The 66,555-nt window shown below is 53.1% G+C and overlaps 1 protein-coding gene and 1 long non-coding RNA gene across 4 annotated transcripts; one reads left to right on the plus strand and one right to left on the minus strand.

The window, feature by feature from the left end:
- Window positions 1-6,310: 6,310 nt before the first annotated feature.
- Window positions 6,311-46,532, minus strand: ANGPT4 (angiopoietin 4). 3 transcript variants are annotated; one of them, XM_054046326.1, is made up of 9 exons: window positions 45,928-46,532; window positions 19,438-19,593; window positions 18,459-18,580; window positions 16,025-16,257; window positions 13,575-13,690; window positions 13,090-13,191; window positions 12,102-12,268; window positions 9,164-9,294; window positions 6,311-6,798 (listed from the first exon to the last, which is right to left on the minus strand). In XM_054046326.1, the coding sequence occupies exons 1-9, from the start codon at window positions 46,240-46,242 to the stop codon at window positions 6,638-6,640; spliced, it is 1,503 nt and encodes a 500-aa protein (XP_053902301.1). In that variant the 5' UTR covers window positions 46,243-46,532; the 3' UTR covers window positions 6,311-6,637. The 3 variants fall into 3 exon arrangements, with proteins under 3 accessions (XP_053902301.1, XP_053902304.1, XP_053902305.1); XM_054046329.1 differs by lacking the exon at window positions 45,928-46,532 and adding an exon at window positions 20,903-21,026; XM_054046330.1 differs by lacking the exons at window positions 18,459-18,580; window positions 19,438-19,593; window positions 45,928-46,532 and adding an exon at window positions 17,717-17,883.
- Window positions 40,528-42,819, plus strand: LOC128847011 (uncharacterized). The gene is made up of 2 exons (XR_008446830.1): window positions 40,528-40,925; window positions 42,500-42,819. It is a non-coding gene; the product is annotated as an uncharacterized LOC128847011 (long non-coding RNA).
- Window positions 46,533-66,555: the final 20,023 nt, after the last annotated feature.

The following is a 66,555-nucleotide window of genomic DNA, read 5'->3' on the forward strand; positions in this document are numbered from 1 at the left end:
GTCCTTTGCTGTGGCTGTCGGGCTATTCAGGGAAGTGCAGGTGCTGTCCCTGAAATGCTGCTGCGCTGTTGGAGTGCCCTACTGGGACATGCGCTGCACCGTCTGGCGTGCCAGCACAGCTGCGTCTGCTCGGATCCTGGGTCCGGCCGACCTTTAACAGAATCAGGAAAATGAAACACGAGGTAACACGGCCGTGTAATAAATCTCTGACATCCTGTATTCCCAGGCAGGCTACAATTCTGTCAGGGAAGAGCTTGCCTCCCTTTGGTGGTTAATATCTACCATGTGAAGGGTCTGAGCAAACATGAGGGAGGGTGGGGATGGGGGGGCGCATTAAAAAGGCTTGAGAGATAAATCATCCACCAAGGAGACATGAAATGTGATGGAATAACCAGCCAAGCTGAGGGCCACCTGGCATTTTATTGGACGAAGGCATCTCTAGGGCAAGGGAGACTTTGCAAAGCACTGCATATAACACTGCAACGTTGCTGTTGGGCGATGTCTGCTCTGCACTCGGAACGGGCGGAACCAGAACTGCTCTGACTCCGCCGGATCGACGGAAAGGGGAAGGGGAGATGTCAGAAATAGTTCCATTAAAGGATCAGAGAGTGCAGAGAACTGAGACAGCAGCTCCGTCTGACGCTTACTGGTCCCGTTCTGCACAGGGGACTCTGAAGGCGGAAAGGGGGGTACATCAAGATGTGGTTTTAGCTGCCGGGGCTGCAGAGACTGTAGTGGAAGGATGGAATGGGCTGAGCTGATGGAATGAGTGTCGTTGGTGCATCTCCTCCATCTCTGCTGGGCCTGGAAGTCAGGGCTGGATCAGTGCAAGGGCCGATGGTCCATAGCCCAGAGCCTTAGCCTCCCATAACAACCTGGGATGCAGCAGCGTCTCCCCAAACGCCAGAGTGTTACTTGGGTTTTGTCTGCAGCTGCTGAAGTATATGGGCTAGAAAAGTTGCGTCAGTTTCCACCGCCCATCTCTGCTGCTGTGGAACTGCTGGGGGTGAGCAGCTGGGAACTCCGGTCTGGCTGGGGGCAGCGAAGGGATCCGCGGTGCTGACCCTGCTGGGGACGGGGGGAGCGAAGTGGGACGAGTCAGGCACCGCAGAAGGCAGCATGGGTGCCAGCAGCAGATGGATTCTGATTCTCCTCTCACACTGGCATGAGCCAGCTGTAACTCCGTTGAGTCTATGGGGAATGCTGTTTGTGGGTGTCAAGTCCCACGGGCCCTTCCCGTGCTAGAATCCCTAGTTTGTTAGGCCGCAGCCAGAGAAAATGTGAGGACTGCAGGGGCTACCCAGGGCCGAACGGCCAGTGGGCCCCATGCCCGCTGCTGAGTTGGGTGCCCAGTTTTACAAGACTTCTATATGCAAACAGCTGGGAGTGGCATGAAAACACAGGGGCCTGGGCAGAAAACGTGGCCCACAATGGAGATGCCCTAGAGACCCTTCAAAAGACCGAGGGAAGTGGCGAAGCCAAAAGACCTTGTTGAGCTCTAAGGTCTCCACTAACCTCCGATAAACCTGCCCCCCTCCTCCTCCCTCTGGCTGTGCCTCCATCTCATGATGCAGGCAGAGGGGCTACGGAGGGTCCATGGAGCGTGGGCCTGTCTCCCCTCCCGTCTTTTTGGGGTAGCAAAGCTGCCCTTTGGCTTCAGAACATTATTGCTCGGAAGCACTTGCCCTCCCACGTACGCTCAGCAGGTCCCAGGCTTCCCAACGAGCCGGAACTCGCCCAATCCACGGACTCAAAGGAGTGCAGACGAAAAGAAACCCAAGTGCCTTTCCGTGTCCCATCCTCTCCCCACCCTGCCGGGGGGCTCGGGAGGGATGGAGCAGAGGCGGGAATAGGGTTGATCTGAGTCCTTACAGCTGCTTGATTAGAAATGACACTCCCTGAAAAGACACAGAGGCTGAAACAAAATAAACAGCCCTGGTAATATAATAGTTGTAACCTTTAAAACTCAATTAGCCAAGGGGAGTGTTTGTGTGTGGGGGGGGGAGGGTGAAGTGGAGGGGAAATGCCTTGATCGCTGAAATAGGACTGAGTTCGAGGGGACGAGCAAACTTGCTGCCTTCATCCCGTGGCTTGCTCTGCTGACTGGGCTTGTTTGGGGCCAGATTTTGATGCCGGTGCTGCGGGTTTTCTTCTGGAAGGACCCTGCTGCAGTGGTTTGAAGAGCCCATTTCTTGCCCTTTCTCACTCTCCAGTTTCTTCCTTTTCTGACAGGAGGAATCATCTGAGAAGTCAAGGGCCAAATTTGCCACTGCAATCGCCCGAGCTGGGTCTGCAGAAAATGTACCTGCCGCTGTTGTGAGCACATGCCTGGCATTTGTTTGTGCAAATGGGAATTTGCTCAGGCAAACCAGGTAACTGTGAATAAGTCCCAGTGTTTCACGTGGAGGGTCCCAGGCTGCATGCACAGCTGTGAGGCTGGCAAGCCCAGATGGGTGCAGGAGCATATTTTATGGGGCATCTTAGTCCCTGGGTTTGAACGTCTCAGCCCAAGAGTGGGCTTTGCACCCGTTTCTCAAGGGCAGTTTAAATGTCTGGCTCTGAAATGGGTCTGTCTAAATGGGGGGGAAATGAAACAACATCCACCAAAACATCCCCCAGAATCGGTACGTCGAGCTGGGGTGGGATTCCAGTTACCGGCCACTCTCCTCAAGACAACTGATATAGCGGCATCCCTGGTGCCCGCTGGGAGCGTCACTTGCCATTGGAACTATTGTCATGGGGATTCAAACGGAGATTTTCAAAGCCACCTCTGGGATTACTATACCAGTTTCCCATTTGCTCTAATGGGAATTAGGCGTCCGGTTCTCTTAGCAGCTTTGGAAAACAACCAGTCTAACAGGATCGGAGGGTCAGATGCCAGTTTAGCAAGTGACCTCCCTGTATTTCCACGTTTTCCTTATACCCACTTCATCCTTGGGATGGGATCTGCCTTCCTTGGAGTAAGATGGGATCTACTCATTCAACACGAGGCATCTTCTTGCTGCTTCCTTGCTCAGACTGTAACTTCGAGCTTGGACCCAGATTAGTCTGAGAGGCGCGGGGGACTCAGCGACCATTCCGCTATCACCCACTTTTCCAGAGACCTGTCGGAGACATGGAGCCTCCTACGGAGGGATGGAGAGTAAGGGAATAAGCAGGGCTTGTACTGCTGCTGGAGGCAACGCTGATCATAGTAAAACAGGACAACCGGGACAGTAGGTAATTCACCCAAAGAAGAGCAAGAGGGTTATTGATGGTTACTATAAAATCCTTTATGTGGCGTTCAAACATACTATGTGCATTAGAATCCAGAGGCAAACCACCTCTCCACTCGCATGGCAGCACTTTAAACACTGTCAGCCCTTCCAATAAATCGGAATGTTACACCATGCTCTGGACTGCTCCCAAACCTTTTTTTTTTTTTAATAACTTGTTAAACTGCTTATTGTATAATCAAAACCCGGATCTAAAAAGCCCAGCCCAGATACATGTACAAACTGTGCACTGCGACGGGCTAGCTGGAATGTCAGACCACTTGTCACCGGGGTGATTCAGCGGTCAGACTGAGACGGGGGACAGGGCTCGGCTGCTATTAATATGAGAATGTCTGCATGTGAACTCAAGGAATTCTGCTTGCCCAGAGCGAGAGGGCCTGGGGTGGATTCATCATCCATGCGGTGGGCTGGCGTCACGCTCAAGAGCAGCACAGCTTTCTGGGTTTAACGCGCCGTGTGCAGAAAGCCAGGAAGCTTTTGGTGCTTGTTGAACATCAAGATGCGTGGAAGGGGAGGGAGAGATCTGGGGCAGGGAGGAGTGGGGAGCACTGTGACTAACAGGGAAACGGCTTCTGGCTTTCGAATGGAAGAGGTTTCCCTGAAAACAGAGAGGGGAACAAAACCTTAGCTCTGAATAGCCCTGAACGCCGATGTTCGGCTTCAACCCTGGCCCCGGTTGTGCAAACCCATCTGTGCCTGAAATCTTCCACGGCCCCTCTGTACCAGAAAGGGGCAGGTCAGGTCACAGGTCTCCTGTAGCGGCTGGACAGGTAATCTAGGGACAACCTCCCTGCCTGGCTCCCTGTTAGCGCTGCAGCAGTGCTGGGGGAGCGGAGCTACTGCAAGCAGATGCAGAGACCGACCCTGGGCCATGCTGCTGCTAACCAGGCCAGGAGTGTGGGGGTCATGGGGGAGGGAGCGGGACGTGGCTGGAGGGGGATTTTGTGATGGTTTGGGGTGGGGGAGGGGAGGGGATGGGCCCTCCCGCACTCTGCGGCCAGCTGTGGGGAAGGAGTGCTGGGGGGGGGGCTGTCCGTCCTGGTGGTGTCGAGCCCTGGGTGGCTGTCTCAGCCTGACAGAAACTCACACAGTGGGGCTTCCGAACGCCACATTTGTTAATAGAAAAAGACAGCGTTTCCATTCGAACCAGGGGGGAAAGATGCTTGTTAATGCCCCCTCCCCTTGGGTGAGCCAATAACCGCGCACAAGACAAGCCAGGCCTAGGGCAGCTTGTCACGCCAGCAGTGACCCCCTCCCCGGCCCAGCGCCCTCTGTTCCTCAGCATGGGAGGAGGGGAGCGAAGGGGTGGGCAGCGTCCCTGTGAGGCCAGGCTGCTGGTGTGAAATAACGCTGTAGCAAGACTTGGTTCTAAACAACGCAACAGGCCCCATGGTCAAATCCCCCAAAGGCGCCGTCAGTCATGGACGCCGAGAGTGAAACTGCTGGAGAGCTGTGGGTCCAGAGCTCTGCCAGCTAGTGCAGGGAATGGGCGAGATGCCTTGATAGGACTTGGCTGTCTCTGATTTGGGGATCCTCCTGCATTTCGGTCTGTTTTCCTTACGCTGGGTGAGCCGCTCTGTCCTGTCCTATTCCAGCCCTCCCGGGGAGCATGCTCCAGGTTTGACCTCTAACGTCCTTTCCCAGCATGAAACACTGAAACAAAAGAAAGCCCCTAGGAAAAGCTCACCTGTTTTACCCACCAGAGCTAGTCAGAAAACGGCAATTGTTTTCCACAAAAACTTCTGAAGGAAACAAAATGAGTTTTTTGCTTTGTTTAAAAATGTATCATGGAATTTTTTGTTATTTTTCATCAAAACAATGTGGTGGTGTTCTGGGTTTCTTTAGAGAAAGGGGGCAGCGATTAAAAGGAAAACGGAAAATGTTTTGTTTCAGTTTGGAACAGAACTCCGAATCTTCCCGCCAGCCCCACCCGCTCCCTCTTTCCTCAGTCACTTGCTCCACCCCTCCGTTCTCCCCATCACTCAGGCCCAGCACCGGGGTGTCATTGGTGTTGACTCTGGGCTCTCTCTAGATCCTCATAGGCAGAGCATCTCTAGGGTATGGCCTTTCCTAGCCATCCACACAACTGAAACCCTCCTCCAGGCTCTCAGCATCTCACCCGTCACTCACTGCAACGTCCTCCTCTCTGATACGGACAGATCCCAGCTTGCCCCGCTCATACCAGTTCTGAACACTTGGGCAAGGATCGCTTTCCTAGCCCTTCATTTCGCCCATGCCGTCCCTCTCCGTGAATCCTTCCGCTGGCTCCCCCTTCTCTAGCACATCAGACGCAAACTACTTGGCTTCACTTTCCAGGCCTTTCTCAGTCCAGCCCTACCCACCTGGCCTGTCTCACACACCACTGAGATGGCAGCTCCACCTCCGAATGGCCCACGCTGCCACCCTCCAGCGGTACGTCTTCAAACAACCCCCCGGGTGCTTTCTCCGGTGCTGCCCCCAGCCGAGGAGCAGCTCTCGTAACCACCACCAAAGCTACCTCATCGTCCGCCTCTTCTGCCATGGTGCCTCAGGGTTGGAAGGGACCTCAGGAGGTCATCTAGTCCAACCCCTTGCTCAAAGCAGGACCAATTCCCAACTAAATCATCTCAGCCAGGGCTTTGTCAAGCCTGACCTTAAAAACCTCTAAGGAAGGAGATTCCACTACCTCCTTAGGGAACCCATTCCAGTGCTTCACCACCCTCCTAGTGACATAGTGACAGGGCTATCTCACCAGCCGTCTTTCTCCTCGTCAGCCAGCTTCTGCAGACAAGCGCCTGCCTTCAGGAGCCGGGTGGCCATGTGGCAGTTCAGAAGCAGGGGAAAACAAGGAAGGAAAAGGGTGGAGTGTTTCCTAGAAACATGCTAAAACCAATGAAAACCAGACCCCACTGCAATAACTCTGCATGCTCCGCACTATTCCCAGCTGCCGCTCGGAAGGTCCCACTGGCCCTGGGTGCAGCAGGCTTCCTTTGTGGTCTAGAGATGATTTCCCTGAAGATGATACAACATAGAAAAGAATCACACTGGTCCGGAACAAAAGCCCAATACTTGTAATTCACACCAATGGGACAGTTTAGTTTTTAGATTTTTTTTTCTGATTGTTCTTTCTTCTCCTCCTCCTTGGAGGCCCAAGAGGCCAGGCCCAGAGTCATCTCTCCGCTTAGCTCCAGGTCTTCCTCCTTTCCCCTGCTCTGGAGCCCCAGGCATTGGGTTACAAGAGCCTGCTCCTGCTAGGATGTGTCCCTGTTCCTTTGCCATCTGTGGCTGGTCTAATGGTCCTACCAGTTCCATGATGGACTGTTGCCTGCCAGTTCGGAGGCCTGGAGCCTGGCTTGCCCTCTGCCCCACCACGCTCTGGGGCGCTAGAAGTCTGAAGGTCTTATCATCATGCGTGTGCCTTTTAGAGAGTAGCTGGGTCCCTGGAAATAGTGCCACCTGATCCCGTTGAGCTTCCGGACATTGTGCTTGGCGGGATAATAGATGCCGTTCAGGTTCGACAGACCACAGGCATCAAACCACCAACCTGAGTGGGGGACATAGAGGGGAAAGGTTAGAGAACTCGCCAGACCGAGTCTGGACTTCGGACAGAGCGTGAAACTTCTGGGCTCTGAGTTCAGATTGGTTCTAGCCAAAGGCTTGTTCTTGGGAGCGTGTCTGGTCGTCATTTCCCTGGTAGGCCTAGCCATGAGGCATGAACAGTGTAAAACAAAATGCACAGGCTTCCGCCTGGTTAGAAATACACAGCCCTGGGGACTTTTCAAATTCAATTTGTCAAAAAGAACTGGGTGATTTTAGGAAAAAAATGTTTCTTGATATTGGACAGAGTTTTTCAAAAATCAAGCCATAAGAAAGTGGAAAAAAAGAAACCCAGCCCTGAGTTCTCCTGCCTGCAGCCAAGCCAGCTTTGCCGTTCCTTGGGCCAGGTGATCGGCAACTCGACCCTGCTCACACTGGTGTCAGTCAGGAAGGGGGAAGCCCTGTGTGAATTACAGCTGTGCTGAGAGGCCGTGGCTAAGATCACAACACCCTGGACGTAGGTGCTGTACACACACGGACAGGAGCAATGCAAATACGAGAACCCCAGGTATCAGGAACTACTGTGCAAAAAGAAAGTCTTGGGCACTGGAAGGACAGGGTTGTCCCTGACAGTATCCTATCACTGGCAGAGTGTGGTAACCTCGCCCTGTGGATGCCAACCCCTGGGGTATCCCGGACCATGTTCCAGCCGTTAAAGGGTGTAGTAATCAGCACATTTTTCCTGGCCCGGGAAGGTTATGCCTCATGGTTGTGATTATGCGTGTTCTTGCATCATAAGGGCAATGGCCTTCAGAGAACCGCCTGGCACCAGACAGTACGATCCTGGTGGGATTATTCTGGTTTTGAGATTGTCCAGACATGGGCTCTTCTTGTGCTGTCGCTGTGCCAGGGCAAGTCTGGTTGGAGCGGGAGGTCCGGGTTCTGGCCCATCTCCATCGCCCTCAGAGAATTCAGTGCCCGCACGAGAGAGCAGCAGGAGACAAAGGGCCAGATCTGCCGCTGCTGTAAGTCTAATGCAGCCAGTGGGGTTCTGCTGATTTACGCCAGCTCAGGATCTGGCCCATGGGGATTTTCAGTGCCCCTGCATCCCGCCTGGTGAGGATCCCAGGCTCTGCCATTGGACGGGTACGTACGTATCCATCCAAACGAATTCCTGGGGCTCATGTCAAGGGCCCCGGCTCTGCTCATGTCTTTAGTAACAGCCCCTGACAAACTAACCCGGATCAAGGCAATCAAACCCCTGGCTGAAACAATCGGAGCTCATTCCCTGATCCAGGATCCCCGCCCCGTCCCAGCATCGACGGCTGCCTTGAGCCCGGCACTCATTTGCTTGAAGAGTTGCCAGTTGGCCAGAAGTATCGGGCCTCTCTCTCTCTCTCTCTCTCTCTCCCCATTCCTAGTCCCAGAGTCGCCCTGGCATGTGTCTGATACACAGATCTGCTGGCCCAAGGCCACAGGGATTTGCCGCTGCAACGTGGGGGAGATCTGGTTGTACAGAGGGGGGGACCAGGTGGGACAGAAGGATGCAGATGAAGTTCCCAGCCCTTCTCAGACAGAGCCCTGGTGATCTGCAGCAAATGAACTTTCTTCAGGCTGTTTGGCTATTCCTCTCCCCCTGTCGTGTCATGCCCTCCTTGCTCGCCACCCTTCTGTCCCGGTCTCTCCCCGTTCTGATCTTTCCCCCCTTATTTCTCTCCCCTCTGCTTCCTCGCCATTTCTGCTCCTGAAAGCAATCTTGGGACAGGGCTGCCCTGGCACCTAGGGGGATGGCAGCATTTTGGAGGATAGTTGGGTGACAGGGAGTTTGTGGGTGTCTCTCTCCAAATGCGGGTGACTTGGCAGCCCTGCATAAAGCCAGGTGGGGAATGCTAACAACTACAGCCTTCGACTGCCTGCAGAAAGCACAAGCCCAAAGCTAGGGCTCCACTGCTGGGAGGGGAGAGAGACAGACACTAGTCACGTCTCTTAAGGCACCTCTGGAGGGTTCTCAGATACTACGGGGATGGCCCAGTGTAAGAACCTGACTAGAACAGAGCGTGACAACAATTCGACCCTTGGCTGCAGCAGGCGATCAGACTCTTGGGCTCTGTGCATGTCTAGGAAAATTGGGTGAAGAGTGACGAGGGAGAGATCTCGCTCTGACATCCGTCTGTCTGTCTACATCCCTCCCTCCCTCATCACTACGGTGTATTTCTGAGACACTGAACGAAGAGATTCAATAAGAATGGAGCATTCCCAAGAACCCAGCCTCAGTTGCTCCACACACTCTGCCCCCACCAGTCCTCCACAGCACACAGGGCACGTGGGGAAGGCTGGTCCCAGCCCCCCCCCTGCACCCAGGGCCCGCTCACCTCCCGACAGCATCTGGGCGCACTTGCAGAGGCAGTTGTCGTTATCCGAGTCGCGGGTGCTGAAGTTGGTTCCCTGGAGGACCAGGCCGCTCTGCTGCCCAGCGGTGCCGCTGTAGCCCTTCAGGGAGATCCTGGAGCAGAGCAGAGAGAGGGCGAGACAGGAGGCAGAACGAGGAGAGGAGGCGGAAGAGGAGAAAACGAGGCAGAGGACGAGAATTACTTTTCAAACTCCTGTCAACGTTTCCTGGGATTTATTTAAGAAAACGGTCCCCTGTGTCCTTGCAAATAAAAACAAGCAGAGGCAGATACGGCAGCAGCCCCACCCCAGAGTTTATCAGCAGTGCGGAGCGGTCCAAATGTTCGAAACCCCCGCAGGCTCCAGCCGGTGCCAGATCGGGAGGTGCTGTCAGAGCTCACAAGCTAAGCGGGGGCGGGCTGGCTGGAACTTACGGCAAGGGTTCTGTCTGCAGCAGCGCTAAGGACTTGGTACCCAGCACTCGCCTTAGCGGGCATTGTGCCTCTGGAGGGGCTGGCACAGAGAGGGCCTCCCCACTTGTGGTCCTTCTGTCCTATACAGAGTCCCATGAGTTCTTCAGGGCTCAGTCCCACAAGGTATCACGTGCTCTGGCCCCAGGCCAGCCAAACACTGAAGCACAGGAGAGGCTCCAATGGGACCAGACGCTTTTTAAAGTGAAGCGTGTATTTTAGTGTCTTGCTGGGGCAAGGCCAGAGAGCCAAGCGCCTGGCAGGACTGAGGCCTGAAGATACTGTGATACTTTTAATGGTGCTTTTAATACTGGTCTCCTGGCCGAGGTTCAGCCTAGATTGTTGTGCTCTGCCTTGTGACTCCCTGCTCCGGCAGCTTCAGCTGGCTAGTTTGTACCTGTGATGCTAATGAACCATTGCAGCACTTGACCGAAGGGGTGGGGGTGGGGGGGGTATTCTCTGTCCCTGGCAGATTGGATGTTTTTCTGGGAGCGATTGTGGGGACGTTGCCTGGCCTGTGTTATGCAGGAGGGCAGAGGAGATGATCAGTGTCCCCTTCTGGCCTTGGATTTAGGAATCGTCGTCTTCACTCCCAGTCCTAACCTGCTGCGCAGGGTTTCAGGGGGTGGGGTTTGATGGTGGGCAAAGCAATCGCTCTGCACCTACATCGCTCAGCTGCCTTGCCACCTGCCTTTGACCCCCTCTGGTGACAGGCGTTCCAGAATCGCAAAGTACTGCTGTTCTAATGGGCAAGCTCAGGTGAGTATTCTCTGCTGCTGCTGTTTGCAGAAGTGGAGACAGCGACAGTCACAAAAACAGTGGTTTGAGCATTTGGTCTGCTAAACCCAGGGTTGTGAGTTCAATCCTTGAGGGGGGCCACTTGGGGATCTGGGGCAAAATCAGTACTTGGTCCTGCTAGTGAAGGCAGGGGGCTGGACTCAATGACCTTTCAAGGTCCCTTCCAGTTCTAGGAGATGGGATATCTCCATTAATTAGAGCAGTGTGAAGAGAGCTGATGGGCACATACAATCCCCCTGAGCTGCCCCCCCCATTCTGTATCTTTAGTCGATTGTGTTTGGAATGCGCCTGCGCTGTGATCCAGGTACCTCGATGGACCCACCCATGACCAGAGCTGCATAGCCCGGGGCAACCTCTATCCCTCATTGCAGCTGGATAGTATTGGGACAATTAAAGGCTTAGGAGTTACGCTAGGTAGGGTCACATTTTGAGGGAGGTTAGGATCCAGTCAGCGCTCAGCTCTGAAGAAGGGATCCCCAGAAACAAACCACAGACCTGGAGGCCCTCTTCAGCAGGGGCTGGGCTAGCTGGATTTGTGTCTCATCTTCACACTTACTAAAACTTTACTGTTCTGCTGGGGCCATTTTCATAATAGGGGGTTTGGAGAGAGGCAGCCAGGGGCTTGTCCTCAGTTTCCCCTAGACAGGGAGGGAACTATGAGACTCCCAGAGTTGGTCAGCTCCCCACCAGGACCGTCAAAGGGCACCTGCTCTCTTTCTCACTTTGCTTTCCCCACAACGCTTCAGTGAAAACCCACAAAGCCTCAGGACTGGATTGATTTATAAGCCATTGCCATTGTTCATGACTCGATAGTGGTTCTGGAGCAGCACGTCAGTTGTATTTGCTTTCTTGCTTTCGATAGATTTTCTTGCAGTGAGGCTTTTATTTTCGCACACACATTTGTTCTCTTTTGCAAGTGCAGTTACAACAATTGTGTGCCCAAAACTGGCAGCTGCTTATGCAAACAGTCGCTTATTGCTTGATCCTGGGAGGTGCTCCGAGCACTTTGACTTCCGTTGAAGGCCCTGGGAGTTTCAGGTACTCAGCACCTTGCAGGATTGAACTCTAAAACGCAGCTGTGCGAGTAGTGACCACAATTACACCTGGAAAAGTACATGTGCAACTAACTGCACACGTGGCTCAGGCCTCGGGGTATGCAAATGTGGCTTTTTGCAAAAAAGCAAGAAAAAGACATTTTTTCCTAATGCAATTTTATGCATTTTTTTTCCTTCAAGAAAATTTATTTTGGTTTTCAAAAGGAGAAAAAATGACAATGTAGCAACATTTCTGACCACAAAGTTCACACAGAAAAATCACTGCAAAATTGCCACAAACTGGCAAAATAACAGTGAATGCACAAAATTTCATTCTGCAGCCACTTTGATTCAGAGGCTGCGGAGATGAACAGCTTGGTAAAGCAGGTGGAATACAAAACCCTAGAAACATCACTCCCAATGTACTGGTTCCTTGCCCAGCTGTGCTCTCTAGCCCCGCCTCTTCCACAAACGTTGGGGGACCACCAGCTGGTGCTGTGATTTCGGCTTGAGTAGGATTCACATCGATCCCAGGATGGCACTGGGGGAGTTTCCTTGTCTAAGTGGGGTTTGAAGAAAGACCCAAGGGAACGTTTCATTGGTCAAGGTCCATATCCCACCTGTAAAGATGACGCTCGCTGCCCAGCTGGAACGTCTCATAATGGGCGTAGGCCTGGTTTCCTTCCCAGTCCAGGAGCTCCACTCTCAGCGAGTAGGAAGCCTGGTTTGTCAGGAGATGCACAGCTTCGTTCCCCAGCCAGTACTCCCCGGCAGGGTCTCCAAAGCCCTGGGGAAGAGGAGAGCCAACAGTGGGGAGGATTTAGACTGTGTCCCTGGGCTATGCAATGTCCGTTATGGTCAGCAAAGGGAGGAGGCAAAACTCCATCAGTTTTAGAAATACCGGAGTAAATTCTGCCCTCAGTTACAGCCCTGCGTCCCCAGTGAAGTCACAGGGCTGCATGGGAGTAACTGGCCCGTTTATCGACCCTTGCTAATCCAGCATGGAGCTGGGAGAAATGTTTCAAATTTCAACGTTTTGATGAAATTTCCGAATTCAGGGGGGAAATGGGGAAATGTTGACATGTTTGCAAAATTCCCCTCTGTCATCCTGTCTAGAGCTGGCGTCTTCTCTCTCCTTTTACCCTGGCAGCCAGGTCTTTCCATTCACCTCTGCCCACCAGCTCTTCTCTGCCTGGCCCTGAGACTCCTATCTCCAAACCCGCCCCCCAGAGGTCTGTGGTCTTTTCCTGCTACAGCTCTCTGGACTCTAGATGGCAGAGCCGCGAGACCTGACGTGGGTCATGGAGCTTGCCCCCCTGCCACATCCGTCTCAACGACTGTCTTGTGTCCTCTCTTTGTGCCTGTGCTCAGGGGTGAGGCCGCCTTCCCGGGAGTTGATTGCATTGCCTGGTTACACGGTTAGGTTTTCTTCCCACTGGGTCTGTTCTTGCCTAAACGGAAGGGAGCTCTTTAGTTCCACCCAGTGCACGCCTGACGTCCAAGTGTCCCATCACTGCACGACCACCCCCTCCCTCGCCCCCGGGGTTGTCAGTGGGTCAGTGATTGAACAAGCCAGGGAGGTGGGGGGGGGGCAGGATGAGGTCAGACCTGTTTGTATTCTTTCCACTTCCTCTGGAAATTCACGCTGCCATTGGCTCGGCGCTGTATCACCGTCCACCCACCTCTGTCTGTCTCCATATCACAGAACACCTGCAGAGGACGCAAACCACCAGTGCTGCAGGGGAGAGAGCCTGGGGTGGAGCGGCACAGACGGGTTGTACTGTGCAGGGAGGGAGTCAGGCCAACACAGGTCTTGTGGCTACGGCGTGGTGGGGCCACGTTCCCGCTGACAGGGTGTTTTGCGAGTCAGGACTGAGATGCATTGAGCAGACTTCCCGAGGACCAAGAAATGGCCTTGCTTTGGAGAGCCCCAGTACTGACACACGAGGGCTGGCGTGGGAGAGGACTGAGGAGCAATGGCATGGCGGCAGGTAGGGAAGATTGGCAGACTTGCCTTTGACAGGGCCCATCTCGCTCGTTCTTGGGCACTAAGGTCCATTTCAGTGCAAGGCCTGAGCCTGTCAGTCACTCACCTTCCTGGGTTCCGTCATGTTGGTGACGTGGAGGGTGTAAACCCCGCTGGCGTTAAACCCGGCTCGGCGGGTCTGAGCACAGTCCTGGGACACCTGCTCTTCCTTCGCGAGGGGAGCTGGCAAGGCAAAGAAAAGCAGCAGCGAGTGAGCTGCAAGTGTCTGTGATGGGTTCTGATCTCCTGGGCTTAGGGTAAGGAACAGAGCGAGAGGGATTCTCCGTCTATTTCATGCCCTGAGCACAAGCCCGGGAGCCAGGAACACCCCAGATTGTTCTTTTATTTGTATGTTAATAATTTGTCATCAATATTCTCTATCAATCGCCCCTTCAAAGCCTCCCGGGCCCCTCACAGTTGCAACCCAAACCTTCTTAGTCACCAAACAGCTGCTACAAGAGTAAAAACACCTTTAAAGGAACCAAGATCGGATACAGGGGAAGGACAGGGGCTAGGAGGGTGTCTGTATAATACACAAGGAGCCGATGGCTTCATCCCCCACAGCATTGTACCCTGTGGGCCATTTGCACTAGGAGAAAGATGCTTCCAAATCCGACTGGCGGCATTTGACATTCCACGTCACCTCCGTGTGCGTGACAGCGCAGGGGGCAATGGGGAATCAGGCCTCAGCCAGGTGCAGACTAAAAACCAGCTTCAGGAAGAACCATTCAAAGGTGCTGTCTACATGCAGGGAGGTCGACGGTCAAGAGAATGACCCTCCGCCCTGGGTTCCATTGCAGCTAAGGTGCTATCCCCTGCTGCCCTACGATGCATCAGTGGGGTCTGGCTGGGTGGCATCTGAGCTACAAGCAGATGCTGCCTTCCTAGCGTCCGTCTCCGTGCTCGCAGCAGGCAGACTCCGAGCTGCGTTCCTCTGCCGCGCTGACTCCCTGGCCAAGACAAGGGCTGGAGTCAGACTCGGTTCACTTAGAGCGTTAGGAGCCAACGATCCCTCCCGGGGGAGCCAAGATAACGTGAAGTTATTTCTTTTGTAATGACTGGAAAATAGAAAGTGTCGTTTGATTGCCTGGCTCCATCTCAGGAAAAGCCAGCGTGCTTCAAAAATAAATAGGATGAAATCTTAACAGCCCGTTCCCCGTAAAACTATCTTATGGCATTAGCGTCTTGGCTGCGACTCTGTCAAAACACTGAAGCCCATTGGTGCAATTTTTACTGCCTCGCTGCAAAGGGGGCAGGAGCTACAAGCGTCGATCCTGCAAGATGCAGAGTGCTCCCGCCCAGGGCAACGGGTGCTGAGTGCAGGCAGGATCTCCTGCATCGTGCAGGAGCAGGCTCTTGGAGACCAGATAAAAGAAGCATGAAAGCAAGTGTGTTAGAAGGAACGTTCATGGCCTTAAAGTGCGCATGCTTCCTTGAATGCCCCTTTGCACTGCCAGAGGGACTGGAGGGACAGGAGCCCCAGTGTAAGTGAGAATTGGGCCCCCTGTAGCACTGTGGATTTGCTCTGGGTGGTTGGTTGTTGCTCTTTTCTCCTTGGGTTAGATGTTTGTGGGTCTAATTGATTCTCTTTCTTTCTTTCTTTCTTTCTTTCTTTCTTTCTTTCTTTCTTTCTTTCTTTCTTTCTTTCTTTCGTGTCTCTTTGTACATCTGGGGTCACAGATCCCCAGACTAAGCTTGAGGATTTAACGTGGGTGCGGAAAGGGACGACACAGAACAATGTGGATTAGTGCAAAAACTTTTCGCTGTTGGAATCTTGGGCACTGGATTGCTCTGTGCCACATGTGGACATATTTAAAGCAAACCCTGATGGTTCAGAGCAGTTTTCTGTCTGTCCGATTGATCGATCGATTGATTGATTGAAATCTATGGCACTTCTAATATAACCCTACAGTAATTATTAGAAAGGGCCCCTAACTCCACGGAAGTTGGGATCTAGATTCAGGTTTAAATCTGAGCATCTCAGCTTGCTTGCCCTGCTGTCATGGGATGAGCCGAAACCTTGGTCCCTGGCTTTTCCATCAGCCGCTGGTGGGGTGCATTGTTCTGAGACCAGGCGGAAGGTGGTGCTGGACAGACAGAATGTCGAGCAAGGCAGGGGCAAGGGTAGCAGAGAGAGGACATTTTCCAGGTTTCTAACCCAGCTTCTCTGAACACCTACCGTCACTAAGCAGTTTGAATCGAGAGGTCTAGCCATCAGTTCTATTGGCACTGCTGTGGGGAAGCTCTCACTGCTGCATGAACAGGGCGCTGGTCAGAGGAACATCACAGGGCGGGGTCCCAGCTAACACACGACGCTAGTGTGGGGAAGTTTGCACTCCGTGTTCTAGCTCCTACTGACTGGGAATGGGGCCGGTATCAGCGGGGAGTTCCAAGGAGCGTTAGTTGCCCACAGAATCCGGGACGGGCTCTCTTCTCCAGCCAGTGACACCCTGGCTGAAGGCCAGGAGGTCTATGCAGCTCTGGCAAGCCCAGCGCACTCCTGTGGGATGAGCTCACCTTTGCCCTGCGAGACCAGCTGGACCAGGCTCTGGACTGACTCGAGGAGCTGCAGCTGCTGCCGCTGGAGCAGGCTGGTGTTGCTGTTGGCAGCGTGGAGGGACTTCTCCAGGTCCTCAATCGTGTGGCTCTGGCGGCTCACTAAGCGCTGCAGCTTCTCCTTCTCTGTGCGGATCCCTTCCAGCTCTGTCTGGTGCTTGGTCTCCATCTCCAGCACCCGCGTCTCTAGGACACTGCAAAGGGACAGGCCGAGAGAGGCAGGGTGAGGTGCTTGCCTGGGGGACCGCACGAGCCACACAACACCAAAGGTAATCGTCAGACAGCTGCTCGGGCCTGAGACAAAGCCCACTGACATTCATTGGAGGCTTTTCATTGACTTCAAATGGTTTTGGCTCAAGCTGTTACTGAGGTTCTCTGTGTGGTTTGTGGGGCACCCAGAGGCTATGATGGTCTTTCATGAGCATGACCATGGGGGGGGGGGCTGCTTTATCATGGGAGCTGGAGGCAGTTCTTCATCCCACTAAACCATTCCCGATCTCCCGCTTAACTCAGCCAAGTGCCTCCCTCTTCCTAGAAACAAATCTTTCCACTGTAAACCAGCGGAGAGAGGATATTCAACTGAGCTCGTGCTACTAAAGAGAACTCCCGATCTCCGTGGGTTGGGTGGACATGGAAATAGCTGCTGAACTTTTGGCTAGCCAAGGCAGAAGCTCCAAGGTTGCATTTGTAAAATAGTGCATCCAGGAGTTAGTGCTCTGGGTTCCCACAAACAGGTTGTCTGTGCAAATAGATACGTGCACGCTCAGAATGTGGTAGATGAGTGTCCAGGTAGCTAATATGCCTGGCTAGAGGTCCACCTGTGGGTGCATATTTTGCTGGTCCTGTCAAAAAATGTGTCTCTAATCCTTGTTCATTAGCCTGTGCAGAGAACGATCACACATCATCCGATCTCACATCATGTTACCTGACCTGAGCCGGCATTGGAAAGGCACAAAGCGGCGGCAGGAAGTGAGCAGCCTTGAGAATGCCAGTGAGTGAAAGGGCTGATATTTGGCCTGGGAGTTGCTGTTGTAGCCCCAAATCATGGTCTTATTCCCAGGGCTCCCGCCCAGAAATCTCTGCCTCCTGCTTTGCCCATGGAAATGTACCACCGAGGAGTAGTGACCGGACTAGCTCACCTGGATTAATCAGTCGTGGTGACTCATTTCATTGATCTGGATTCAAACCAACCTGCCAGAGGTGATGAACAAAGTACAAAAGCCTGGCCCCCTAGGTCATTTTCCATAGGCTGTAATTTTCCGCAGGGTTTAAAACGGACAGCAGTACACCAAGGGAGCTGGCCAGCATTTGGCTTGTTTGATAACATGCGCAGTGGGTGCATTTAAAAAGTTCATTCCGGTTTTAAAGCTATTCCCCACCCCAGTGATATTTGCTGTCTTTAAAGCCGGGAATATGGCTAGAACCCACCCAGGCTGCCTCTGGGAATCTGTAGGGAGCTTCTGCCCTTCTGCCTGGCTTCGCCCCACCCACTCTGGGATAGCTATTCTGCTGGGGGCAGGTTTTCAAAGGCCCAAAGGGCAGTGGGGCCTGACTCCCATTGGAAGTGCCTGGGAAATGGGTGCCTAATGCTCACGTAGCTTGCAAATCTCCCCTCTAGTGACCTTGTTAGTGCCACCAGCCCCCAGTTCTCACCCTTGTTCATTGATGATTCGGGCTGCGGGGACGATAGGCCCACCGACCCCCGGCTCCAGGACAGGGCTAAAGTCCTGACAACAGCTGGGCCTTTCTCACACGGAAAGGAGACAGCAGAGAGCCCAGCTCCGTTAGCATGAACCGACCCTCGCTCTGGAGCTCGGTGGTTCTGGCAGGGACTCGGCGGCAGCGGCAGCAGCAGATGAAGATGAGACGGCTCCACCAGCGACTGCAGCCCCCCTTCTGCAGCAGCCCTGGCGCCCAGCCCACCCTGAGAGACTGTCCGGGAGCGAGCCAAGAGCAAACAATCCAAAGCCGAGAGAAGGGAGCGAGGCACCTAACACGGGTAACCATGCGGTTTCCAGCCCACCGTGTGCATCAGCTGGGCGCTCAGAGCCCCGGGGAAGCAAAGAAGCAGTGACGTCAAACGGGAGTCAGCACCTGGGAGCATGTGGAGCACGCAAGGGGCCATGGTGGGGCGTGACCCTGAGCAGGGGAAGAGAGAGACAAACCAACAGGAGCTGCATGAGGTACTGGGACACGGTAGCCGCCTGGGGCAGGTTCCCACACGGTCCTGAAAATAATTGTACCCTGACAGAGGTCACCATAAAAAGTCAGCGTTTACCCCTGGGGCCAGGAGAGCTGCTGCTGATTAAAAGACCCTCCTTCCTCACCGTCCTTTTAAACATCGTAAAGAGACAAGAATCGGGCAAGCGAACCGAAGTGGGGCCGAGAGCCATACTTGTTCATGTTCTGCAGCTTGCGAATTTCAGTCGTCTGCAGCACCAGCTGCTTCTCCAGCTTGTTGGTGGACAGGGAATTCTCCAGCAGTTGGATCTCGATGCGTGCGGTTTGGTTCAGAACCTGTCCGAGGAGCAGTTGGGAAGAATAATGAGTGGGCTCCCCCTTCGGTCTCCCAAATGCTCCCTCCTTCCCCCCACTTTAACCTGCCCTGATTTTTCAGCAGCATTACCAGCCCCGGTATGATATTTCCCCACTGATGCACTACACCAGCTCCAAGGGAAACCAGTTTAGATGGAGCATCTATTCAAGCCAATAGAATGTCCTACCATCCATACTGGCCACACTGGAGGAGAGCGTATCCTGGTCTTTCCAATACAACGGGCCATAGAAGTAATAGGGAGCAGAGACTGACTGGACAAATTATGTGATCCCTGTTGGTCACGCTAGCCTAAAAACTTCGCACTCAAAATCCATGGTCTCTGCTTCTTTTACATGGACCACATCAACTCCATGAGTGGGACTGTCAGGACCCTGTGGGGGGCATTGGGTGTCCCCTGCTCATTAATTTTCATGGGTATTGAGCAGCCAAATCCCTTCAGAAATCTCAGCCCACCCCTAAAGCATGTGAGCCGGGAGTTCTTTGTGACTGAGCTGCCCTGTTGGCCATTTGAGTCCTGCACGCTGCAGCCATGCGAGCCACACATCATGGCTTGCACTTCACCCCCACCCTTTATCTAAGCAGCCCAAAGCTCTTTACAAATGTGACTGAACTAAGACGGGAGAAATAGCATCCCCCTTTTACAGGTAGGGAAAATGAGGCAGGAGGTGACGTGGACGTGCCCAAGGCCAATCACGCAGGGAGTCAGTGGGAGAGCTGGATTAGAACCCAGGCCTCCTGGCTCCCAGCCCCGTGTCTCCCTCAGGGCAGCCATGTGTGTATCTATTATGAGCCATTTCCCAGAATGCTCCTGCTGTACCTGCGCTTCCACAACCGTCAGTTTCCTGCTCTGCTCCGCCGTTTGGTTCAAGAGGCTGGTACCAATCTCCAGCATGGTGGCTGTTTGGTTCTGAGCGACGTTCTGCTGGATCCGGACCATCTCCGACTTCACGTTCATCTGCACGTAGCTCTCCAGCTAGACCGGGAGCGTGGGGGGGAAGCAGTCTGTTATTATTACATGGTATCAGAGCTCTCGTTATCCCCAGCCCAGCTTGACACAGACACTCCCTCTCTTCATTCCATGGCAGCAACGTTTCCCTCCCTCTGGTGAAATCACTCCCAGCCCCGTGAAACACCTTCGACTCCCTGCCATCCAGCTGGTGTTAAGCCAGCCCTGGTGCTACTCGTCAGAATGGTGCCTTGGGGAGGAGAGAACATGGGGCTGTCACAAGCATTTCACCCTGGCATAAACTCGCTTTGCCCTGTGATGTTTATCGGGAGGACAGTGTGTCCTGGCCGCAGCCTGGCCTACTGGCATGAGGAGGTCCCCTTGGAAAAATTAATCTCACCAAGATACTTTGGCTCAGGAATTGTTGGAGACTTGCTGTGTCCTTAAGATCTCTCTCTCCCCCGCTCCCCTCACTACTCTGAGTGATGAAGAACGGCCCCTTCTCTGTGCTAAGGAGGGAATGTGCACTTGTGATCACAGATCTACCCTCCCCCCTGCTCGCACTCTGCAATAGCTGGGTGACACACTGGAAGTCTCGGCTCTTCCATGACTTTGGAACATTGGTAACAGGTTTCGATGGATGCAGGATCAGACGTGCTGAGGGTCTGGGGCCGTCCTCGGCTTCAGCTGGCAGGGTGGGCACTCGGCACGTCTGTAGCTCAGGCCCCCACAAACCAACGTCAGGCGTGTGAAACTCACATAGGGCAGCCCCTCCGCAGCACAGCTCCACTGAAATCCATACAGCTTATGCTGATTTACACTAGCTGAGGGCCCGGCCCAGGGCCGACCAGCCTGTGGAAAACCGGAAGCACAAGAGCAATGGCATTCTCCGGGAGATGTCCGATTCCCTGTGCTCGCCCTTGCCCCATCCTGGCCTCGCGTGATGGTGGTGCAGAGTCCTGCCACAACTGCAGCCTCACGCCACGTCAGCCCTGCTTCTCGGAGTGCAAGTTGGGCAATACGGAAACGTGAGTTGAAAACAAAAGTCCACTTATGCAAATGCATCCCCAGGGGTTCTTGGAAAGAAAGCTGGATACATGTTCACGAGGCGTTTAGACCCAGGCCCAGGTAGCCACCTACAGTGATTCCGGGCTCTCCGAAGCGGCTCATATTTGGCCCCCATGTAAATGGTAGGCTTGCTTGGCCATGCTGGAACCCTGAGAGAGAAGCTGGAAAACAGGAACCCTAGTGCCACAAAGGCCTGACGACGGACAATGCTCGCCACCTGGATTATGTTTTAACTCTCATGATTGGGGGCGGGGAGGGGCTGACTCACCATATTGGAACATTTGGGGTTGGCAATACGGAGCGACCACTTCACCAACCCTACCGAGGAAGGGCCGCTGTCTCTGTAGGGCTGGGTGGGGATTTCAGCCCTCAAAGCTCCCACGCTGCTCCATCAGCAGTCTCCACACCTGGATTGTCCAACACCGTGAATGTATGGCCTTACCCTACACAGGTCTTGTTTGTTTCATTATTTTATCTTTTCAACACGGCCCCTGGGAGAAGGGTTTATTTCCAGGCTGTCTAACGATATTTCAGTGGTTCCCCTTCCTGTCCCACCACCAAGTTTTTAAAAAAATGCAGCGTGGGTGTGTGTGTGTGTGTGAGAGAGAGGGAGAGAAAAAAAAAAAGAGATCCAATTTTAAAGCATTGCATCCGGTTGCATGGGAATGGGGCTGGCTCACAGCAGGACTGCACTGATCCCTCGGGAATAGCATGGACTGGCCTCCCGGCATGCCTCTGCGTGTGTGTGTTAAACGCAGCGTCTGCAGGTAGAGGGGGTTCCTGAAGAGAGCTGGAAAAACAGGGGGTCACCCAGCATACAAAGAAAAGGCAGGTTTCCCAGGGCACAGATGAGCAGAAGCTCTGGAATTTCACCCCCCCCCCTTTTGTTTTTATCTTTTGCTGACTGTGCCCAGCTCCGACAGGACCAACTCTGCTGGCTTAGTTCTGCGGCGATGCCCCCGCCGGTGTTCACGTGTGTGGACAGAGAAGCAGCGTGGGCTAGTGGCTCCAGCACTGGCGTGGGACTCAGATCCCACGGGTCTATCCTGGCTGACCTTGGACAAGTCTCTTCCCCCGTAGGCAGGTCTACACAGCCAGCAGTAAGCCGGGCTGACAGGCTCGGGCGACTGCAGTAAAGACGGCGGTGTAGATGTCGCAGCTCAGGGCCTGGAGTCCCGCTCCCTCCCCGGGCTTCAGAGCCGTAACATTTACACAGCTGGTGGTAGTGCGGGAGCCCAGTCTGTCGACCCAGGCTCTGAGACTTGCTGCCAGGGACTGCCACTTGCTGTGTAGACGTACTGAATGGGTCCCTGCTGCACCACCCACACGTTGTCCGTCTCGTGTATGCCGGGTCTGAGCTCTTTGCCGGCGAGGACTTGTCTCTTACTCTGTGTATGCACAGCACCAGGGCTTGAATTCTCACCGAGTATTTCCCGGAGTGTCGGGGCTTCAGCCCGCGGGAGGCGCCGGGACTCAGGCCTTCAGCCCCATGGGAGGCACCAGGGTTTGGGGTTTCAGCCCCGAGGGAGGCGCCGAGGCTCTGGGCTTCTGCCCCACAGGGCACGCTGGAGCTCCGCGGGTTTGAAAATATTTCCCGGGGCTCTGCTCCGGACAGCTCCGGCTGAATTTAAGCCCTAGACAGCACCTAGCAGAGTGGGGCCCAGATCTTGGCTGGGGCTGCGAGCCACTCCCGTGATACAAATGCTAATAATGGGGGAGGATCGGTGAGACGCCAGCCTAAGGGCTCCCTGTGGCTAACCTGGCACCCAAGGGCCTCGATGACCTTTGCTGAAACACGGCGCCTGGTAGACATGTGGAAGAGACGGGCTTACTGAGACATTGGCTTTTGCCCCCACTCTGGGCTCTGCTCCCTGGATCACCACGGTTTAAATTACCAGCAAACCAGGGCTGGACACACACTTTATTTATTTGGGGCGAGGAGGTTGGTATATTTTATTTTTGTCTCCCTGCCAACGGAGCGTGGAATGTTTTGTTTATATTGCTCGTTCTCCTCCACTGACGGTCTGAGAACAAGAGAAGACAATTGTACAGCTGGAGCTCGGAGATGCAGTTCAGACTGTTCCCGCTGCCGTTCACCCTTTCGTTTCCAGTTTGAGCTGAAGTGCTGGATTTTGCCTTAAATTACCAAGGAGATTTTGGGGCTTTTTTCAAGGAGATTCTCTGTAGGTGTTGGGAGGTGTGAGGGAGTTACCCAGCTGGGCCACCTTGCACTTATTTATATTTGGAAAAGTGTAAGAAATGGGATTGACCCTCGGCTTTCCCATCTTCATAGCGCAATGTACCAGCCACTCTGCCCTAGGCGATGAAGAAGAAGACAGGAGAAGAAGTGGAAATGAGAAAAGGACACCTATGAAATCAAAGTGCTGGGAGCTGAGCTGACAGGCAGGGGATGGTAGAATCTCTCCCTGTCTAGTGTTTAGTGATTCTTGGCTCTTAGACACCTGTGACGGGGTGGTGTTGGCAGCTATAAATAGACTCCTCTGGGGATCCTGCAGCCTGGTCCCTTATAACCCGCAGAACACAGGGGCTGGCTAGAGTCGAAGGGAGCTGGGCCGTCTGATTGGTTTGGAAGGACAGTGGGGATCACTGTCACCAGCAGGGAGTTAAGGAGGTAATCAGCTCACCAGCTGGGATAAAAGGCTGAGCGGGGTTGGGGGGGGAAGGGGGCCCCTTCTAACTGCTGCACTGTGCTTGGATCACCAGGTAGGACATAATAGTAAAGACGCTTAGTGAGGGAGCCCTGGCAGAGTGTGTGCTGGGAAATCACCAGGGGGACTGACCAGGCAGGGTTTCCAGGGCTGGAGGGGAGTACTACACCCAGGGGTGCATTCGACATGCCGGTCACTGGGGGTTTCAAAGTCGTCTAAGGGGATTAGGTAGCCACGTTCCATTGAAATCCAATGAGATTTGGGGACCCAACTCCCTTGGGTTCCTTTAAAAATCCCACTGATGTAGATACAGCAGATGTGGGAGGTCAATAGGTAATAGACCGTTAGAACTGATCTAGGAGGTCAAGAGATAACACACCGTTAGAACCAGCTGCTATGCAACAAGCGCCATCACTATTAGCATTTATTTGTTATTCGTATTACAGTAGCATCTAGTGTCCTGAGTCAGGGATCAGGGCCCCATTTTGCTGGGCGCTGTTAAGTCTAAAGAGAGAAGCTAGACAAACCGATATAGACGGGCTCTAGAAATGACTAGGCACTATTTGTGCTACATCTCAACGGGGAGAAGCTGCCGGTTACATTTCCCCAACCCGCTTGTCCCGTTCTTTAATCAAGCCAGCCCCATTCTTCTCCTCCCTCCTCCCGGAGCATGTGCCCCAAGCAGGCCAAAGTGCCCTCCATTCACCCGCCCCCCAGGCTGGAGTTTTTCTGTCCCCGCCTCCCCACCGTCTGTGCTCCGTGGGTTAAGCAGATGCAGAGTGGCAGACCCTCGCTATTGCACTCGGCTCCAGTGACACGGCCTAGCGAGCCAGACTGAGCCAAGTCCCCGATGGCGTCGCTGTTTTGCAGCGTGTACCCTGCAGCCCCGGTTCTGGTGCAGGGGGGAACAGCGACTCTCCAGGAGGGGAGCCGCTGTGCTTGCATCTCACTGGTGACTGATCTATTTGGGGAAAATCAAACAAACGGAAATCACTCTGGGAACAGCTGGGAAATGTCTCTTTTTAGCCACTCAAGATCAGGTGACACCAGCCCCGCAGGCATTGGATGGTCTTTGCCAATGTAAAATAAATATGTCGGTTCTCTAAAGGGACCCCTTGGCCTCACTGGATAGAAGATACTAAACACTTGCTGTGAAATCCTGGCCCCACTGAAGTCAATGGCAACCCTCCCCCACATTGAATCAATGGGGCCAGGGTTTCACCCAGGATGGTTTGCTTTGTGTCTCAGTGAGGTGGGAGCAGAGGCAGGATTCACAGTTGGCCGGGGGCTGGGAACATGGAAGGCAGAAATGGAAAAGCCCTGATTGGGCCAACGTCACAGAAGCGGACACTAAATCTGGGCACCTGAATCCTCGCCGAACAATGGCAGCTGGGCGGAGAGACACAGAACTGAGCGGGCGGCCTCTGAGCCAAGTTCATTTATTATCTGCATATGCAAATCAAGCAGCTAGCCACCTCACACTCTGTTTTGGAAACACGAACTCCGGGCTGTTTTGTCAGCTATCTCACTTCTCGATAGTGCAGGACGTTCCCTACAGAATGTCTCCTCTTGCTCTTTCAAATCAACTTCCACCCCCTTCCCCGGGAGACCATTCTACGAGCCAAGGGCTTGTCTAGACCAGGGAAGTTGGCACTGGTGTTAGCAGCGTTGTTATATTTGGGCCAACCCCTAATGGGGAGACCCTGCCCAGGGGCAATTGGAGCGTTTGCTGGTGTGACTTGTAACTAGATTGGTGTCCCTAGCCCAGTGTGAGTAAACCCAAGCTAGACAGGGCTAATGCACCTCATTCCAGTTCATTTCACTCTAGTTCAGTCCTGTATAAACCACTGGAGCTCGTCATACTAAGCACACACATGTGTATGTGTGTCATCCTGTGAATGGATGAAATATACACGTCTCCATGCGTGTTTCACGTGTTTCCATACATGTTCATCTCCATGTGAGTTTCGGAGTCATTCCCAGCTCTCTAGCTGGCTATGGGCCGAGGAAGGGAGTGTGGAAAGTTCATATGCAGAATATTTGCCCTGCTGGCTGTCTGCTGGCCAGCACTGTCACAGATCTCTTAATCCCCTTGTAAAGAAGCTCATTTATCCTGAACAGCTGTACACGATCCAGCCAGGAACGAGGGTGCAGCCACATCTCTGATGCCTGCACAACTCCTTTGTGGGGATCTTTTTAAAGCTGGGAAGAAGCGTGGAGTTTGCGCTACAAATAAAAATCAGATGCTACTTCCTCTTTCCTAATCCATTGGGGAAATGCCTCTCCCGAATGCTTTCTATTCTTAGGAGGATTTCACATGAGGTTTCCGTTCAAATGAATTCCAGGGTGCACGTTTTGAGCAGGGACGTGATCAGAAACGGCACATCAAACATAAAGTTGCTAGGCCAAAGGGAAGGCGAAATTGGAAATGTGTTCGACCCAGCTGTGGTCACAGAGCTGGGAATTTTACCCTGGTGTGAAAGGAATCCAAGCTCATGAAAAAGGCAAAGGGAATTCTCTTGGGAGAGAGCCAGATTTGCAAAGTCACACAGACAGGATAGCCTTGGGGACTAGCAGTTCTACGGTATTGTGAAGGAATCTCCCATTGGTTCTGTAGAGCAGAGCTGCTGAGAACGGTCAAGGCTCTGGAAGGTGGGCTGGCCCTTTAGGTATCCTGAGCCCAGTCCCTGGATGGCTTTGAAAATCAGGCCCGAGCACTGAAACCTGACTTGGAGTTTAATAGGGAACCAGCCGAGTGAGCCCCCTCCAAGGGTGAGAGAAGTTCGGGAGCCCAGTCGTATTGTCGAGGATACGACCAGCGGGGCACATTCTGCAGCAGATGCAGATCTATCCAGGCGGCTGCTTTCAAGCCAAGTCGCACAGCATTGCACTACCTAAGCCTGGCGGTAATGAACATGTGTATGACTGAGACCCTGTCATCATCCCACAGGCCAGCGTGCCAGCTCCCAGCTAGCCACAGACGGCACAAAGCGCCTGGCAGCCAGTGCTATGGGAGAGTCCTGAGCCTTGGGGGGGGGAGGGATAGCTCGGTGGTTTGAGCATTGGCCTGCTAAACCCAGGGTTGTGAGTTCAATCCTTGAGGGGGCCACTTGGGAATCTGGGGCAAAATCAGTACTTGGTCCTGCTAGTGAAGGCAGGGGGCTGGACTTGATGACCTTTCAAGGTCCCTTCCAGTTCTAGGAGATGGGATATCTCCATTATTTTTTTTTTTTTTTTTTTTTTTAAAGGGACCCCTATAGTGCAGGATTCTTTGAAAACTTGGGGACAGATGACCGAGGCTGGAGGAGATCTGGTGGCAGCAAACTCTTTGAAATATTCCCCTCTGCCTATTAGCATAAGCCTCCATCGTGCTTGGGTTTAGCTTCATCCAGCTCCTCCTCCTCCTCATCCATGGGGGATGTCTGCTGGGCATGGGGAAAACTGGGTGCTGGCGGATCAGCCCCACTTCCTCCTGTTCACGCGTCTCGTGGCAGAGCAAGGGCAGAGAGAAATTGAAAGTCGATGGGATTTATTTCGCTCGTCAGCCCTGTGTTTGTGCAGCGCCTGGCGCCGCGGGCCCCGGAGCACTACGGCAATGCAAACAATAAAGAAGAAGAATCCTGGGAGCTAGGTGCCAAACTCCCACCTGTGCTTTAGAAAATGTCTCCTGGACTCGTTGAATGGGAGTTTCCCCGGGACGCTGATCCTGCCTGGGTTGTTGCAGTTTGATGGGTGAAGCGCAGCATGTGTGGACCACAAGCCCTGCAGCGTAGTCAGCAGTCCCCTCCATCCTGGTGGAGTCTGAGCCAGGTTTTAGAACCGCTCCTCCCTGCAGACTCTGGGAGGCAGAGGCTATGTTAACTAGTTTTCCAGCTGGATAGCTAGGAAGAATAAAAGTAAAAACTATTTCCCCTACTGTTACTCACACCTTCTTGTCAACTACTACAAATCTTTTTTTTCTGCTGCTGCTAATAGCCCACCTTAACTGATTAGTCTCGTTAGAGTTGGTATGGCAACACCCATTTCTTCATGTCCTCTGTGTATATCTATCTTCCTACTGTATTTTCCACTGCATGCAGCTGTTGAAGTGGGCTGTAGCCCACGAAAGCTTATGCCCAAATAAATGTGTTAGTCTCTAAGGTGCCCCAAGGACTCCTCGTTGTTTTTGCTGATACAGACTCACACTTGCTGAAGAATACATGGTGAAGAATACATAACCGAGATCTGTCCTTTCTCTGCAGGGAGAGACTCCCTATGGTAGGTGGAGTTCAGGTGCTCAAATAAACTCTCTGGACTTCCTGAGTCCTCCAAACTGGCCTGGGAATGACCATGAGAACGGGCCCTGGTGAGTCGCCCGGCGCCAGTGAGAGAGTATCCTTCCTCGCAGTATTTCAACACTTCCGCCTCTAGCCGTGGCTGCAACCCGGGAGTGAAATCCCAGAACTTTAATAGAGCGGGATTGTTTCTAGTTCAGGTCTGGAAATGGCCAAAAGGTGGGTGGGAGAAGAGGGGGTCTTATTCCCCCGAATCAGCCCTCCTGTCCATACCACTGACTCATTGTGTGATCTTGGGCAAAGTCACCCGGCCATCTCCTGGCCCTGTCCACCCAGTGGGAAAAGGGAGGGATGCTAAGTGAACTCAGCTCTGCTGGGGAAGGATTACCCCAAAGGAATAGATGGGACTGGTAAGGAGTTGGTAACAGGCGCTACACTGGCGCTTGCTGGACTGGAGAGGACAGGGCAGCTGCAGTGAGGGGAATATTCCTCTGTTTTGAGCCCTCTGCACTTGTTTTTACGTGAAGAAATATTGCTGGCAGCCACTCCAGCTCTTGGCTTTGTGAGCTGATATATCCCTCTGCAGATATTCATGACGGGGCTTTGGAATCCCGGGACGGGGAAGCCTGGGGACACGAGCAAAGGGGTGTTTTGTTTTTGCAAAGGCTATTGAAATCCCAGAGCAATGTTAACTCGGGCCACTGGGACGCCCTCTCGGACCACTGCTTTTGGACAGGCGTCCCCAGGCTGCATACGTGCTAAGGGGGAAGAAGCTTCCTATAGCCAGGAAGCAAAGAGAAGCCGGAGAGCCATGTCTGGAAAACATTTAATGAAACTGAATGATTTCTGGAGAGAGTCCCTTCAACCACATCGTTAATCTTGTTGCTTCACAGGGCTAGGGAGTTTTTGGTTTGGGGTTTTGAATAAACAGCTATCTTAGCTGAAGTACAATACGTCCACATGGGGAAAGCCAGTGGGGCAGAAACAATGGCCGATTTCAGAGTGGGAAGTTGCGGGAGACCCTTGGCGTCTGCCCCGGCGCGATTTTGGGGGAGATGGCAGCACACGTACTGGCTGGTGTCTATTTCAGGAGTCTGGGGAACACCCACTCAGTGAAGAGCCAACCGCCCAGAGGGGTAAACTCTGACCCTGGGCCCAGTTTGAAGCTTCGCTCCAGGGAGGAGCTGGGGAACCAGAAATGGGTGTATGCCACCACTCCAGGGAGGAATGCCAACGTGCAGAACCAGCTCAGATGCTTTGGCAGAGGATGGAAGCGACCCCTTGCTCTAAGCAGGCAGCGTAGCAGTAACTGGCTAACGCAGTACGAGGCTTGACTCGGTCTCATTCAGATCTGGCTAGCTGCAGTTTTTCCCGTACAAAGAAATCTCAAGTAAAACCACAGAAGCAACATGTTCCTGTCTGCCCCCACTTTGCTGCTGAGTGCCTGTTGCAAGGGGTGTGGGTGGGTAGTCAGGAACTGCATGGTGCAATGCATGAAAAGGCTCTTCCGTGCACATGCCAGAGGCGAGAAGACAGTAGAGAAACTGAGCGTGGAGAGTGACTGGCCCCGCAGGCTGAGATCCCTGCCTTTGAAAGTAGCTGGGGCATGCTGGCGGGCCCATGCACCAAAGCTCAGGGTTTTACACCGAGTTCCTCTCTCCCCCAGTGGGAGGAGCTGGGTCCTTTAGCTCAGGGCTGAGGTCTGCCGGGGAGATGGTGTTAAGAAAGCGCGCACCGGGGTTCCCACAGCAACCAAACACTCTTGTGGTTTTTGTAAAGCAGTCTCTCTTGGAAGCAGAAATGTTATACCAATAGAATAAAATACAGCAGGATCCAGTGGGCCGGGGAGGGAGGAAAACTGTTGGACACTAGAGGTTGTACCGAATGGACTCCTCAAAAGTGGGTGTGCCTCACCTGGGCAGTGTAATTCCTTCCTGAGAGAGACGGAGCGGCTGCCCTTGAGCGCTGCCAAGCACTTCCCAAGCCACCGGAGCGGGAGAGGCTCAGCTGCATCAGACTTTCAGACCCTCTCACTGATTTACAGCTGGCTGGAGAGAAGCCAGGGAGAGTGCAAAAGCGTAGGAGTGCGTTATCAGAACCTCCCTGGAGGCTCTGTCCACCCGAGCCAAAAAGATCTACTGTGCTTTGCCTGGAAGTCAGGCACTGTTTGTGCTGAGCTGGGCAGCAAGAAATTCTCACCAAAATACTCTTTGATAAGTAGGAGAGACACGAACCCCTTCCCGTAATGCTGCCTGTCAACTGTGTGACTGCTTAAGAAGCAAGGCAGTGGCCCAGGAATTCATTTCAAAGGAATTACTTGTGGGGTAAGATGCAATTCAGTGTAAGAGGAGCTAGATCTGACCTATAGATGGTATTGTACCAGTTCTGCTGGTCTTGGAAGAGGCCAGACGATGTGTGTGTGTGTATTGTCCATGACTGGCTGCCTACCTTTCTATCACTTTCCACTCTAGGATAAGAAGCAATCTGTGGTCTCTAAGCTCCTTACTGCTAGTGGAACAATCACATTGCAAGAGCAGATTATAATGCACCTCTGTCCAAATGGTTGGACTTAGCCTGTGTGCATAAATCCCACCAACCGGGAACGCCTATCTGAACCCCCCTGCCCCCAAACAAGCCAATGGAGTTTGAGTTCTACTACATGAGGGTCATCTAGTCATGTAGTCTAACCTTCTGATTGCATCAGAGCCTTCTCTTCTCTTCTCTTCTCTTCTCTTCTCTTCTCTTCTCTTCTCTTCTCTTCTCTTCTCTTCTCTTCTCTTCTCTTCTCTTCTCTTCTCTTCTCCTCTCTTGCTCCAGCCTGACTTCGTTTAGGCTGCGGTGAGCTAACGCGCAGTGTCGTTGCCAATCACAGCTGGCTGAGGTGGGTGGGCACCAGCTGAAGAGTGCAGAGAAGTCTCGTATGGCGAAGCTTCTGTCTATTTTCAGCAAGCTTCTCTGATGTGAGTAATGGCAGCTCTGCTGTCCCCAGTGCTCCATGTGGCATGGTTCCTGGCGCAGAGGGAATATTTCCTTCACTTTCCATAGATTCCCTGTAAGAGAATCTTTCATAGAAAATTCCCTTTTCCTGCGAAGGGCTCCCTTCCTTCCCGTAACACTCCACAAACGGATCATGTGTTGGCATGTCAAACTGCTTTCCCTCTGCATGTGAGAAGGGTCAGAGGCAAGCTTAGTGACCAAGGGCCCAGCAGTGATGGAGAAAGGAGCAGAGAAGAAAAAGGGAAAATAGTGAATGAATCCAAGAGTCTCATGTGCATGACAGCAGGATCTTTATGTCTTAGGTCATCTCCTATTGATCCGTCCCAAGTGAGGTCATCACAGCTGGTTATGGTCGGAATAATTTTGATGTCACAAGCCAAGGGTTATGAATGTAGGATCTGAAGCCAATTCTGGAACATCACTATCACTCCCGGTGAAAGAGTAGAGCAAACGGTGTAAGGGAACTGACCAGGGCGGAAGGAAACAACGTGTGCAGCAAATGGTCTAGATTAGAAAGGGAAGTAGCGTCCCAGACAACCGTAATGGCGTAGCTGCCTCGGATACAAGACCAAGTGTGGTGGGCAAAGGGAATGATCCAAAGGGCCCAGATCCAGGCTGTTTTTCCCCAACCCAGGGTAAACATCAGCACGGAACTGCCATGATATAACAATGAAACACACTGATCACAATGAATTAGAAAAGCCAAAGGATGGAGCCCAAACTGCGAAGACCATCAGAAGGCAGGTCTGAGCATTACGATAACTGCAGGGTTTATGGTGCAAGCCAAACAACACGGGGGTGGGGGTGGGGGGCCACCCAGCCCAGGAAGGCTTCACAGAGGAAGTGGTCTTGCAGGTGGGGAGTGGAAGGGGAACGAAGATGGGTGCTTGGCAGGTGGGGAGTGGAAGGGGAAGTTAGAGAAAACTGGCTTTTGATAACCACGATTATTACTTATCAATGCTATGAGTTAGGTTCATGGAGGGTAGGTCCATCAATAGCTATTAGCCAAGATGGTCAGGGATGAACCCTACGCTCTGGGTCTCCCTAAATCTCCAAATGCCAGAAGCTGCGACTAGACAACAGGGGATAGATCACTTTTAGATTCTCCTGGTCTGTTCATTCCCTTCGAAGCATTTGGCACTGGTCTATTGGGCTAGGTGGACAATTGGTCTGCCCCAGTGTGGCTGCTCTTATGTTTTATGTTCTTGTGAATGTGCTTGGTGCTTAATTTTCCAGATTGCAACTTAGATGGATACTTCAGAAGTTGTGCCTGTGGCACCCAAAGAGTTACAGGAGCTGGGTTCATGTAACTGAACAAAACAATCCCCACCACGAGAAAGTGTGACTCAGAGTTAGTTGCATGCTGGCAGGTTGCTGCGTGTGCACTGGGGACAGGACCTAGAAGTTGTTGTTTACTCTTTTTAGAGCTCGGGTTGGCGCCATGGTTGCGGAACCCGAGCTACTGGTTCCACTAGCCCTTCTTGTGTAAATCAGGAGTAACTCCTCCCAACGTCCATGGGCGCACAGGACACCAGAATCTGCCCTTAGGCTTGAGGGTTGGGCTGCAGACAAGGCAGACTTTGGAGTCCAAGCACACGCTCTGCCAAGATTCAGAACCTCAGAGAGAATTGCTGCTGGCCAGCCAAGAAACCAGACAATAAGCAGGGAAGGTCAAGCGGGAATGTGGGACAATGACGTTCTCCACCAGGATTCAGCGGAGCTGAAAGGGCTGAGGCAGCTGTGGGGTCAGAGACGGGGCACAGCTGAACTGGAAATGCCCCAAAGCTGCAAAGATGGGACAGGATGGCGCTGAGTGAGTTCCCTGGCTTGGCTGCTCTCGGGCCCCATTTTCCAGCCTGTTGCCTGAGTGGAGAACCAGGCACGGTTTGTTTTTCACTTGCCTTGAAGCAGCAAACGAGGCTGAGATGTCGTGGCTGGTGCCTCTGCAAATGCTCCCATGTCCTTTGCTGAAATGTACTTGGCCATTGTGTACAGCAAGTGACTGGAGCCCAGAGGAGCAGGATGGTTCCCCTCTGCCAGGGTGAAATGATATTCGGGCTGTATTGGCACTAAGGAGCCCAGGACTCAAGGCCTAACCGTGAGCTAGCGGGGGCAGGGGGTGCAGGGAAGAGCATCCATGCTGTAGCCTGGACCCTGAGTCTGAACCCGGGACTGTCCACAGTACAAGTGTGGGGCGGGGCGGGGCGGGGGAGAAGCGACTCTTCTGCACTGATGAACAGAGCTGGGGTAAGAAGAGGGAAGGAGGTGCTGGGAATCCCTGGCTTCTTGATGATTAAACTAGACTGTCTCCCCCCCAACCCCCACCCCCACCCCCACACACTTCCTTTTCTTGTGCACTACACTGATCCTGTTTCTAGCAGAGAAATGGATGAGGCAGAGGGGCTCATTCAATACCCCTGGCAGGGCTGAGCCGGAGCGGTGCATAGAGGGCAAAAAGCTCCATAGGTCCATCAGTGTGTGTCCCGCAGGGCAGGGCAAGGCCTCGCTGTAGGAATTTCTGTCTTTCTTTCCCTTAAATTGCCTTTACACGGTGGCTGTTTCTCTCGGTCCTCTAAGAAGCAGCTGGAAATCGAGCCTGGTGCCAAGTCCCTTCTGTAAAGACACCAGATGTGCCTGGGCCCAGCACCTGGAAATGTTCTGCTGCTTCTTCCGCCCAGTGTGCCTGGGAGCTCCTGCCCGCTCCGGGCACCAGGCCAGGCTTTAGCCCCCAGGCTGCAAGGCTCCCAGTTCGAATCCCCACCGTGGTATGACCCAGCACACTCACACAAGTCCAGCCGCTGAGTGAGCTAATCGGTTACATCTGCTCCAGTGTCTGGCCACCAACTGAGAGACACAGCAGGTGGTGACCAGGATGGGAGCGGCTCCCACGTGCTGTTCCCAGAAGGGGAGGAAATGAGAAGACAAGCAAAGTGTGGCTCCCACTGCGCCAGGCCCAGTGCTGCTCCTCCAGGCCTAGCCAGCTCCGCGGTGGCCGGGAAGCAGCCCTGTGCCTCTGGCCATCACTCACGGGGTTGTGCTGAGGGGATGAGACAGCCCTCCACTGGCCAGTAGGGGACACCCAACAGCCAGGACATGGCTCTGGGCTGGGAGCTTTGCTTCTGAGTCGCTTTGGGCCTCGGTTCAGTGTCACGCTCCAGGCCTAGCAGCTGAGAGGCCTGCTCTGAGCACCCGGCTGTTGCCGGCACAGAGGCCAGGGGACAGCTACAGTGGGGTTCGTTGCCCGGTGTGCTTCGTGTCAATAAACATACCGGGGTGGAGAAACAATCAAAGTTTATTTGAGATCTCAAAGTGATGCAAGGAGACAGGCAAGTCTCAAATCAAGCACACCAGCAAAAACAGTTTCTCTCTTCTTTATACATTTTACAACTAAGCCCCCCCTCTCTACCACCCACCCCTCTATCTCTCCCTTTACTTCCCCATCCCTCTTTACCGAAGGCATGTTTATACATTTAAGCAATTAAATCATTCTAGGGCTATAAATCTAGCTTGTTAGTAACACTCCTCTAAACAGTTATTTGGTTCTGTTTACCCTTAGTTTATTACCCCTTCCCCAGTTAGAAACATGCAAACTTCATCATTATCGTTTGGTACCTGGTATGAGCAAGGTCGTAATTGCTAACTGGCTGTTTACCCATTCCAATTCCTGTCCTTGGCTTTTGAGGTCGATTAGAGTTTAAACATGGAAGAACTTTGGCTCAGGCAGGCCTAGTAACCCCAACACTGCTGCTGGCCCTGGAGCCCAGCCCTCTCCCACGAAAGCTAGTTATGCACCAGAGAAGCTCATTCTGGCCGAGTCCCCTTCCTGCTCCTCTCCTACCCACTCTGGCTGATGGATGCTGTGCAGGAACCGCATGCACCCAAGCTGGGCAAGCAGCAGGCTTTTCTCCCTGTCTCTGGGAATTGGTCCTGCTTTGAGCAGGGGGTGGGACTAGATGACCTCCTGAGGTCCCTTCCAACCCTGAGATTCTATGATTCTGCGGTGCCCCAGTAGCCATTAATCACTCAGCCTCCTGTTGGCGAGCACGCCCCGTCCTAGCCCCAATCCCCCCACTCGTTCCACTCACAGGCTCCACTACATGTTTTTGTTTGAACTAAAATTAATTTCTCCCGCACTGAAAATAGCCAGATGGGAAGGAGGGCCCAGCTGCTCCGACGGCAGATAAAGCAAGAATAACAAACCCAGCACATCCAGCACCGTTGAGAGAGCAGTGGTGTGTTATTCCTGGTGATATCCAGCATTCCTGGGGATCTCAGAGCTGGGCCGGGACCCGGTGAAGTTAACCTTGCAGGAGAAGGTACGGTTGTTTAAAGGAGATGCTATAGCTAAATGCCCACGAAGAAGGATGCAGAGGCTCTAATGAGGAGACAGTGTCTGCCTCTATGGACACTATAGGGATCTGGGGTTTGATTCAAAAGAGAGAACAAGGGAGAAGGTAAATCCAGCAGTGGAAGAGAGGAAGGGGGATGGGCTTTCTCTCAGCCATCCATTCATTCCCAGGACCTCCTCCTCTCACCTGTTCTTGTCTCTTCCTATTTCCCCTTATCGTGGGCGCCTGCACCATCCCTTTCTCCCTCCATTAGTAGCAGCCGTGGGACCGGACAACTTTCAGACGTGGCAAGAGCTGAGGTTTGCCCCAGTGTCCTTTGCCAAAATGGCCTCTTTCTGTGCTGTGGTGCTGTGTGCTGGCTGGCAATCTCCACCCCAGAGGTGGTCGCATGGCACTTAAGCATCTACGTAAAAAGGCCAAGAAAGATTATCAAAAACGTTAGGCTGCTGGGTCCTTGTTTAGGCATCTAAGTAGGTGCCCTGATTTGAAGCGTGCTGAGTGCACCCAGTAGCACCGCAGGACTCAGCACTTAGGAAAATTACGCCTCAGTATGGACGGAGGAGTCTAACGTTAGACATTGATTTTTGAAAATCCTGCTCAAAATGTGAGGCACACACTTACGTGCCTAGGCTGAGATCTGCAAGGCTGACCAGAGTCCCACAAAATCCATTAATGTCCATGGGAGCTGTATGGCTGAAACTCTTAGTTTTGAAAATCTCACCCTTGGTCCCGCTACGTGCAAGTGTTGTACGTGTACACGCAGTCAGGAAGTTGCACACGCATGTTTAGTTAGGCGTCTTTTCGTGTGCAATTCCCCAGTTGGTGCATACAGTCACAGTAACTGTGTATGTGCAGATTAGGTCACGTGCATGCATTCTGCACCTGCCTGCCGAACGTTTTTGAGAATCTGCACTTAAAATACAAAGAGCTCTGAAATCTCATTTTGCCTTTAGAAAATGTTGTGTCTTTTGCTTTTTACACACCACCACCGAGGTACCGCAAGGGGTCCCAATAACTGTGTTTACTAAATACACACAACACACAACTGCTGCTCTAGCTGGTCTTTGGCCTGCAGAACACAGTGAGCGCCACCAGAGGGGTCACACACTAGTTAAAAGAACACAACTCTATTCCTACACACTGTAAATAACAAACAATAAATAAAGTGATCCTTCTTCCCATGCCGTGCACCGTTGAGTGTGCCTTGAATCTCGTGGTTTGGGCACCCCCTCATCCACACTAAGGGTATCCGTCACTAGTGCCTTTGCACACAGTTGCAGGCGCAGAGCGCCAGATCCCCCCTCCTGCGAACTGAGCCCTCATGACAGCAGCTGAAGGGACCTACGAGCCAAAGCACGCCTTGAACTTTCTGGGTAACTGGCAGACGCAGTGTGTGTTTTGTTTTCAAAACCCAGTGCCGCCTTCTACCCCCAGTTTGTTTATTCAGGCCTTGGATCCAATCAAAACAGGTTCCAGTTAAATTAGAGAGGAAAAAAACAACCCCAAAACCCAGAGCCTTTCCGGGAATTGCTGTGCTGGGACGAGGTTATACGGGCACCGGCCTTTGCAGTTCCTCGCTCAGGCCCTGCCATCCTCCCCTCCGTGGCTGGGTCGTTTCTGCAAAGCGACCTGGGAGGTCACGGAGATCTGCAGGCCCCTCCCCTCTGTCCCCCGCTGCTATTAGCAGTTCTTAGCATTACACGAGAGCCAGAGACCCCGGCTAAGATCGAGGCTCGCTGTGCTAGACACCACGCAGCCGTGGAATGGGAGAGAATCCCCTGCCCCCAAAGCCTCTCAAAGACTGTCGTATTATCTGCCCAGGGGATACTGAGGCACAGCGCGCATTCACCGCAAGCTCAGCTCTCTCCTCGCACGGGGCTGGGCAGCCTCTGATCCAGCGGCTAAGGTCTCAAGGAAGGGGGGAGGGTCTTTCCCTTTATCCTGTTGGGTTGGTGCCCCCCACCACCGATTGCATCCGGGTTCCCAGATGGGGTGCTTCTCCGCTGCCCAACAGCTGCCCAGATGTGCAGCTGCACCGTCCCCCCCGGGAATCTTCACCAAGGCTAATATTTTGGCCCTGCTCGTGGGCCAGATTCCAGCTGCACTGCCCCGCCTGCCCCCGAGCTCCGGCTGCCCTGAGCTCGCCTCGGCTCTAGCGCTTTAGTTTTAGCTCTGCTGGGAGGAGCCCTGACTGATCCATTCACACGTGGTCAGGCACATGAGCAGTGCAGGCAGCAATCCAGGGCCGGGCACGGAGATGTGACTCCAACCGGAGGACAGGGCGTTGCAGGGCGTGTCACACAGGCCAGCGTGCAGACACCCCCGGGAGGTGGAGGGGAGTGGCTGGGGCAGCATCCAGTGACATGAGTTCTAAAGGATAATTGGACAATGGTATGTATCCATTGTACCGGTATGTGTCCGCAAGGCTTTCCATGTGGCCATGCCAGCTGCTGCTGTGTGGATATATGAAGAGCCGGGCTAGAAACAAGGGGAGAGAGGTGTGCCTGTATGTCTCCAGAGGAAGAGGGGATTTCAGTTCCCAGCTAGGACGGTGGGTACCCTTCCAAGGATGGCTCTGAACAGGTTTGCAGCAGGATGGAGTTGTGGGGAGTGTGGGGCGGGGGAGAATTGGTTCCCAGACCCCCTTCAGTTCAGAATAGCTCAGGTTTGAACTACAGCTGGGGGACCCACATCCAAACCTCTGGGATGCCTCCAAGTCCGGGAGTTTGGTTTGGCCAAGCCTAGAGCCAGGGGTCAGAGGCGACACTTGGCTTGTGATGACAGAAGAACCACGTGACGGCACAGAAGCTGGGCCATGCTCACAAAGCAGCTGTGTCCTGAGTATCGAAGCAGCGTGATAACCTATCCCAGGTCATGTCAGCATCCTCAGTGCCGCAGCTGTGCTAAAGGGTCAGCTTGATCGGAGCTACCCACATGCTAAGGGCCCCTCTGCCTCTGATCAACGGGAAACTTTCAGGCAAGGCCGGAAATTCAGAGACAAGCCACGGCCTGGAATATGCTGGGGCATCTATAGGGCTTCTTGTCCAGGTCCAGTGGTGCCACTTCACACTCAATGGGTTGCGGCATCGCTTCCTACTCCGGGAGGGAAGGTGTAGCCAAAGAAAGCGGGAGACGCGGCACCTGGGAACCAGGATCTCGGTAAGAACCGTGTCCCCCCAAGAACCCAACACGATCTTGCTGGAGTACTTTAGAACATGCTTTGCCCGCAGCAAAGATGCAGCTGTGGGAATAACAGCTCCCGACAAACGTCAGCCGTCTCACCTCACTGGCAATGGGCAAACACCACGCGGCGCCAATGTAAACAGGAAAGAAAGAGGCCAGTCTCTGCTCCTTACCAAGATCCCTTGCAAGCTAGCAGTGTGCCAGGATGTTCTGTGCCCCATGAGTCTCTGATCATGCGCAGGGGGAAGGAAAAGTCTGAAAAAAAGCCTTTTAATAACACAACTTTCTGAAACAGTGCTTCCTAATTTCCCTGGATGTGGCTTCGTGTTAGGACACCCAAATTAGGGTGCAGCAGTCAGAGCTGGGGACTGGGATCCAGGACTCCTGGGTTCAATCCCTGCCACAGCTGCACTCCATGGTCCTGGGCAAGTTGCTTAACCTCTGTCTGACTCAGGCTTCTTTGGCCTAAGGGTGCTGGGAGATATCCTATCTCCTAGAACTGGAAGGGACCTTGAAGGTCATCGAGTCCAGCCCCCTGCCTTCACTAGCAGGACCAATTTTTTGCCCTAGATCCCTAAGTGGCCCCCTCAAGGATTGAACTCCCAACCCTGGGTTTAGGGAAGATTGGTTAAGCGATAGGAAAAGGGCTTTCAAATGCAGGGCTGGAAAGAGCTGGAAAAGGCCAAACCTTTGGAAGCCTGAAGGAATTTCACAGGTGATTGGAAGGAAGTTTAGTAAAAGCCCCCTCTGCCTGACACCTGCCATGGGTGGGTGCTGCTGAAATCTCAACCCCAGGTCTCTTCCTGTCTTGGGCATAGACCAGAACCCGAAATCTGAGTCCCAGTACTGTGATCCCTTCACAGTAGCAAATGTAGAATCCCATTGTATGGTGGTTCTCCAGAGCTTTTCATTTGCTTTAAATGACAGTAGCATGTAAACAGGGCTAACGCCTGCCTCATTTACCTAGATACTAAATATAAAGAATACCTAGAGAATACTGGAAGTGCTGAGGCACTGATACCTAGTTATCCACCTACATTTTTTGAAGAGATGATCCCCTGACATGCACCTAATCTTGGACTGTCTGGCTCCAAATGTCCAGTGCACAGTGCTTCAGGGAGAGCAGTGCACCTCACCCTGCTGACTGATCACCATTCCCTTCATCATCGAATCAGGGAGACGTTCCTAGCGTGTAGCACCATATGCACCCTGAGCTAACTAGTGCCAAGCCTGAATCAAAATCCTACGTCCACACGCCCACTAATGCTGGGAAATGTCAGACCCGGGTCCTAACTGTGCAGCTCAAGCAAACGCGAAGCAAAGGAATCGTTCCATTGAGAGTGCATATTCTCTTCTGGTTTAAGACTCTGGAGTATTTTCTCTGCCCCGGGTTCTTAGACTCCATCCCGTAGTTTTGTCTGGGCTGGCTAACTTCTGGGGGAATGTCTTCCAGGAAAATAAGAAAATAAATGTGCCACATCTTGAAAGGATGCTCCCGAATTCAGCAACTCACGTAAATACAGAGATCACGTGGCGCACGATGCTTTCCGAGGAAAAGCTTTTTTTTTTCTTCCAGAAAAATTATTAATAACTTTCCAACCTTCTGGAATGAAGGGCCATGTTTGCTGTGTAGTTGGCTTGCTTGAATGGGGTGGGAGGGAAGGTTGGGAACTCTGGCTTTACGACACAGGGAGGAAAACAAGTGAATTTTGTGAACAACCTTAAAGTGTGAGAAGATCAAAGCTCTGTGCGTGTTGTCTGGAAGCAGAAATTTCCCTCTGACTGGGCAGTCTGGCAGAGGCAACTGCAGAGGACGTGCAGGTATTTTTATTGAACCTGACTGGAGCACTCCGGGCAGTCATTTCAGATTTAGCTGGAGAAAGGCTCTGGACGCAGAGACGGCCTCCGTCCCCTCTTCCTCTTCTCACCAGAAGATCCCCCACCTTGTTCCCTTGCGGCAGCTCAATATTTACAGCTCTTTAGGGACCCTGTCCCTCACCCCGGGCCAAGAAGGGATGGAGCTATTTTTGGGTCTGACGCAGGCAGCCGTTTGCACTGCTGACAGATGTGGGGGTCAGATGGCTCTTTGGAGAAACCGTTGAAAGGAAAAGTCTCTTCTTTGCTGGGTCGCTCTTTCCTGTCACCCACTTTCGGGTCTCTCTGGGACCCGAGCTGCAAAATTCAGATCCACGCAGAGATTTCACCCCCTCCCCAGCCGCCTGGAGCGGAGATTTTGGTTTGACCCATGATAGGAACTAGGCTTGAAACTCAGATGTGGAAGGATCTGAGGCTGGATTCTCATGCCCCCAGCCAGAGTCTGAGGGTGTCCAGATGTGTGTGTGTGGGGGGGAGGTGGTGCGGGAGGGGGGGTTGGTGTAGGCCCATCCCTAGCGGTGGGAAGGGGGGGCTGTAATTTAATCTTTGGGGTCGCTGTTCCTATCTCACCTTCCTCCTCTCATTCTCTCTCTCCATCCACACGCATCTGCGCTGAGTACACCCAAACTGCTTCCAAATGCCAGAGGCAAGCAGCACTACGCGATGGGAACTCAAGAGAGACCACGGGCCTGATCTCCCCCACGCCCATGTGAATCTGGAGTAGCAGAGCTGCCTGTTTCCTGGGGTACATCTGCCTTGTCCCCTCCCTGTGCCTCCGGCTCATTCCTTCCTGCTTCTGGAGGGCTCGGGTTCGGTCTGCACTTGCTGGCTCAGCTGGCACAGCTGGACGAGGGCGTCCGTCGGTGATTTTACCTGGGTGCTGCCACTGGTTGGGAGTGAGATCGGCTGCAGTGGTTCTCGCTCCCGTGGGTGCTGCCCTGGAGGTAAGTGGGAACTGAGTGTGCACACGGGGGGGTTCGTCTGTACAGGGCGCTGCATGGAATCTCGTCTCCTTTTCCCAGGAGGCGGCACAGATGCCTACCAGGCCTCTGAGAGGGCCTGCTTTTCACAGTGCTTTTCCAGGCACGGTCCGATGCCTTGTTGGGGTGGGGCTTTGCAGGTGGAGTGTAGTCACCCGTCCCTTCTGAAACTGCACAGTCTGGGCCTGGATTTAGGGGCAGGCCTAGGGTGACCAGATGTCCCGATTTTATAGGGACAGTCCCGATTTTGGGGGCTTTTTCTTATATAGGCTCCTATTACCCCCCACCTCCTGTCCCGATTTTTTACAGTTGCTATCTGGTCACCCTAGGCAGACCCTGGATGACGCTGAGGCTCAAGTCAGTGACAGGGGCCAGCCACAGGTGGTGTAGTGCCTGCAGACATAGCCCTAGGGCCTGGGAACCTCGGGCGGGGTGCGGGAGAGGGAAGGCACTCTGCTAGCGGGACTGAGGTTTCATCCCTGTTGCTGAAATCTCATTGGTGACATCAGAATGGCCATACTGGATCAGACCAATGGTCCATCAAACTCCGTAGCCTGTCTCTGAGACTGGCCAGTGCCAGGTGCTTCAGAGGGAATGAACACAACAGGGCAATCATCAAGTGATCCAGCCCCTGTCAGCCAGGCCCAGCTTCTGGCTGTTGGAGGCTTAGGGATACCCAGAACACGGGGTTGCATTCCTGCTCATCTTGTCTAATAGCCAGTGGTGGATCTATCCTCCAAGAACGTAGCTAATTCTTTTTTGAACCCAGTTATACTTTTGGCCTTCACTAGATCCCCTGGGAACAAGTTCTGCAGGTTGTCTGTGCATTATGTGAAGAAATACTTCCTTATGTTTGTTTTAAACTCGCTGCCCCTTTTAATTTCATCAGGTGACCCTGGTCCTTGTGTTATGGGAAGGGTAAATATCACTGGCCTACTCACTTTCTCCATACCAGTCCTGATTTTATAGATTTCTATCATATCCCCCCTTAGTCGTCTCTTCTCTGAACAGTCCCAGTCTTTTTAATCTTTCTTTGTATGGAAGCTATTCCATACCCCTAATCATTTTAGTTGCCCTTCTCTGCACCTTTTCCAATTCTAATATATCTTTTTTGAGATAAGGTGACCGGAAGTACGCACAGTATTCAAGGTGTGAGCATAGCATGGATTTATATAATGGCATTGTGATATTTTCTGTCTTCTTATCTATCCCTTTCCTAACGGTTCCTAACATTCTGTTAGCATTTTGACTGCCACTGCACATTGAGAAGATATTTTCAGAGAACTATCCATGAGGACTCCAAGATCTCTTTCCTGAGAGGTAACAGCTAATTTAGACCCCATCGTTTTGGATGTATCATTGGGATTATGTGTTCCAATGTGGATTACTTTTATCAACACTGAATTTCATCTATCATTTTGTCACCCAGTTTAGTGAAATCCCTTTGTAACTCTTTGCAGTCAGCTTTGGACTTAACTATCTTTAAGTAATTTTGTATCTGTAATTTTTGCCACCTTACTGTTCCCTCCTTTTTTCAGATAATTTATGAATATGTTGAACAGCACAGATCCCGGTACAGATCCTGGAGGGTCCCTGCTATTTACCTCTCTCCATTGTGAAAAATGATATTTATTCCTACCCTTTGTTTCCTATCTTTTAACCAGTTACTGATCCATGAGAGGACCTTCCCTCTTATCCCATGTCTGCTTACTAAGAGCCTTTGGTGAGGAACTTTGTCAAAGGCTTTCTGAAAGTCCATGTATATTATATCTACAGGATCGCCCTTGTCTACATGCTTGTTGACTTCCCAAAGAATTCTAATAGATTGGTGAGGCATGATTTCTCTCTACAAAAGCCACGCTGACTCTTCCCCGACATATTGTGTTTCTTTGCGTCTGATAATTTTATTCTTTACTATCGTTTCAACCAGTTTGCTTGGGGCTGGAGCTAGATTCACCGGCCTGTAATTGCCGGGATTAGCTCTGGAGCCTGGCGCCATGAGGGAGCCTGTCTCCGCCCTATGAAGGGCTGCAGTGACTCAGAGCTGGGGTTTGCTGCTTTGGAGACTTTACTGACAGTTCTGCTTAGACAAACCGAGTCCTGACAGGGTCAAGAGAACCGTCACTGTCTGACGGCTGGGGAAAGGGCATCAAACAAGTGAGCATCTTGAACCTCTGCCCATTTCCCAGGCAAGCATTCCCACGTGACGAGGTATGTGGATTTCACAGCATTCTCATATGCTATTCCAAGGGTGGATCCTCCCACCCTGAGGGTCAGAGTCAACATGAAACTGCAGCAAGTTTCCTGTGGACAGATTTTGTTGTGTGCCAGGGCTAATCCTGGTCCCATGGAGATCAATGCGAGCTTTGGCATCGACTTGAATGGGAGGAGGAGGAAACCAGAGTCAGCTTTCTGGGGTGAGGGTGGCTCAGAGCTCTCCTTTGCTAACCAGGGAGGATCTTGTTCCGGGCTTGGCTTTTGCTCTGGGATTCCAGCCATCTTGCCACCCACATTGAGCCTAAGTACAGCCTTCAGTCCCCTCACGTCACCCTGGGGGGGTTAAGCAGTAACAGGTCGATAGAGGCTCTCACTACAGAGCTCTCCTCTGGAGCCAGATCTCAAACACCCAGAAGTTTGCTGTTTTAGACCTTGGGTTTGGGTTTGGCCCAGTATAAAGATTTGGGGCCATTTGGATCCAGTTCTGTTTTCAAATATCCTCCCCATCGAAGCTGAGATCTGGAGTGAAGTGTCCAGGCTGCTGTCCGTCGTCCTCTGGAGATCCTGTCCTGCTCTGAATGGGCAGGAGGGTTTGAGGGATCCCATGGCACGCACCTCTTCTCTGATGCGCGGTGACACCCCCAAGGCTGATCCGGCACAGAGCAGGTGTGGAGTACTGGCCACCCTGGCCACAGAGAGGAGTGTTCATGAAGTGTCCCGTCAGCATGAGGCGGGCGCGTATCTCCATGGACACGCCCACACTCAGTCACTTCTTTCCCCTGCCTGCCTGTGAGTACGGCAGCGGGGCTATGGGGACAGGAGGCGCCCCGCCCCTCCGGGCAGAGGACCAAGCCTCCAGTTTAGCCTTAGTCACGTGACCTCCTCTTGCGCTTTCCCCAGAGCCCAGTACACCCACACCACACACAGCTGCACTTGCAGTATCCATGCCAGAGTGTGAGCATTTCCCATCCTGCCTGGCTTCGGTCACGCGAGCCCGTTTCCACTTTGTGACAGGCTCTCTGCTCATCCCCCAGTGGCTGTCTGGACTAATTGGAGTGGGGAACTCCCCTGGGCTGAGTGACAGCGGTGTGAGGAGGGGAAGCCCTAAACTGGAATCAGAACCGGGTTTATCGCTCCTCTGAGCAGGGCCGGCTCCGGGCACCAGCTGAGCAAGCCGGTGCTTGGGGCGGCAGATGGTTGGAGGCGGCATTCTGCCCAATCCTAGGGCGGCACGGCCGCTTTGTTGTTGTTGTTGTTCCGCTCCGGCCGCCCTGTAGGGGGCGGCGGTGCGGAGAACCAGAGCGCCCTGCAGGGCAGTCCTCTTCCTTCCCTCCCCGCCGACCGGAGCGGAGCCCTCGCGGCAGGAGGCGGGAGCGGCGCAGCGGGAGGGGCCGCGTGGCAGCGCCCCTGCTGTAGCCCTGGCCGCCCCCTTCTCTCTCTCCCGCCCGCTCCCTCCCTCTCCCCGCCCAGCCGGTCCCCTTGCACCTGCGCTCCGCAGGTATTTTTTGGCTTTGCCGTTCTGCTGTCCGTTTTGTTTTGTTTTTGCTTGGGGCGGCCAAAAAGCCGGAGCCGGCCCTGCCTCTGAGCTAAGAGTTGGTGGGTGGGGAAAACAATCTCAGTTCTGACCCCCACTCCAAACCCAGTGGGTTCTAGAGATCCGGAAAGAGCTCCAGCCTCTAGCGATTCTAGTTCCACCTGTTTCTGGCAAAACACGGGTTCTGGACGGGTCGATGTCATTCCCTGGGCAGGAGGGACTGTCAAGCACAACCCTTTGGCTGTGATTTGCAATGCCTCTTCGGGGATGCGGCTGCCTCATGGCCAGGAATGTTAGTGGGAAATTGGTGTCCACGTTGACCAGGTGGCTTTGACAGTTGCAGCCTTTATTGTTTGCCTGACACAAGCATCTATTGGGCTAGACCCACGTTTATTGCACTGGCTGTTCTCACAAAAAGCAAAGCTTCACGGAGCTCCACAACGTTTTGCAAAACCTCGCGTTTAAAAAAATGAGACGTTCCAGAGGTCTGACCCAGCCCCCGTCCCTCGCTCTGCCAGAATTCCCCAGGCGTTTTACAATAAACCAAATAGACTCGGTGCCAGATCCTGCATGAAATCAATAGGTGAGCCGAGGGTACGATGAACGCATGGCCGGGCTACAGGCGACAGAAATCATGTGAGAATCCAGCACCAGTCAACATCAAGATGAAACATTAAATAAGTACTGAAGCACGAAACAAGCCTTCTGGACTCAAGGGGGCCCGATTCTGATCGGAGTGCTCCCCCGTGAGACCCCACTACACTCAGTGAAATTGCACAAGAGATGAACCTGGCCAGAGGGATGGCAAGGGGCATAAGCCAGTGCAGAATTCAACCCAGTGTTTCCAACCTGCCTTGAAAGGAGCTAACTTGGGGGTCAAACCAGGAGCCCATAGCTCTGATGGTGCCCAGGTAGCGACAGTCCTATCCCGCCAAGATTCAGGGCATAGGCTAGAATTCATGGGGGCAGAAGCTCAGGAAGATGATTGGGAGCCAGATCATTAAAGGGCTTGGAAGTTGGACCCAAACCTGTGCCCACTGACTCATCAAACTCCCTCTGCCCATCATCCCTCCATTCACCATTCCATTCCATGCCCATCACCAGAGCATCAGGGCGCCTGCCCTGAGGGCAACGAGACGAGGGGCATGGCAGTGGTGGTGAGAACTTTCTCCCCACTGTGGCCCCTCCACCCCCCTGGCCAGGTGCGCCCCTTACCTTCAGCAGCCACTGGGTGTTGTTCTCTAGGACCCTCTCCAGCTGCTGCACGCGCTGTGCGGACCAGTTGTGGGTCTGCAGCGTGGCGGCGGGCGAGTCCCCCTGCAGCGTGTTGGCGCGGAGAGTCGCCCTCGTCGGCGGGCAGGGCTGCGGCTCGGCCTCGGGCAGGACGAAGGTGTAACTGCACTGCCCCTGCTGGACCCGGTGGGATCGCCGCCTGCTCCCGCCACCTGTCGCCCTCCGCTGGCCGCCCTCCGCCCAGAAAGCCACCGTCACGCAGGCAAAGGCCACCAGCTTGAGATTTACACAGTGCATGGTGCTCCGAGACCTCTGCTCCAGCTGCTCCACACCCTGCCCCGGCGAGACCCCACACTCCCTGGTCCTCGCCGAAAGCTGCAGAGCGGGAGGGGCCAGTGCTCTGCCGGCTGCAGTTTTCAAGCCACTGTTTGCACAGAACAAGTTATTGGGCTCTTTAAATGAAGTCTAAATAATGTAATTTTGGCACTTCCTCCGTCCTCGCCCCTCGAAGCAGCCCCAGCCCTCCCAGCCCTTTTATCCTTCTCCTGGCTATGCAGCAGCCTTGGCCCTCTTGCGGGAAAAAACAGTGTTTGAAAACAATACTTCTGTCTTTTTTCTTTCTTAGCCCACTGCAGGGAGCTCAAGTTTCACATGTAATCATCAATGTTCACACACACACACACACACACACACACACACACACACACACACACACACACACCCTGCCTCTGTCCCTCCCCTGAGCTGCCCCCCCCGCTTCCCCTCTGCCTGGACCCTGGCTATCTGCCTGCTCCTCTGAGGACCTGTGGAGTGACCCCAGCAAGAAATGAGAAGAGAAACTCTCCGATCCTGCAGGCAGGGATGAGGTCTCTGCTCAGCTCCAGACCCAAATCCCATCCCACCAGCCCCCACTTCAGATTCTCCCCCATGGTCCCAGCACAGCCGCATTTCCCAGTCTGTCCCTCCCTGATCAGCACCAGCTGTGACCCTGCAGGGTGCAGGGAAGTGACATTGAGGCAAATATATTTCCCTGCCTGTTTCTATTTATACTATCTGAAGAGGCTGGGGCCTGTATTTAACTGAATCCGCTGCAAGGAAAGTCCGCTGGGAATACATCCTGGCCAGAGCTCGCCCTAGAGCTTAGGGGAACACAGACTCCAGCGAGGGCACTTCACCAATGATTTAGGGTCCCTTAGAGATGTCGTTCAGGTCGTCCCCGGGGCTGCCAAATCCTCTTTAGAAGTAAAACTCCTGTCCTGGAGGAACCAACGAGAAAGGAGCAGCTCGTCCCTCTGGCATGAGCAGGAGAACTCAGAACGCTCAGCTGTGCGATTCAGGCAGGGCCGCACATTTTGGGTGCCTGGGGCAAAACCAGGCCCCGAGCTCTGAGGGGATGTCCTGGGGGGCAGTCCTGGACTCACCCTGCAGCGGGAGTGCTGTCCCTGCTCTGAGTATCGCGAGGGTCACAAAGCCACACAGATTTGGTCTATCATGGAGGGGCAGCCAGGCCAAACCTGGGTGACGCCACAGCCCATGCAGCAGGTCATAACATCACTTGGTGTGGGGCCCTCTCAAATGGGGGGGAACGAGGCAAACTACCCCTTTGCCCTGCCACCACATAGCTCTGGATTCAGGGGGCCCAAGACTCCTCCTAGCCCCATGTCTAGAGTGACCCAGTTCTTCTGCCAGCTGTTTTCCCCGCAACGACTCTGCTTATTTGCATGGGGCAGCAGTTTGATCCCTCTGTTTGATATTGTTTGTCTCCTTTTGCTTTGGGGACTTTGAGGGCACTTTGTAATCCAGGATGTTTAGAAGGATTCCTGCTTTATCTCGGCTGGAAGCGAGGAGCCGGCTTGGTGGCTGGGGAAGGAGGTTTCTCTGAAAACATCCACTCAATGTGCAGGGCAGTCAAAAAAGTCAACAGAATGTTGGGACTCATTAAGAAAGGGATAGATAATAAGACAGGCAATATGATGTTGCCTCTATATAAATCCATGGTACGCCCACATCTTGAACACTGCGTGCATCTCAAAAAAGATATATTGGAATTGGACAAGGTTCAGAAAAGGGCAAAAAAATGATGAGGGGTATGGAACGGCTTCTGTATGAAGAGAGATTAATAAGACTGGGACTTTTCGGCTTGGAAAAGAGACAACTAAGGGGGGGATATGATTGAGGTCTAGAAAATCATGACTGGTGTGGAGAAAGTAAATAAGGAAGTGTTATTTACTCCTTCTCATAACACAAGAACTAGGGGTCACCAAATTAAATGAATAGGCAGCAGGTTTAAAACAAACAAAGGAAGTATTTTTTTCACACAATGCATAGTCAACCTGTGGAACTCCTTGCCAGAGGATGTTGTGAAGGCCAAGACTGTAACAGGGTTAAAAAAAGAACTAGATAAGTTCATGGAGGATAGGTCCATCAATGGCTATGAGCCAGGCTGGTCAGGGATGGTGTCCCTAGCCTCTGTTTCCCAGAAGCTGGGAATGGGCAACAGGGATTGGATCACTTGACGATTCCTTGTTCTGTTCATTCCCTCTGAAGCACCTGGCATTGGCCACTGTCGGGAGACAGGATACTGGGTTAGATGGACCCTTGGTCTGACCCAGTGTGGCCGTTCTTATGTTGCTGAAGTCTTGTCCTAACCACTCCAGCCCGTGTGCTTGGTCTTGTACTAAACATCCATTGTCAGCACCAGGCCGAGGTATTCTGGTGTTTTGCTGCCCAGGGCACACCCCCTCCTTTCTCCGAGCAGCAGCCGGGAAATCCCCCCCCCCCCCATCTTGATTTGCCATCTCTGGAAGCTGGCAACAAGAGTGACCGCTCTGTTTGCCCGCCCCTAAAGCTGGCTCTGCCCATAGTCAGGATCCATTTGTACTGACACCGGGCGTTTGCAGGGGGTGCGTCAGCCCTGCTCTTAGCTCGCTCCCTTAAACGCCTGGCAATCCTGCTGCAAGCTTGGTGGGCCTCAGTTCCCTGTCTGTGAAATGGGGATATGACAAAGGAAGGGGTGCTGTCTTTGCAGATTGTAAGCTCTTTGGGGCAGGGGGTTTTCTCCCCCTGGGTGTGTACAGCATCCAGCTCCGCCCTGGCACTCTGCATGATCAGCAGAAAGAATGACCGTAACAGTTGCAGTGGGGTGGGGCTGGCCCACTGCGCTGCGGAGAGCAGGGGGGAGCGGTTTCCAATGCTGGCTTAACCCCCGAGGAAGGGATGCCGGTCTTGCCAGAGAGAGAGGGTCCATCTACCCTGCAGTCAGGAGGTGTGATTGCAGTTCAGGCAGTTCAGAGCTGGCTTTGCTCTAGCTAGGGGTGGCGGCAGGGGCCAGACCCGCCCGGGGCCCTGACGTGTCTTTCCCACTAGCTTTCGATCAGACCTCCCCTCACTCTCGCCCCCTCCCTCCTCTCTAAGGTCCATTCATCCCCCTTCTCCCCCCGCCGGTTTTTCAAACCACTCCTTAAACAAACACGGGGTGGCAGGGCCGGGGTCCCAAATTCCTCTCGTTAGCACCCTGTTTGCATTACTGCTGGGAAAATTACCCAGGGCACCTAACGGGCAGTATCTGATGGGCGGCGGGGGGGTGGGGGGGGGACTGGTGGTGACGCTCCCTGGTAATTAGCTATAGCACCAGGCCAGAGAAGGGGGGGACAGATCCCTGACAAGCGCCGTCTGTGCGGCCGTCTGTGCGGCCGTCTGCCACAATCCCCTCTGTCCTGCACTGAGACGGGTCTGTGCCTCGTTACATGCGGCTGCTTGCTCACTGCTCCCTCCCGCCTGCCCCGCACCACCGCTGCGTTCATCCCCTCCCTGCTTGTCAGACGACGATGGTCGTATTTCCTGAGCCCCGGCACAGGAGGGCACAAGGCTCGGCCTGGGTATTAAATACACCTGCCCTGGCACAACTCCGCCACACTGGAGTGTGTCAAAGCAATCACAAACCATGCGCCAGACCCAGCCGGGCTGTGAGAAGAAGCCGCGCCAGCGACGTGAGTGGATTTACACCAGGGGAGCTTGGCCCATGCACGCCTTGTGGAAGACTAACAAGCCATGCCGTCGAGGGCCCAGGCCTGGGGTGATGGCAGAGTGCCCCGTACGCCCAGCTGCCCTCGTTCAGGGATGGGCATGGCAGGCAGAAACAGTAGCCCAAGTGGCGTGAAGCCCCTTTGTTCACCAGGCCAGCCCTCGCCTCCTTTCTCGCTGAGCTTATGAGGGTGTTTTTGGCCCCTGCCCACTGCCATCAGACCCTGACCTCTGCTAACGGGAGATGTCTTCACAGTGGCCCTTCGAGCAGGCCAGGCTCTCCGTGTCTGGAAGGAGAACAAGTTGAGCTGTCGTCTGATGGTGTTTGTGTAGCGGGGACCCCGGGCTGCCTTGGGGAGCAGTGACCTCAGCTCCCCCCCAGCCCCCTGGCTCAGATCATAAGATGAGAACGGCCATCGTGGGCGGCAGGTAAGGGAGGCTGGGGGAGGCTGTGCCTCCCCAAACAGCCAGGTGTGGCCCCACCCACACTCCACCCCCACCCCCACCCCCAGGCAGTGCTGCTGGGCTCCAGGGCCTTCCCGGGGCTGGGGGGGGCTGTGGCAGCTGTGGGCACTAGCCAGCCTGGGGTGGGGGTGGCGGCCGCAGTGGGGTGACTCTGGGTTCTGGGGAGCGTGGAAGGGGCGGGGCGGGGCTGGGGGGCTAGCCTCCCCCAGCCAGCGATTCATGCACCGCTCATGACGGCCAGACTGGGTCAGACCAAGGGTCCATCTAGCCCAGTACCCTATCTCCCGACAGTGGCCGGTGCCAGGTGCCCCAGAGGGAATGAACCGAACAGGGAATCCTCAAGTGACCATCCCCTGCCGCCCACTCCCAGCCTCTCGCTAGCCCTGCCCAGAGCTCTGCAGCCACAGAGGACCCAGCGCACTGAAAGGTGCAGTGGATAATTCCAGGAGGCTGCGGCCTGCCCGCCAGCCCGTGACCGGGGCTCTGCCTCCTACAGACTCTGCTAGGCCTCCGGGGCTCGGCTTTCGGCTCCCTGTTGGCTTTGTTGGTCCGGGAGCCACGGACAGATCCACCCGGCGAGATCTGGGCTCCGTGCAGCAGTTGCACTGTCTGGCAGCTGCTCTGTACTGGAGAGGCTGGATTTCATGTCCCTCAGACCCCAGCCCTAGCTCTCTCTGGGGCACAAGAAAAGCCCACCAAAAATGCAAACACAAGTATTTGAATTGCAAACGCTTGACCTCCCTTGTGCTGGGAGCAGCTAGACTCATCCCTCCTTCACTGGCTCTGCAACTGGGACATAACCCTCCACCACTGCCATTGCTGGGGGGGGGAGGGGGCGTCTCTCCTCTGCTGCAGGGCCCCTGCCCCCCTCCCGCCCGCTAACCCATATGGAGCAATCTCTTCCTCCCCTCTGCTGCCTAGAGACAGGCCCCAGCTGCAAAGTTTGGATCTGGATCCAGGCGTGAATTTCCCCAAAGTCCCGGGAGGCTCAGAGCCAGGCGTTTGGTTCGGCTCGTTGCAGAGCTGGGGGTGGGGGGGCGTAGCTGTGATATGTGGATCTGCGTTCGGATCACAGCTCCCCGAGGCTCATTCAGGGGTGTCTGGGCTGCCGGGGTCCGGTTCAGCTCACTCTAGCCACAGAGTTCACACCCTGGTGGGAATTTCTCCCAAGCCGAAGGATTTCCAGCTCTGGGGTTTGGTTCAGCCCCGGGGGCTCACCCACTGCCCCCCACGAAGGGCTTGGAGCTCCTGTGCGAAGGGTGCTGCGCTGGAGCAACTCCTTGCTTCCCCGTCCCGGCCTTACTCTGCTGAGCAGACGAGCAGATCGTGCCGAGAGGGAGATGAAACCCCATGTTCGCACCACCCCCTACCCCAGCCCTCGCACCCTCCGAGATGCTCGGCACAGCGGTTCCTTCTTGCAGCCGGCAGTTTCGTGGGGTTTGCTGCCCTCCTCTGTGCATTGTGCTGAATCTTCCCCTTTCTTTCTGGCCAGCCCAGCGGGGTGAGTGTCACCCACACAGCCACACTAAGAGCAGGTCGCCCGCCTGCAGCATGAGGCGTGGTGCTAGCTTGGGCCCCGAGAACCTGCTAGACCGGAGCCTGCTCCTTTGCACCCTTTGCAACCAGCCGACCCCTCGTCACAGCTCCCCGACCACGCCTGAGATCGGCCCTGGAGTTAAAATAGCCCCAGCCTTGGCGCCTGCCTCACCCCAGGGCTGGCAGTGGAGTCCAGCGTGTGATTAATGACACCTGCTGCGGTCAGCGCCAGGTTATTTTTAAACCACGTCCCCCCGGGGCGAAAGGGCCCCTTCCAGCGCCAAGCTGTCAGAGACCAATGGACTGAGCCCTCCCAGTCGAGGGAGAGGGGCATTAATCTCCGTCTGTCTTTTCATCTGACACCCCTGGCCAGGTTTTCAGAAACCTGTGAGATTGCACGCCCAGTCTGCATGTGCTGGCTCTGCCCTTAGGCACAGATGTCGGGGCATGGCGCAGTAGATGGGCAGTGCTGGTCATTTGCACACACAGCGACCCAGCTTGTGTGTACAGCACTGTGCATCTAACCTGCAGCTGGCTCCCGGTTTCCCTCTGGTCGCAGGACCCTGTCAATACCCCCGGGGGGGAGTGGGAGGGCCGAGTTATAAACCAGCCTCAGTTCTCAGTGCTTGGCCATTTCTGTGGATTCCTGTCATTTCACTCAGACCCTGATCTGCCTTTTCTCAGGCAAAACGCCCACTGATGTCACTGGGCCAAATGAATCCCCACTGATGTTTCCCAGGGGATGAATTTGGACCAGGGAATTTTGCCAGAGTAAGGAGTGCAGGATTGGGTCCTCGTCAGCCCAGACTTTCTCTTTATGCCTGGCCTACTTCTGCACCCCTTCCCTAAACATCTTTCTCTCTCCCTATAGTCTGTTGTAAACAGAGGCTCCTGGGGCCTCTCTGAACTACTTGTGTTCAGACACTCTTTCAGACCCATCTCATATTAGTGTCTATGTCTCACAAGCTCATGCACCCAATTGCATGGCAGTAGGGGCACGCAACGCATGGACTAACGCACTAGATGTGTAAATGGCCATGAAAATCCAGGATGCGCCTGCGGTCGTCACGGTAATTGCACACCCAAATGAGGCACATAGGGGCATATGCATTTTTGTACCTAGCGGGGATCGGCCCGGGGTGGTGCTGGATAACAGCGTCCTCCGTTTCCTGGGTGTTCCTCAAAGCAGCTGAGGGTTGGAATTCTCCCCCCGTCCCAAACTGTCTCGGGTTGGGCTGGACAGCAGGTCTGGTTCTGACCTTACATCCCCTCATTTTACACCTCCGGGGAGTCAGGCCTTGTTTACCCTGCTGTAAGTGAGGTCGGGATCTGGCTCCAGATCTTGTAATAACCGTTTCACGAGCTGTCAAGAGTCAGCTGCAGCGCAGGCATGTCACTGATTTATTGGGCAAGTCTGTGCCGCTTATAAACCTATGACGACCTCGTTTCGGGGGGCAGCCAAGGGCGGAGCGCCCACCCTGCCTTAAAGCCTACTGGTTTTGCCTCCTTCCTGCCTGTGTTTCAGAACGACGTGCTGAAAAGAAGAGCTAACAGAGACTGGCTGAAGGAGCCACTCACACCGGCGAGAGAAATCGGAATCAGATGGGAACAGCTGGGTCACAGACCTGCAGAATCAAGTGATTCTGCTTTGTATGGAGACAACTCGATGGGGATGGCCACTCGCCTAAGGACGCACGGGGACAAATTCTGCTCTCCGTGATCAGCCAGCCTGGAACTCTCCGCTAACCACAGCAAAGAAGCTCAGGAGAGAAGCAGCACCTAGTGCACCCCAACCCCGCAGCAAAGCTGGGAAGTGACCCAGAGTCAGAAGTGATCCACAGGAGAAGGAAAGGCATGGAGGCCAGGGGATGAGGGTGGAATGCTTGCAAAAACGATACTGCTCTCCAGCATCCGCCTGCAATCCCCAGGGAGGGTCTAGCTAGCCAAGTAGGGGGGCGGCTGTTTGGGGTGGAGTAACTGGTATGAACCTGACAGTAAACATTCCCCTGGTGAGACCCAGGATGGCTGCACTCGATCATTCAAAACAGCCCCAGTCACTGCCTCATGTCTGGGGTCCAGCGGCTTAGGGAAGCACTGGGCCTTAGCAGCCCCTGAGCTCCTCCCCAGTCTAGATCAGGAGAGTGCATGTGCCCCATGGGGCAGCACAGCTTGCTCCCCGCGGCACAGCCAGCTCCGCTGGGCTTCCCCCTATGTCAGGGTGCAAGGAAGGAGCTGTTTCTATGCTCCCCTGTTCACAGGGATTGCACTGGGCCCCTCCCTGAGTGGGATGCAAGCAGGGGGCCGTCTCTGCCCCCAGCAAACCTGGGGCAAGCTGCACAAGGGCCGGAATGGACCAGTAAATAAAATCCGGAGCCCCCTGAAATGTTCAGCAATGCAAACAATTGCCGGATTCATCCCAAGCCCGGCAGACACAGGTGTGAGGAAAATGCTGCTCATTGAGGGGTCCAGACGCCTTGGCCATGCAGGGTCTGAGGGGTATCACGCCACTGGAAGCTCTGCATGCACTAGGCAGCAGCAGGGATTCTGCTTCCAAACTGGGGGCAATGTGAAAACTAGCCCCTTCCACCACGCCCAGCTATGCCTCAGTTTCCCCATCTGTCACATGTGGATAACGTCTACCTCATGATGCTGTTGTTTGGCTTCTAACCTTAACCATGCAGGTCTCTGCAATCTGCCACTGGGAAGCACTGGAGCATATTATCCAAAGCGACCCCCAGACTCCCACGTCGTCTATAAGAACTTAATTTCAATCGGAGAAAGAAAACACACAGTGTTAATAGGGTGACCAGACAGCAAGTGTGAAAAAGCGGGATGGGAGTGGGGGTAAGAGGCACCTTTGTAAGACAAAGACCCAAATATTGGGACTGTCCCTATAAAACCGGGACATCTGGTCACCCTAAGTGTTATTAATTCAAGATGCTGAATTAAGGCAAAATCCAATTTGGCTCCATTTGGCCTCTCTGCTGGGTTGACGTGCTCAGTAATTGTGACATCCGATGAGTTGGATTATTCATCCTGGAAACTGCTGGGCCTGATGAGCTATGCCTGAGTTATACAACAGAGTTTCACGTCAGTTATTAATCAGGCCAAGCAGCCATTTTTAGTGCTTCCCAGGCTACAAAGCGAGAGAGACGATCCTTTAAATACTATCCAAGCCATCTGCTATTCGCAATAAAAATATGCTGCTCGGGACCAGGAAGTAGGTGGGGATCCATTTGCTGGGGAATGATGGATCAGTTCTGTACTGGAAAGGGGCATAACGCTGGGGACACGGCATAGCAAAGAGCAGAACCGATGGCATCCTTTGGTGGGATTAGAACCGGTGCGATGGCAAAACTGTGGACACCGATGGCTTTTATTGGCTGAAAATAGGCAGAGGCTTGGCATGTGCATGAAACCATCCATTCCCAAATTAAACAATCTGGAGGCCAAGCAATCCATGGGGTAATCCAAACCATGCCAAATGTACAGCTCCCAGCAGATCCAGGCTGTCACATGGTCTGAACCCCGAAACACATTACCTGCTGGGCTGCCTCCAGCTCCCATTTCAGTCAACAGCGAAACTCCCATCGACTTTGAGGAGAACAGAATGGGGACCGGCACCGGCTGCTGCCACCGTTCCGAGGGTCAGACTGGGACAACAAAAGTGAAGGCGGGTGCATTTTGTGGAAGGAGGCACAGCAAAGATCAGGGTTAGTCTCAAAATGGTGCCCTGCAGGTCTGTAGGGTCTGACAACACCTGGGCTTGACGTCACACCTTTGACTTCAGAGAGACTGTTCAGAGCCATGGCTGTTTGCGGGACTGTGGCCCTAGAGATGCTTGTGATGAGGTGCCTAGTCACAGGTCACCGCAGGACGAACTTGACCTGAGCTTCCTTCTGCCCCTGCAGTTAGTGAGGAGCAGGGGAAAAGAGGGCCTGTTGGAGAGGCCTGGGGGGAATGGCTTTGGGAAGGTCAGGCTCTGTCCACAGGGCTGACCCCCGAGCCGGGGAGTTTTCTGTTGACTTGCTGGTTGTGTTGACTTATTTGACTTTCTTCTCATGAAAATTAGCCCGCGAGGCTAAGAGCGTGCGGGCTACGACTCCTCGTTCTAGAGTCGCTCCCTCAGCTCACGGGGAAATTCTCTGCCTTCAAAAGGGAGGTGACGCTTAGAAAGCTCAAGGGCAGGAAAAGCTTTTAACGGTTGCTCCGGTTTGGACACGTTGAGCCAAATGCTGCAGCATCACCCCCCGCCCCCCGGACTTCAATTCTTCTCCCAGCTGCACCTGAACTGCACCGGGGGCTCCGGCAAGGATGTGTGGGAAACGGAGCAGACTTGGCCCTAGGCATCTAATCTGTCAACAGAGATTGCAACAGAAGGGAGAAAAAAATGCTGGAGTCAAAGATTTCCCGTTACATGGCCTATGTTAGCAGCAGGGGTTGTTCAGGGCTCGAATGCTACCAGGAATATTTCCAGAAATGTGTCAAGACAAGACACTACCTGCCCCCATCCTGTCGGCCCTGCACAGTTCAGCTGGCTAGCAGAGATCCTCACCAGCTTCATTCATCTGCCCCGTGGGGGATATTTGGGTTGGCTGCTCCTCTCGGCTCTGCATTGGGAGCTGTAGGAAGAGAAAACTCTCTTGCTTTCCGCAGCAAATTCTCCAGGAAAGCGCATGGAAAACAGCCTGAAGGAATCTGCGGGGTTATAGTAGCAGATAGGAATTTGGAGGAAAGATTTGCACTCAGAGGTCAGGCCCACAAGGGACAGTCAGGATGATTTAGAAGCTGCACATCAAACACGCTCTCACACACAGAGATTGTTGGCTGTAGGGCTTTTCCTACCTGAACCGGGGATAAAATGCAAAGGGGCGCAATACGGAGAAAGCCTAATTTGCATATTACTCTACAAGCATGAAGTAATTCAGCATCATCTGCAGCAAGGGAGCGGTAGGGGAGATATTAGGAAAATCTCTCTTACTCTAAGGGTGGTGAAGCTCTGGAATAGGCTTCCAAGGGAGGTTGTGGAATCCCCGTCATTGGAGGTTTTTCAGAACAGTTTGGACAAACTCCTATCGGGGATGGTCTAGGTTTGCTCAGTCCTGCCTTGGTCCTGGGGGAAGGACTCAGCGACGTTTTGAGGTCCCTTCCAGCCCGACACTTCTAGAATTCTCTAATCCCAGGCCGCACGGTGGCACGGGCGTGTGACTGAGTGTAGGCCGAGTGCCCCACTGGCTAGGATGCAAGGCTTTCTAAGGGGAGAGTTGAGCACAAAGGGCGAGGGGGATTCGCATCATTATTGCTCGCACAAGCGACCCTTCTGTTGTCCACTCCCTTTTGATGCCCTGGAAACTTCCTCACTGGTGTAAACTTTGGCCCCCGTTGTGTGACTTCCCTGCACCTTTTGGCAGGTCTAGTTGAAAGCCCAGAAGGGTGACTCCTTTCCCAGAGCTCATGGATTCCTTCCACCAACGGTCCCACTGAATGCAGTTATCTGTATCCTTGTTCTAGGTTAACCACTGCCTCTGCTCTCACACCCAGAGGCCGGATTAGCAGGCTGCCTCGGGAGAGACGGAAGGGCTCCGCAAAACATCAAAGCAAAGCAAACATAATCCTTTCCCACTGCTCTGTGGGGACCATTCATCCTGGATGCTGATGGTGCAACCTTCCTACTTCTCTGGCTGTAGCTAGCCAGACCTGGGCACCCTCCCCCGCACTTCCTTGGGCTCTGAAGTTAGTCTGTGGAACAGATCACACCTTGCAACAAGGAGGGAGAATGTCTCCAGGTCCCTTACTGAAACTTCCCAGGCAGGAAAGACCAGAAAGGAACATTTAGGCATAAAGAATAGTCTTAAATCAGTGACGCTTCCAAAAGCCAGGGCCCCTGACTGGAGCAGAGGGAGAAGTTCCAGCTACTCTTCTTTAGCCTCACATAAGCACCTTGCCTTTATCGCTGTTTATTTCCTTTTGGGTCACCTGAGACACGCTCTCTCCCCCCATTGTGGTGCCCAGGATATTGGCTGATACAGATGGGACAGCTGCAGTCCATGTAGTGACACTGATCTACACCCTCCAGCTCAGGACCTGACCCTCGGGATCAGAGCCCTGGGGTGACAACGCGCCCATTGTATTGCCAAAGATGCAGTTACTCGGGCTTACAGCAGAGCTGCATTTAGCCCTCAGAGCCCAGTTTTCAAACGCAGGCTGCTAAATAGGGTGTCCAACTCCCACACATACCAGCAATTAAGGTGGTTAATGTGTGGCACCTTCCAACCAAGGATCATACTTTAATGTCCTTAGTAAACTCAGCGTCACAGTCCCTCTGGGAGAGTTTTTGATTTAGCAGCCATCGTCACTGGACAATCTCGCCACTAGCATAGCTTTCCTCCAGCAGGGGGTGCTCTGAATGGCTTTTGGCAGATCATAGTACAGTAGGACTGGAAGAGAGTTAATTTTACACCAACATTTTGCGAGGAAAAGTCATTTCCAGCCAAAAAAACAACCTCAACTTTTCATTTTGAAACAGTAAAACAGGACTTTGCAGCAATTAAAAATTTTTTTTTCCAAAGTGTTTTGGATTCAGGTGACTGGTTGAAACTGACCCTTTCAGAAAATTCCTGACTTGCTTTACCTGGAGCTTCGCTGCCTGCTGAGGGCCTGGGGCCTGCACAGGGTTCTGGGTGGCAGTGGGGGGAACAAAAGGGAGCAGGCCCTGACCCTGGCACAGAGCGTGAAACAACCAACTAGGATGAGCTCTGTGGCTCAAAAGCTTGTCTCCCCAGCAGTAGTTGGTCCAATAAAAGTCCCTGCCCCACCTGGTCTCCCAAACAACAAAACAGGCCGCAGTTAAAAGGGGACAGCAGCACTGAGCGTGGAGGAGGAATCCCCAGGGAACTGGCCACCGAGCGTAAAGACAGGCTCGACCCACATCATTCTTCTGCTCCAGATCTGAACTTCCGGAAAGTTTGGGGTGGGGGGCGGATCAGGGGGTTGCTTCAACCCCGTGCAGCAATGTATCAAGCCCCTGATGCTGCAGAGGAAGGGAAAACGGCCTCTGATGTGACTAGCCATGCTCAGGTCGCTATGTGAGGGGCAAATGTGATCAGTGCTCACAATGGGACCGCAGTGATCAGCTGGTGCCTTGATGCATGAGATTTCATGCCTCTTAACTACAGAGGTTGTTATTGCTGATCAAATTACCCACCCAGACACAGTATTTGTTTCCCTGACCTCCAGCTGCTGTGAACTGCGCGCTGGGTGAAAAGGGATTCCCTTTACGGGCCATTGCTTTCATCAAGGGCTCGCTCGTTCCCGTGTCCTGGGGCAATGTAGAAATGAGAGACCGATCAGGCTCCATGAGGCCCAGCGTCAGCTCAAATATATCAGCCTGAGTGCCCTCTACCTCTTCTCCTTGCCAGGCTTAGCCACCCTGGTCTTTGCAACCCTTGTCTGGTGCCTCTCATACACCAAACCACTGGTTTCCATGCCCCTCTCTGGAGCTATTCCATTTCAGGATCTCTCTCTCCCACGGAGGCAGCCAAGGCGGGACACTGCGGGACTGTAGGGTGACCAGACAGCAAATGTGAAAAATCGGGACGGGGGTGGGGGGTAACAGGCGCCTATATAAGAAAAAGACCCCAAAATCAGAACTGTCCCTATAAAATCGGGACATCTGGTCACCCTCTGGGACTGCCAACCCCAAGTGCTCAAAAATCTCGAGTTAGCCCCAGGGCCGCCCAGAGGGGGGGAGCAAGTGGGGCAATTTGCCCCAGGCCCCGGGTCCCACAGGGGCCCCCATGAGAATATAGCATTCTATGGTATTGCAACTTTTTTTAATGGAAGGGGCCCCCAAAATTGCTTTGCCCCAGGCCCCCTGAATCCTCTGGGCGGCCCTGGTTACCCCCCTCCCCTGTCACGAGAGCGGCTTAAAGGTCAAGAGCTTGCAGAGAAATGAACGCTGGGTTCTTTTCCTTTGCCTCCCGGTTTCGGAGCTGTTGAGTCACGTTTGGGAGGACACGTTTTCACACTTGTCCTGCAGCTGGCCTGTCTGTCACAGGGGCAGGCCTTGTCCGGGCTGCAGATTAATGTGGGACTAACATGGCAGCCGGAGCTGAGAGATTGGGAAACCCAGAGCTGCTAAGTCCATCCTCTGACACAAACCGGTGTAGGCACCGGGCAGAGCTTCCCAGCTGCTCCTGAAAGGGGTCTAGTGTCTTTCTGCAAATGTGGGGCTAGCAATGTGGGTGGGGGATCCCACAGCTATGCAAGGCCCTTTCCTCCCAGGGATTCCTGTAGCCGCACTGGCTGCCGGGGTTAGCGCTTGGGGCGGGAACTTGCATCTCCGGCTATCCCTCTCTCTGCAGGCAGGCCTGACGGTGGAGTTTCAGAACTGCTCACAAGAGCTGCAGTCGTCATCATAACTACAGTAGTGAGCCTTCCTGCCATCAATTGACTCCGAATGAAGACCTGTGCGCACAGTTGGCCTGGGTTACAATAGCCGATTGTTTCTGTTAGCCAGCCGTCATTCCATCCTGCCCTCTGCCCCTTGTGCTGGCATTGACTACGTTTGTACAGCACCTAGCACATTAGGGACCCAACCTGGGCTCTACCTCAATGTAAATATTCACTATTCTTATAGGATGACACATTTATATTGACCTTTTCATCCAATGATCTCATAGGATTTTACATAGGACCATCATGTCTCAGTTAAACACCCTGCTGCCAGTTCTCGTGATTTTATTGCAAGTCCCGCGATCGACGTGTCGAGTCCAAGGCCAAAGGGGACCACTGTGATCATCGAGTCTGACCTTCTGTACAACACAGACCAGGGGCCTGCCCTGAAAACTTGCCCAGAGCAGATCTCTTTGACAAACACCCAAGCTAGATTGAACAATTGCTGGCGATGGAGAATCCACCGCGGCCCTTGGAAAACTGTATTTGTTGTTTTTTGTGGCGTCCCAGGCGGAGCGGATAAAGCACACGACCAATGTGGTTGCAAGCTGAATCCGAATCCTGTTTATTGCAAGCTTTCTTTTATAGTTTTTCTCAACATTACATAACACAATTAGGCTATAATAACACATCTACGGATTGGACAAGAAGGAGAATCATGTGTTTATCACATGTATAGCCCCACACCGATTGGTTCAACTGTTCCTTACATAAGGCCATGATTTGTTTACCTCATCTTATATAATACTAGACCACCAGGGGGCCTTACATAAGGCCATGATTATCTTATATAATCCTAGACCACCAGGGGGTCTTACATAAGGCCATGATCATCTTATATAATCCTAGACCACCAGGGGGTCTTACATAAGGCCATGATTATCTTATATAATCCTAGACCACCAGGGGGGCCTTACATAAGGCCATGATTTATTACCTTGCAAGTGTCCCATCGTGACCCTTACCTCCTCATGGAACTTTTCATTAGGTTGGTGTAGGGATGATTCATCCCCACACCTCCCCCCTTTTTCTTAAATAAGGCCTATAGGAGGGTTCAACTAACATTAGGACAATTACTAGCCATCTGACTACTTTTTTTGAACCTATAAAACTGACGACAGGTGACATTTAACAACTGGGAAATATATAGAGAACTATTAAAAAACATAATATTACATAAATACGAAAACCATTGGGGATCCGATGGGGTGGCCATGAACAAGCAAAAAGGGCTTTTTGGCCAGTTTGGTTCGCCCAGGTGATCCAAACATTTTGTCGTGGGTTAACAAAAGGTACAGAGTTTGGACATAAAAAGACCCCTGCTCCTATAATAAGGAGTCCGAAGAAACAGAAGTACAGCATTATTAGGTGTTTAGGCTGTGACAAACAACAAGTGCAAGTCCGGTGCCACGTGGTTCTGTGGATCCGGTGTTACTACTGGATAAGCCTCAGGCGCAAATTCCCCCTCTATATGGGCTTCCCTAATAAGTCCGTGCCAACGCCTTACAGGGTTCGGGGGGCCCGAGCCGCCCGGGATATTGTCCGAAGCATGTCGCAGGGTGGAAACATCGGATGAGTATGCCGGAGGCTTTGGAGCAAACGGGTTGGCGACATCCAGTGGCCGGTGCGTGGACACGTTATCCCGTCCAGTGCACCCAATCGCGCAGCCCCACAAACCACAATGAGGACAGGGGGTAGCTACATCATCCGCCGGAGGGATCTTATCCGGCGGTTTTTTCCTATATGTCCTTTCAAAGTTAGATAAGCCTGGCTCCGCCATTCTTTTCAACCTATTCCGCAACTTCTCACCCTGCCCCGGGAACTCCGCCCGGAACTCTGGGGTACAAACATCACTGGTGACAGGAAAGCCGGGCTGGTTCAGGGCTCGCAATGTGTGGGACTGCGGGGGATGGCTCTCACTGGCCAAATGGGAGAACTGATTCAGCATGTCCTGTAGCTGAAGGCCCTGTTTGTACATTCCCGTGTTTCTGCCCCCATTTCAACAAACGGGACAACGCGTCAGAGGGAAGCTTTTCTCCCCGCTTTTTAGCGATGCGTAATAAAAAATCATGCATCGTCTCCTCCTCTGCAGAAAAAGCAGAGTCCATTTTATTAAATGCAGCCGCTTACCTGTGAGCTCACGAACGTCTCTCTCGGACGACCAGGAGCCGGTATCCTCCGGTACCTCCTGCCGCGGCTGCCACCTCCGCCTTTTCTCACCGAACGCTTTAGTCGGCTGTGAGCTCACGAACGTCTCTCTCAGACGACCAGGAGCCGGTATCCTCCGGTACCTCCTGCCGCGGCTGCCACCTCCGCCTTTTCTCACCGAACGCTTTAGTCGGCTGTGAGCTCACGAACGTCTCTCTCGGACGACCAGGAGCCGGTATCTTCCGGTACCTCCTGCCGCGGCTGCCACCTCCGCCTTTTCTCACCGAACGCTTCAGTCGGCTGTGAGCTCACGAACGTCTCTCTCGGACGACCAGGAGCCGGTATCCTCCGGTACCTCCTGCCGTGGCTACCATCTCCGCCTTTCCTCACCGAACGCTTCCGTCGGCTGTGAGCTCACGAACGTCTCTCTCGGACGACCAGGAGCCAGTATCCTCCGGTACCTCCTGCCGCGGCTGCCACCTCCGCCTTTTCTCAAACCATGTTCAGTTTTTGGTCGTGCTCCAGTTGACACTGAGCTTGGCAAACCATTTAAATCTTGGTACCCTGCCCTCTTATTCCCACAGATTCCCTTTATCTCTGTGAAGAAGGCCTGTCTCCACCTTAACAGGGCATGGCTGTTTGCGCTTTTTGGAAGAAGGAGTTCTGGAAGGAGAAGAGCCAGCACTGAGAGCCTCTTCAATATCTAAATTCAATTGTTCCAGTTTCTTCATGAGAGATGACATAGAGTCTGACCACTCAGATCCTTTTTTTTTGGTTGGATCTGCTTTCTCTTTGCTCAGCTTTTGAGACAACACCTGTTGGGTCTACTGTCTGAGAACATTGATCCCTGCTCCACTGGCGGCTGTGTCTAGTATGATTTCTGCTAGCTCACTCTGGGCAAAGTCCTGGCTGCCTTGATGTCCAAGCCGAATCACGTCGGGGTCACCATTTGTGGCGTCCCAGGCGGAGCGGATAAAGCACACGACCAATGTGGTTGCAAGCTGAATCCGAATCCTGTTTATTGCAAGCTTTCTTTTATAGTTTTTCTCAACATTACATAACACAATTAGGCTATAATAACACATCTACGGATTGGACAAGAAGGAGAATCATGTGTTTATCACATGTATAGCCCCACACCGATTGGTTCAACTGTTCCTTACATAAGGCCATGATTTGTTTACCTCATCTTATATAATACTAGACCACCAGGGGGCCTTACATAAGGCCATGATCATCTTATATAATCCTAGACCACCAGGGGGTCTTACATAAGGCCATGATCATCTTATATAATCCTAGACCACCAGGGGGTCTTACATAAGGCCATGATTATCTTATATAATCCTAGACCACCAGGGGGTCTTACATAAGGCCATGATCATCTTATATAATCCTAGACCACCAGGGGGTTTTACATAAGGCCATGATCATCTTATATAATCCTAGACCACCAGGGGGTCTTACATAAGGCCATGATTATCTTATATAATCCTAGACCACCAGGGGGGCCTTACATAAGGCCATGATTTATTACCTTGCAAGTGTCCCATCGTGACCCTTACCTCCTCATGGAACTTTTCATTAGGTTGGTGTAGGGATGATACATCCCCACAGTTTTTCTTCAAACCCCAACTCCTAGAATCAGGTGACTATGTGTGGCCCTCAGCTTGCTTTTCCTTCCTTTTTGAAGTGTCTAGCCCTTGTGGCTGCAGAGAAAGGCCTGAGATTTAAGGCTGAAAATCCAGAAGCCAAATGAAAAGGATCCAAAATGTATATTTAAAAAAAAAATCCTGATTTTGAAGCCACTCTCATGATTTTTACTTGTTTGGGGTTGCGATACTGTGCATAATTTGGCCAAGCAAATTAGTGGCAGAGCCAGGAGTGGACCCCCATCTCTGCTCAGCCCACTGCCCTTGGCCCCACTGCCCCCGTAGGGAATGGGGTGCATGCACCCATGATGTGAAGCAAACCACCTGCAATATAAAAATGGATTCTCGAAGTCCTGATGGGTGTCAGTGAGCAAAGACACGACGCACACGCTGGAGGGTTTAATATATTTATTTACTAGTAAACAAACCAACCAGCTGCCCTTTCGGATGCAATGCAGGGTGATACATAAACCCAAGTTATTAGAATCCTTGATGCCTTTGAATGTTGCTTCCTCGTGGGACGGTAACTGTTAAATCTCAAGAATATCTATATTTATGTATAAGTAAGTAGGAAATAGTACTAGCCATTCCTTACTTGACAGCGACACCTCGTGGTCACTAGTAAAAATGACACACGAGGCACTCCTTATAGGAAAGGGTTGGCATTGTTTAGCTAACCTTTTGTATGACAAAAAACTAGCAACGTGTTGCCAATGCCCTAAACACATGGCTATTACAACCCCATCATCATCAAAGTTTGAACCACAAATTGCTATGTACAATACTTTTATTTAAAACCAAAATTCTTATTTTAAACTAGCATAAGAAAATATATATATATATAGTGAGAGACATTTTAAATACATTGATTTTCTAGAAATAAATTTCTATATTTCATATATATATAATATATATTTATTTATGTAGACAATAAAACCTAATTTGCCAGAATCACAGAACTGAGTTAGAATGTTAGAAGGCATCTGATGCTGCTAGAAGTTTAGGGTGAGGGGACTTAGGGTGACCAGATGCCCCAGTTTTATAGGGACAGTCTTGATATTCAAGGCTATGTCTTATATATGAGCCAATTACCCACCACTCCCATCCCGATTTTTCACACTTGCAATTCTTTCTTAGCTGAAATGCTATAATGTTCCCCCATGTAATGTCCTCTTCCCACCATAGATCTGCCCTAACAGAGCTTAATCTGGTACTGATGGGCAGGACTCTCAGGAAAGTCTGCTTTGAAACATCCTGAGCTCTCTGTTGACAAAGGGTGCATGGATGTCTGGCACTAGAAAACGAGAGCGGCCTTTTCTTTAAATATGGAGATATACCTATCTCCTAAAACTGGAAGGGACCTTAAAAGGTCATCAAGTCTAGCCACCCCCTGCCTTCACTAGGAGGACCAAGTACTGATTTTGCCCCAAATCCCTAAGTGGCCCCCTCAAGGGTTGAACTCACAACCCTGGGTTTAGCAGGCCAATGCTCCAACCACTGAGCTATTCCCACCAGCTTATCTTAGTTAGGTTTTGGAACGCCACAAATCTCTGTGAGAGTGACACACATATTTGAGAAATTTGCAGATACTGTCTAACCCCTTCTGCACACCAACATGACAGGGTCCCCAGATCCCCACGGGTCGTGTCCTGGGCGACGGCTGGGCTGGCCACTAAAGGGGCAGAATTTGCCTTTGGTGCAGTGAAGGATCGAGAAGCTCAGCTCCTTCTCGGACACTTGGATAAACTCTCCAGAGGGGGTGGGCTGGGAAGCTCATGAGAAAGTTCTTTTATCTCTGGTGGTCGCTCAGGCTTGCCTCCTAGTCCCGCATGGTAATAGGACAAGAGATTTACTGACAGAATTTCGACTCTCAGTCCAGTAAAAACGAGGGACAGTTCGGGCTGTTGCAGGGGTGTAGGATTCTTCTATTGCCCCGGTTTGTCCGGGAGAGGAAATCCCCCAGCCCTTATGCAGGCAATGGGAGTGGTACCTGAGTAAGGCCTGCGGGATTGGATGCTGGCGCTCTGTATTTGGAGTCTGGTCCGATCCTGTGCCGAGTGCCAGGGCAGCTGAGGGCACTCGCCACCTGGCAGGATCACAGCCCTGGGGAGGAAGATGGAGCGTGGCCAGGGCCCGGTACAATTCTGAGATTTCCTGCCCGGGGAATGTCCCCGTTTTTCAGTCACTCGGCTCTCCCCCGTGGACGCTTTCATTTCTCACACAGACGAGATGGACAGCTGGCCCCAGGAGAGAACCAAAGCGTCTGCCCCCCACTCACCCCCGAGCAGGGGTCTGTGGGAGCAGCGGGCATGGAAAGAGTTGGAGGGGAAAG

The sequence above is a fragment of the Malaclemys terrapin genome, chromosome 12 (genome assembly GCF_027887155.1).
Source record: "Malaclemys terrapin pileata isolate rMalTer1 chromosome 12, rMalTer1.hap1, whole genome shotgun sequence".
NCBI classification, from domain to species: domain Eukaryota; kingdom Metazoa; phylum Chordata; order Testudines; family Emydidae; genus Malaclemys; species Malaclemys terrapin.

What these genes read in the sequence shown, in the direction of transcription:
- ANGPT4 (XM_054046326.1), bottom strand. Translation starts at nt 46,242, where the DNA reads ATGCACTGTGTAAATCTCAAGCTGGTGGCCTTTGCCTGCGTGACGGTG. An exon ending in AGCGAGCGTCATCTTTACAG is followed by an intron (nt 9,295 to 12,101) that starts GTGGGATATGGA and finishes GCTCTGCTCCAG; the next exon opens with GATCTCCCTGAAGGGCTACA. An exon ending in CGCCCAGATGCTGTCGGGAG is followed by an intron (nt 6,799 to 9,163) that starts GTGAGCGGGCCC and finishes TCCCCCACTCAG; the next exon opens with GTTGGTGGTTTGATGCCTGT.